Here is a 71434-nt window from a genome sequence, read left to right as displayed (position 1 = left end):
GTTTGACAGATCAATGTACACCGCCCCAGATGAATGCGCTAAAAAGAGAGAGACAGAGACCGAGACAGAGAGAGTTATTACTATATGATATTTACCTGCAAATGGCTCTTCACATGCGCTAATGTGAGATCCTTGACATCCATGAGCTCAAGAACTGACTTTGGTGTAGCTCCTGAAACTCATCACCAATAAGATTAGACGAAAAGAAAACACATGCAAAAACCTAGAACTCAATACAAATCATACAAACAGATCAAACGGAAAGGAAAATCAAGAAAAGGCAAGAGCTAGCTTGGCCAGCAAAAGAAATATTTACTTTCATGACCACCAAGAAGCTCAACAGCGTGGACGAAACGAGCATGGAGTGTGCTGGTCCAGCGCATCCTTGGAGCTCTCATGCTTCGCTTTGTTGGGAGCTTAGGTAAAAATCTTGACCTTATCATCCCATGATGTGAAGCCTCTGAAGCTCCTACGCCATACTGATTCTGCTGCTGATGATGGTGCAATTGGAGCGCTTTCAAAGAATCCGTTGAGAGCCCATTAAACGATGTTGTAGCCCCTAATCTATATGCCGCTGAAGACGCATTAGAGCCGGAGTGGAAGATCGACATGGGATCCAAGCCCCCTCTATAGTAAGGCGAAGGTGAGTGAGACACAGATGGAGTGCACAAAGCGGAGCAAGAAGACAGAGAGGGATAAGACGGAATTGGGTAGAAAGACATCTTGGGATCCTTGTCTCTTGCAGGGTCCATGGGCAAGAACGGAAATGAACGGCTGTGATAGACCGGTATCCCTTTGATCGGCCTTAAACTGTCTGATGATACATCTAGTAGTGAGACACCACGATTTTTGTGATTCAAGTGATTCTTAGAGAGCTGCAGAAGATGATTTTGCTGTTGATAAGGATCATGAGGCCGCGAGTCTTCAGCTCCACATCTGGAATTCCTCCCGAGGGAGAGCTCAGTTTGAGCTTGGGATTCAGTCCTGGTAGAGCTATTGCTTTTGGAATTGTGGGCTTCTCGATGGCTCAAAAGATCGAAACTGATGTCTGGTTCATCGGTAGAAGTTAAAGAAGATGAAGTGTTGGGAGGACTAATGTGCAGGGAAAGATCTGGAAGAGGGGTTGAAGATGGTTCAATGAAAATCCCTTCCAAGGGCATTTTCATTAACCTTCTTTCCCAAATAGAAGCTTTTCTTTGCTCAATTCGACTTTATACTAAAGTAAGTTCAGATATTGACAACTGGGTCTTTACTTCTTTCTGCTCTTCCTGCCTTTCTTGATGACTGATGAATGATATATATTTATTTTCTTCGAAAAACGTATGGAAAAGCTATCAAAGAACAGGGGTTTGTATGCTTTTAAGATTGAAGAGCTGGGAGAGAACTCGTAGGGACTCGAAGCAAAGTAAAAAAAAAACCTTGCTATCTTCTAAAACAAACAGACATGCTCCAGAGAGGGAGAGATAAAGGGATATGGAAGAGAGAGAGATGTGTTGTTAAGCAAAAGGAGGAAGATATTAAAACAAAAACAAATCCAGAAAGGCAGGGAATAGAAAAGGAGGGGATTAAGTCCGGAGTTCCTCGAGAGTATATTTAGGAAAATGACACTTGAAGGAGAAGAAGGGCACAAGGTCCCCCCTTCTCCCTCCTTTTCTCTGTCTCTCCGTGGTCAAAACCCACAAAATGCCCCCAAAAAAATATGATCACCTTGGATTTCCCTTCCCCGGAGACGACGGGATAAAAAATGCTAGAGAGAGAAAGAAACCCTCATGTTTGATTCCTTTTCCCCCACCCTCCTCGCTCTCTCTCTCTCTCTCTCTCATGACAACGTTAGTTTTTCTGTAAATATATATATATATTAATTAATGGTGTCTCGTTTCCTGCATACATAAATGGGCAGGCAAGCCAAGCCAAGCCAAGCCAAGCCAAGACAGTAAAAGTTGCATAGTACAATAAATTTCTTTCGTTTAATTACAATATCTGGTACAAGAAATAGTGAATAAACTTCTATATAAAGAATGTATGATGATTTTACTCGCACGTATGAAAGATTTAAGACTTACCTCGATTGACCTTTTGTGAAGACAGAGTACCGATCGCATGAAAGACAAAGCGGTTTTTGTTTGCTTTCATGCGTAAGCCTGCTCCTGATGATCATGAACCCTAATCCAACATTATTTTGCCAGCTTCTAAATTCTACTAATTCCCCTTAATTAATTTCATTCTCCCAAATATTCCCTCAACAATCTTTCAACATTCAATATTAATGTCATGTTTGGCATCCTGGATTTTGATTTTATTTTATCTTCTTACACTAGTACATCATGACCGTCCAAATTAATCTTGATCTTAATGTTGACTTCACCATCTGATCTGTGTCAGGGTTTTCAAAACCCTAGGCTAAATCGAAGTTTATAATCTTCTAATTTATATATATATATATATGGGATACTTTGCTCTTCTATTGGGACTCACCCCTTCTTTAAAGGCAGTAGATCATTAAAAAAACCTAAAACTTATATTTAGAAATTTAAACTTTTTTTTTTAAATGGAACGGAAATTTTTTATTAAAAAAATAAATGAAAATAGAGATCACAGGGCACCATGTTTCCATTGTTTTTAATCTTACAGTTTTTAAGCTTTTCAGTTTTTTATTTAAATTGTTAAAATGTTTTTTTTGTCAGGTTTTATGCGGTTTTTCTAATTTTAGAAATTTTTATTTTCCATACACGTCATATTTATTAATTTAAGTTTAATTATTCATATATTAATAATTTATAAAGTTTATATAGTGAAAAATGTAGCACATCTTAACGGAGTAATTATATATTATATATATAGGGTTTATATTTATTTAGTCCGAGCGGAAGGGTAAAGCAAAGTTGGACTTGGGCTACCGGGCCGAAGGTGGATGACTAACGTTTGACTACCGCTTATGAATTTCTCATTCATCATATGATTATCATTACCTGTGCAGAAGATATGCCATCTGTGTCTCATTTATTGGCCTACAGTTTCACAAGAATGTATGCATGGCGGACAGGAAAGTTTTATTTATTATTCTTAAATACTACATATCATATTTATTTATTTATTTATTTTATATTAAATATATAATATATTATATATAGATGATGAATAAAATAATTTAATAAATTTTAAAAAATAAATAAAAAATAAAATATGATGTACCGTATGTAAAGATAATAGATCGATACTCATTTCTATGATTACAACTATTAAACTCGTATATACTTATTTTTTAAAAGAAAAATATTAATTTTAAAACTATAAATATTAATTTTATTTAAAAAATGTGTGGAAAAGAAGATGGACTGACTCAATTATATTTAATTTACCTTGCGACAATTAAAAGAATAGCAGCAGCATTATACCAAAAAAGTAAAGCTACTAAATGAATTATCTCATTGAGCTGGACTTTCCTTGTCTATTTAATTTAGTTGGGGTCCACTGATTTGACGCAGCTCGGAGAGACAAATACGCAAACCATTTTTCAAATATATTTGCAAAATTGGAACAATCTTTACCTTCGGCCTTCCGGTTTATGCCTACCCAGACTGCAGACATGCAATAAATCTGGCCATCAATGGAGGGACTACTTATGTCGACTTGATGAAAGCGCAGCATTATTCATTCGATAACTGCTACTGACATAAAATAAATATATATATATAATAAATATGATTATTTCATAAAATCATTTAATTTATGATAAAAATAATTTTATAATGTGATTTATCACATTAAATCACATCAATTTGTGAGTTTATTTTTATATATTCACTTTATAATTAAAGTATTTTTCTATTCAAAATAAAATTGTTCCGTAAATTTATTAGAAATTACACTTGAAATTCATATATACACATATATATTGAATAATTTATAAAAAATTTTTCTAAGCAAGCAGTTTCATGGATAAACTAAGAGTTATATGATACAAGATTCAATAGGATGAGAGTCCATAACAATCATCTCAAAATAAACAAACGCAATACCTGTGAAAATAAAAATAGAAAAGATGGATCTGGAGCTAAAATTTGGCTCCCATGCACCCATTCCCAATTAGAGCATTCTCATTAGATTGGTCAAATTCATCTTTAAAATTTAGCCAATATCACACTTTTTTACATTTGCCTATTCAATTTAAATTCAATCTCCACATTGGATTAGTCATCCACTCTCTATATAATAATAAAATATTATTAAATTAATAATTTTTTTATTTAATTTATTTGTATCACATTTTATAATTCTATCAATTTAATATTAATAATAATTATATTCTAATTAAATTAATATTAAAAAAAATCATATTTTCAAATGTCATTTAATGCTAATAAAAAAAATTGAGATTAAACTTAATTAGAGTGATAAATTATTATTTTAATGTTTGGTGAACCAATTGTGGTTCTCTATATTTGGCTAATTACTGTAGTAAAAATTCAAATTATTTTAGAGATGGGCAATCCAATATAGAGTCTTTTGGGTTCAACTTATCTAAATTTTAACTAATCTTCTTATTTGGCGAAGCCAATGAGGATGCTTGATAAGCCGTTTGAAATAATTTTTGAATAGTATGATAAACAGACTATTAAACTGCAACTAAAATTCACAGCGAGACGACGTGTGCTGCAGCTTGTTTATTTGGACTGGTTGTAGGAGTCTTCCACGACCATTTTATCTTGATCATTGGTTAGGAAAAGTGAGAACATAGGGATATAGCAACCAGAGGACGCATCGATACATCGGCATAAAACCAACACTAACTGTGGTGGCATGTGTGGATCACGCGCCACTCTAGGAAAAAACGCGATGGTCGGATTTGAGAGATCCAAAGCCACTGATCTCAATGGTGCCGCGCGTGTCGCTGACATACGCTTATTGATGTGGCGGCGCATGAGGCACATGCGCGTGAGGATCACGCACCTCTCTGTTGAGTAGTTTTCTTCAATAGTCCAATAGATCAGCAACTGGGGAGTCTGCTAGCATGGCGCGTGATGGTTGTAGAAGGCTGGTAGACAGAAGATCAGCGCTTCTTATTGCTATGGATGGAAAATACTAAAATAAACAAAAAAAATCTATATATATTATAGATAACTCTAACATTGGTCGGACAAGAGCAGGGAGGGAGGAGCCAAAACTTCAACCCACTCTAAGCGGAATTGGGTAGAGAAGGATGCAGACGATAATGGGTAAAGAGAAAAAGGCTCTGTAGAGAAAGGCACAATATCTCGTGCTTGATTAATTTATAGTCTTGCATGCGTATATGATCTTCTGCTTTGTGCAGGTTAAGGGTGTGCATCCGGACCGGATTTTTTTTCGGTCCAGTTAAAAATCTGGAAATCCAGATGATCCGGGCGGATAAACCGCCCGGATTGGATCCAGGCGGATAGAAAATTATCATATCCGCCCGGATCGGTTACGGATCCGGTATTTAACCGGTATTATCCGTAACCGGCCTTAACTATTAAATGATGAAATAATCTACACCCGTAGGTTCCCTTCCCCAAAACAAAAGTAAAGTAAAATAGGGATTAATTTTTCATTTCCTCGGCTCTCTCTCTCGATTCTTCTAGTCTTCTTCTTCTTCTTCTTCTTCTCTCTCTCTCTCCCCCCGACGAAACCCAAGCATCCTTCATCAAATCCATCGCCGCCGGTGACTAGCAGTGGCCGTTGTCCGTTAACTTTCTTCTCTCTACTCGGTAGCTTCCTCTCTCTCTATCTAAATTTGTAGATCTAAGTTTGTGTTTGTAGATCTACTTTTTGGGTTTCATTATTTTTAAAATCTTCCAGCAAAAGCATGTTTGTAGATCTACATGCTCTCAACACAATAAATTTTGTAAAACTCTGTAATTGTTTACTTATCATTTTTTTTTTTTTTGTAAAACTCTGTACTTTTTTGCTTTTGAAAAATAATGTTCAGATGCTTTATCGGTTTGTATATCACTTTCCTCTCTCGCTGGTTGTTTACCACTTTGGCTAGATCTATTTCTGTGTTTTTATGGTACCCGTATTTGTTCAATCTCAAATCTGCCAGCTTATCTTTGTATTTTTTTTTTCCTATAATCTTTTTGAGTTCTAAATGTGAATATGGGTTTTTGTGTTTGTGTTTAAATCTAGATGCAATTTGCCCAGATCAGATTTTTTTTTGTTTAAATCCAGATGCAGTTTGCCCATATCTAGATTTTTGTGTTTGTGTGTGAATAAACTATATATATGCTTTTGATCGAAAGAGGGCATAAACTTTTTATCCTAGCAGCTTAATGTCAGAAAATGGTCATGAACCGATTTTGTGGTAGGGATGTTGTGTCCATGAGCTTATATTTGAATAATGTTTTGTTTGAAGTAGAAGACGTATTACTAAATATTTTGCTATGTTTAAAGACTAAATTACAAGATGTTATCTATGTTATCTTGCTTTTTAACATGCAATTTGTAACTATTTAAAATTCTATGTTCTTTATGTTTCTTGTTGTATTTTTGTTTAATGAGCAGTATATATATCTAGCTTTTTGCTTAGAGTTTTAGTAGTTTTGTCAAGCTACTAAAACATATGTTCTATTAATATATCTGTATGCTGGTAATTATTTGTCAAGCTGCTGATCATAAATTGAGCATCAATATTCTTTTCTCATCAACTAATATGTTTGAATATGTAGTGAAGTGCTTTATCTTTGGTAGATTAAAAAGGATAGAATGACCAAGCTTATTGTGCTGTTATTGTTTTCCCAATTCTCCATCTCAACACAATTGGGTCAAGCATTTGTTTTTAAATATGTTTTAATACTTTTATCTTTATCTTTCTTAGTACTTTATCATTTACTAAATCTACTTTTAGAATAGTTTTGGTGCCATTGACCAATTTGGATGGAGACAATGAAGAAGAAGAGCAGCAGCAGCAGTAGATGACTCTTTGGAAATATTAAGAGACAAATATTTCTATCTTTGTTTATATTGGAGGCAAATAGTCGTAGAATTGAGTGTATTATGATGTATTATTATTATTTTGTTTGTAAATTGATGTTTTGCATTATGATGTAAACAACAATGTAATATGCAGTGAATTGTGTGTGTTGATGTTTATTATTAATAGTTTGTTTTATAAAAATTCAAATGGTCAATAAAAAGTTTAAAATGCCTATTAAAAATAATAAACATAATGGCCTATTTAAAAAAGCCCTTTAAGAAGTGTTAAAATATATATATTTTTAAAAAAAAGGCTTTTAAACTGTTTAAAATATGTTTTTTAAGGGGAAAAAAGCCTTTAAGAAAGTGCTAAAAGAAATTGTTTTTTAGAAACCGTTTACGAAGTGTTAAAAAAATAAATTAGAAAAAAAAAGCAAAAGAAAAAAAAAAAGTTTTAAACCGAATATCCGGTTACAGGCCAAAATCCGGTATCTGCCCGGGCTTCGTCCGGATAAATCCGGGCGGATATCCGCCCGGTTTTTAAAAGCCGGATCTGGATCCGGATGTTTCCAAATATCCGGATCCGGATCCAGATGCACAGCCCTAATGCAGGTGAAGGGGTAATTAATGCTTTTGAGTGAAAAACGCGAGCATATAAAAAAGTACTACAAACATATATATTCTTTAGATTTAATTTAATATATAATACTAAATAATATCAATTTATAAATTTAATTTTATATATATAGTTGTTTTATATCTAAAATATTTCAGCGGGATTGATAGCGTCAATTTGACATAATATTTTTTTATTTGATTTGAATTGTATATTGCAGTACGTACTCGTGTATCATGGGTGACAACTCAAACTGAAAAGAAATAGGTAAGGCTCGTTTTCCAAGCAAAGGCTTAAAATATATGAAAGTGTACAAAAGATTTGAGGCACAGTATGGTCACCTGACCCTTATGCTCTTACATTAATGCGATGTGCAAAGTCTACCCAACTTACGGATTCAAAAGCATGTGAAAAAGATCGCTAAATGCATGCGACCAACCAAACCACATGAAACCAAAGTCCTTCATTTTTCCTTTTTCTTTTTTGGTTCAGAATTAATTAATCCACCACGCACGAAACGTCGTCACCTTGGGACCTCGATTATTTAACATTCTTTATAATGCTTTTGCATGGTACCCTCTTTATCTGCCTCTGCGTTCTGGATGAGGGTGTTATATATATATATATAGGTCGACACTACTTCTTGGGAAGCTGATGACAGTTTATATAATAAATTACCTTGTTTGTTTAAAAAAAATTGATGAGATCATAAAAATAAAAAGTTGAATAAAATATTATTAGAATATTAATTTTTAATATTAATTTTATTTTGAAATTTAAAAAAATTAAATTATTTATTATATTTTAGTAAAAAAATTATAATAATGAGATGAAATGATATGAGATGAATTGTGAGAACAAACGAGACAGTATGTGTACCTGATCTCTCAGTATTTTTGGCGATAAATATCCTCTTAATTTAAAAAACTTAAAAAACAAAGAATTCAAATAATTTCAAGCTAGTGATCAAAGGGAACAAAAAAAGATGATTAATTTAGCGTCAATCAAGACTTGCTATAAATCAGGATGTTTACGTACACTCTTTATATATACAAAAATATGGAAAAATATATATTGGTTGCCCACCTTAGATCTGGGGTGCAATCGGCCACCCACCGGCCTAGGGGTAGTACTGGAACTGGCCACCTAGCATGGATGGTTGGTAACCTTGGTTGTGAGGGTGAGCTGTGAATATCTTTATCAGACTAATTAAGATATATACATCGATCAAGCACACTTGGCAACAAATACTATATTCCCCATTAAGTGCCAATACTATTTCCTACTGTTGGGTTTGTGGAGCTTAATTTTGTTAGTGTGTTGGTCTGATTTGATGACTTAATTAGACAAGACACGACACGACACGACACAACACGACAAGACAACGATGCATTATGGTTTTTTTTTTGTAGATTTTCAATGAGGCTATTTTTGACATTTTTTTAAGTAAAAAGTTCACTCGACGTTCGTGAAAAAGGTAGCTTGAGCAAAATTTAGGTAGAGAGTTTGATTGAGTCTCGCTTGACAAGTAGCTCAAGCGAAAATCAGAGAGAGATATTGCTCGAGACACGCTAGACACTCCACTCAATCGAATAATGCAGAAAAGTGAACATTAGGGTTTATATCGTGTGACACTATAAATATATATTTAATGAACAATATAAAGTCCTCAGTATTCTAAACAGTGAGATTTCATCCCAAAGTGTATTTTGTAATTTTTTAGTATAATAAAATTCTCTGTAGTTTTATGAATATTGATACATTACCAAACCACATTAATTTTGTGCCGGGTAATTAATTGCTTATTTATTAGCTAGTATATGCTTTCACTTGTTTGCTATTGTGTTATTTTAACAACACCTACTGCCAAAACCTTAAACGTACAGTGTCAACTCTTTAATGGATCACATTTTGTATATCAAACTGTATAACCCACTTCAATAATAATAATAATCTACGTAAACATGCTTTTCCATTAACTCACTACTGTCAAATGAAATTTGTTCTTCTACCGGACAAAAGACTTTAGATGGAAAAATCCCCAAATATATAGCAAGACTTCTACGGACTAATGGAAAGGCAATTGTTGATATATTGGATTAACCAATAAATCGTACGTGTTTCAAAAAATATATTTTGATAAGCAAAACCTCTCTCTCTCTCTCTCTCTCTCTCTCTCTCTCACACACACACTACAAGAAAAATGGCATTTTTCAGCGACAATTTTCGCCGCAAATAGTAAATACTGCGGCGATTTTCTTTAATCGACGGAAAATTAATGCCGCTACAGTTAATAATTTTATTGCGGTGATAAAAATCGCCGCAAAAAGTATAAATGTCGCCGCAAAAGTAAATTATACATTTTTCCTCAGTGATTTCCCAACTTCGCAACGAAAATTAAGCGGCGACTTGAAAATCGCCGGAAATAACCTCTATTTGCAGCGAATTCTTTTGTGACGATTTTAAAATCGCTGAAAAATGCCTGATTTCTTGTAGTGACACACACACACACACATGATACACACACACACACACACACACACACACAAAATGATAATAACACCAGCAATAATAACAATGAATGAATCAATGATAATTAAAACATGATTTACTTTTCTATATTATATATATATGAGTAATGCTATATGTATGATGAAGTATGCAAGCGCTGTGCAGTCACTTTAAAAAAGAGTGTGATCTATTGTTAAAAAAATAATTTTTTTTATCATGTGGATCCCATATTTATTCACATTTTTCAAAATAATTGTATGACGCTTGCGCACTCACGATTGCAACTATCATTTCTCTCTCTATATATATATCATGTGAAGACGTTCTCAATAATAAAATGATTAGCAAGGGATTTAATGTAGGAAGAAAGAAAAATTATATTCTCAAGTCAGTCATCTAGAGTATACAATGCATATTGCTTATGTAGTATAATTCAATCTGAAAGAAAAAATTTTATATTTTGAATCTTGTCACATTGATGTTGTGAATTGTATGTTCTACACACCGACTTGTGAATAAAATGACTCGAGAAGATAATACAAAAACGTTATGAGAGAAAAAGATGCCTTCCATTAATAATTATGCCACGAAGTTTTAACAAATACGATGCTAAAAATTGTGACAAATATAATACATATTTGATGGAAGGCATGTTATGCATGCGGGATCGGATAAAAGCAAACAAGATGATTTTCTTTTAACTATTATTATCAAAATTGCATAAAAATAAATCAATGGTACAAGGGAGCGATTGCCGTAAATGAAAGTCTCGGTTAAAAGAAAAGCGTGCAATTGGATGCAGAGTGATCCGGTGAGTTTGTAAGAGAGTCCATGAGCTCACTGTGCAGCTGTGCGGGGTCCCCCGTTGAGGCCAGGTTTTTGAATATCGAAACAATTATTGAAACGATGATCGATGGCCGTGAGAGTCAAAGGAAAGATGAGAAGTCTGCTAGATTAATATCATTTATTTTTAGAGAGAGAGAGAGAGAGAGTGAGGGGACTTGGAAGAAAGGAACGTGAGAGAAAGATAGAGTGGAATATCTTCAGGAAGGAAAAAAGAATATATTTTTCTTCTATTTTTACTTTATTTTTGTAATTTAAGGAAGATTTTGGTAGCAAGATTGAGAGGCTAGATTCCCGGAGGTCACGTGATCAAAGAGATGTTATCACATGACAGATTATTCTGTTATGCTTAGAAATCCACCCCCAATAAAGATCAACATGCAACATATATAATAGTATACATATAAGCTGCATGCATCAGAAAATTCGAAACGGGTATAATATATTAATCATTCTCGAGTGTATTGTTCTCAAAGAATATTTAGGAGAATGAAAGTCTCCGACGATTCTGGATGCCTCAGCCTTTTGACTCTCTCGACCTTGTTTCAACATTCTCGTGGGTCCAAACCAACAATTACGCTCTCCAACAGCTGTTGATCAGATCAACTTTACGTGCATATCTATATATATATATTAGCTTTCGGCTTTGGCCCCACTTGTTTCCTGCCTAAGAATACAACCATGGAAAGTGTAATGCACAGAGCCAATTTCTTATCTCTTTCTCTTTCTTAGAGGGAGATCAGAGAGGAACCGAGAAAATCAGCTTTCCTGATTCCCAAGACCAAAGAGCTGCATTCTGGGAAGGTCCTTCTCCTCCTCCTCCTCCTTCTGCTCAAGTTAATTTGCTGACATGTAAAATGCTTTCATTTTCATCAAAGGTCACCAGTGACCAGAGTGCATGAAAAAAGCAAAGCTAACCCAGCCCTTTCCGTAAAGCGATTCACATCTCTCTCTCTCTCTCTCTCTCTCTCTCCCCCTTCTTTTTCTCTCTTGCATGGAGGGATATTATTATTTTCAATCTGTCTTTTCTCGTGTCACAAATTATAGAGTATGCCCATATGTGATGTTCAAAACTCAACCTATTATTTATATTTTGGGTACCTCTGCCCCACCTCATTTTAATGTAACGCAACAAAATCCGCTAAACTATTACAGGCGTAAGTTATATATAATGTGTCACAGCTCGGGAGGATATTTTCTTAGAATTGTGGTTGTTTCTCGCATGGTATATAAATATATATATACATACATATATATATATATATATACACACATATAGTTGTTACAAGTCCACATCCACGTCAAAGCTATTGCAACTTTATACGTTAGTTTTTTTTTTTTTTTTTTTTTTTAAGTTTGCACATTATTACCTCGGAATAAAAATTCACCAAAATTTAGCTAGATGTGACAATCGGAGGTGGACATGGCGATACTTATGATGATTTGATCAAATTAGTCTTTCTTTAATTCCCAACATCCCATGCATGTTGATAACAAATTACTTTTTTAAAAAAAATAATTATGTTTATATTGTTTCTAAATTAATTTTTACATTTAATATTAATTTTTTAAGGATATGTTACTTGATTGCTCATGACTTCTTGAAAAGATATTGCTCATGGCCCTTTTTATAATACTAGCGGTTGGGCAATGTGCGAAGCACATTTGCCCGGTTGAAAAATAACTTATTTTGTAAAATATAAATATGTTTTAAATTAAAAAAAAACATAATCATAAGTAAAATAAGTAGTATATAGAGAATTTTTTATGAACTCAATTTCTGCACCTAACAAGTGAAAAGAGATGTGGAGAATTTTTGTGATAGTAATAGTACTTCACTGCATAAATCGAAGCAATCCAACTGAAGAAAAAAAAATGAGAAGTGGTAAAATGAAGGGTTGGATTTAAATCTTAAAAATTTTAATGTACCAGCAGCAGTCTCATCCTTCAAAAAACAACATACGTAGACATCATATCCTTAGATATGATTTTGATCGATGTATTAATAGTAGTGACATGGTTTGTGAATAGTAATATATAAAATTATTTGGATTAAGATGTTTTATTTGATTTTAGAAAATGAGAGAAAAAAAGTTAAAATAAAAATATTATAAAAGTTAAAATATTATTGGAATATAATTTTTTAATGTAGTTTTTGTTTTAAAATTTAAAAAATTTATATTTAAGAAAATTGTAATGATTAGATTAACAAATTAAATAATATTTTATATTTAAATAATATTTTAAAAAATATATAAAAGTTTCTGAAAACCTAAGAATCTATTAATCTCTTCCTCGAACTCAATAATTTTGTTTGGGAAGAGATAGATTGTCAATTCCCTCCTGACCCAATGATGTTGTAAATTTTTTATTTTTTTAAAAATGTTTATGATGATTAAAAAAATACATGAAAAAAAGAAAAGAAAAAAAAAAAATGAAATACACATTCATGACATATTTTCAGGTTACTTTTTTATTAGTTGTAGCAGTTCTCTTTAGTTAATTAAGAATATTATCATATTTAAATTATGTTAAAACTCTAATTATTTATATAGTTATACTTTTTTAAAAATATTTAACAAAATTTTATTATTTATTTAATGATGAAATATTAGTATTTTATAAATGGCTTGGTTATTTTGAAAAATTAGTGGTACTTGTGTAAAATCCATGGCGTAAGATTTTCTAATTGATAAAAAAAAGCACGTTTGCCACATCTGTCAAATTGAAGAAAAAAATAAAGTGTAATTTCAAATATTAAAATAGTATAATGTATAAGAATAAAATTATTATTTATTTATGTTCATCATTTATTATGAAATTTAAATTATATTAAAAATTCAAATTAAATAGATAGTTTTTTTCTCTTACAAATGTACAGTAAAATTTCATCATTTATTTAATGATAAAAAATTAGTATTTTATAAATTAAAGTTGATTTTTAGTGTATGATATAATAAATAATAATAGGATATGCGAAAAAAACATACGAAGAAAAAAAAACAGCTTCTTTATTGATTATTTAAAACTCAAAAATCAATATTTTTTTCACTTTTTCTTTCTTCCTCTCTCTCATTCCCTACGCACGATTGTAGTATTACGTCGCACATTGACATTCACACGGACAAAAAAAAAAAAAAAAAACCCCGCTAATTTAGAGTTACTGTTCATGATGAACAGTAAAGAACAGTAACGTTATAGGTACTTTTAAGTAATAGGCAGATATTTTAAAAACGAATGGTCCTGATTTATAAATCTTAACACTGTGAGATATCCTTTTCCTAGTAATCATATCCAATTATATTTATATTATATATATATATATATTTATTGTAATATATTCCGCAGAGATGGCAAGGAATAACTCTTTTGCTCAAATATGTATTCTTTTGTCGGGGCTGTCATTCGTTGGCTTTTTGTTGATTGTCATGCAAGCATTTTCCATTGGCCAATGGAGTATGGAGTACAACGCTCACTCATTTTAGACAAATGGAAGTTGGATGCATCAGAAAACCGGACGTAAGACCGTAAGAGAGACTGGCATGTCTGTAAATAGCTCTTCTATAAATAGGTACACGGGACGGGTACACCTGGGGAATCGACTGACATCAACCGATTTATTATTTAAAAAAAAAAAGAATCGAAAAAAACAAAATGCTGGAATCCTTTCAGAAATCAAATCTCAAATAAAAATCGTACTCAAAATCCAGAACGGAACGAAATCCCTTGACAACCGAAAGCCACCAAATCCCGTCAGTCTTTGGCATCATTGTCGAATCCTGTGTAGGCGTCGTTGTGGGTAGCCACTGAGTCTTGGGAAGGGGGAAGACAATGGTAGGGTTTCGTGGTCAAGTATCCCTTCACATTGCAATGGAAATGAACTCTTCATCGGTTAGGGTTTCGGGCTCCTAACCCATGAAGAAGATGAAAGACGATATTTTAGAAAATATGAAGAAGATGAAGTTGACGAAATGCAAACTTGTTTTCGAGGTGAAGAAGATTGAAACCCAGAAAGGTATTCAAATTGCAGTGGAAATGAAGCTCTTCGTGGGTTAGGGTTTCAGGCTTCAAAATACGAAAAAGATGAAATACGAAGTGGAAATACTAACCTGTTTTCATGGATGGGAAGCAGAGAGGTCGTCGTGGTGAAGCTCTTAGCCAATGGGAAGCAGAGAGGTCGCCCGGGTTTCGTGGATGGGAATGGGGGAATCGCACGACGAAGGAAAAATTGAGGATGGGAGAAACGAAAGTGATTGCAAATTAGAATTATCCAAGTTGAAATGCACCGTTTCTATAGACTGACGTAGAGGGCCCGGGTACGCGGTGTGTACCCCTCCCAAGTGCAAACAGTTTTTTTGGTTTATAAAACCCGTGACATAAGCGATGTTTTCACGTGGAGTTTTTCGTACAATAATACTCGAGCAATTTCCAATATTCTCTCTTTCTTTTTTTTTTTCTTTCTTGCATCCTTATTCGACGGGAGCACGAATACCGACGGCCGATTAATGTATAATCAGTACTATATAATTAAACTTTACTGTGTGGTTTGGAACGTATCAACCTTGTTATTTTATTAAAAACTTGTCTCAGATCAGAGTTATAAATGCGATCACCTTGGTTCAGATCTATAATCATAGATCCAACTTTTAGCTAGGTCATGTAGTTATGAATGGCATGAGAATTAATCCATTTGCACATGCAGCCTTCGGATAAAATTTCACAGCAGACAATTCTAAGTTGAATTTTTTAAGAAGTTTGAGTTTGAGAAAGGATGAGTAAACTTTGGATCCACATTCAAAAAAATTAATTTTTTAATAATAAATTTTATTTTTTTAAATAATTACGTAGCGTTTACACGTTTTATGATAATATATATATATATGTACATGATAGTATTATTCTTTTTTGTTTTCCAATTTTTGTATTAATCAACCAAAGGGATATATATGTATTTTTTTTATATTTTTAAGGAAGAACAGTGGCTCCGCCAATTCTGAGATTCATATTAATTAACAATACCATAAATGTAAGTTAAACTTGAGTTGTTAGTAATGAGCAAAATACAATGTACGTAGTTCTAGCCAGTGTTTGAACGATGTACATGTTCACTGTCAGATCATTGATTTTGTAACTTGTTCTTTTTATGCCAGTGAATGCATCTTTGATGCCCTAATGCGTTGCAGTAATTAGGACCCCATGCAGCACAATATATATGGCTAGCTCCCAATATGACCTCGTCATTCAGATTTAATTTCATTTGGTTTTTTCTCAACAACATTAATGGAGGTCATGATGTTTAAAATGATCTAAACTAAGGCTTCAAATCATTTTAAAAATTCAGCCTAGCTCCTTTCAAAGTTAGTACGTACGTTTAGATTTTTCAATACAGAGAACTTATATACCACTGAAATAAATGGAAACTATATATTGCTAGTCAAAGTACTATGGCTTAATTTGTAGCCGCTGAAATTATAACAAATTCGAACTCGAAGCCAAGACATGAATCACTCTCTAAAAATTAAATCAGACCGTCTCTCCCTGAAGAAGCACCTGAGTGGGGGGTGGGGGGTGGTTTATAAATTCTTTTTTTATCTTTTTCAAAAGTCTCCTATGCGGAGCCCCTCCTTCCCCATCTCCCTGATTCTTCTCTTTTTCTTCTCCTTCTATCGTGTTCTTCCACAGTATTGTTTTATAGGAAATTGAAAACTAGATTATCGCCTCCTTTCACCAACCATGCAATATTGCTTTTATTCCCACGTCCCATCACCAGACTTCCCACTCATGACTCGCCCATCTTAATTCCAAACTCCACCGACGTGCTCTGGTTTCACTGGCACATAATCAAGCCCACATCCCGCAACAAGCATGCATAAATATTCTTGCGAGATGCCAATCATGCATGCATGGTGGCAATCCGGCTCCTCCTCCCCTTTATCTAAAGATCAGAAGAAGTGGGACTACTTTTGCTGGGACCGAGCTTTTGCTTAGTCTCGACTCTCTCTTATCTGTCTTCTATGTGGATCTAAATGATGACAGAATGGGGAGTGTTACCCGATGAGCAGAAACTATATATTAAGGCACCTTTTATATATATATATATATATATATATATATATTGTGCTTGTCAACCACAGCAATATTGCAGTTTTGTTCTGAACTGCATGCATGAAAAATCGCCTCTTTTGGTGGCATTTCCCTTGACTTTGTCAAATAACGCGAGCCCTTGCTGCAAGCACTCCAACTTATTAGTAACATTGTTATTTTATTTTTCTTTAATCAGAGAGAGGGGTCTCGATCAATCTGTTGTTGTGATGTGAGGAATGGAAGAGATTCAAATAAATATGTGGGGTCCAGTATGTAATCCTTTCCGATGATCGAATCATTTGAGGGAGAAAGAGCAACACCCGACTGAACATTATATCGTACAACACCCACAAACCAACGCTATAAACCCAACCTGCCAGCAACCACCTTTCAATAAAACATCTGTACACTTTCACTCAATCTTAAGCGCGTCCATGTAATTAATTATTACCACAAGTCCTAGCAGCTTGTTCATATATACCTACATAACTTTGGGAGAAAATTTTTAGCCATGCACGATGGAATATCGTTGGTTTATGGCAATATGATAAACCTATATTAATTTCTTCAGCCCATATAAAAAATATATATTTTTTTGATAATTTTAGGTCTAATTTCAAAAGTGCACCTGGACCAGTATTAATAATTAGAAGTGTACAATCGTCCCCCCTCTCAACACGCATAGTACCGGCCTATTAGTCCCAACATATATAGTCTACTACATTCAGCACTCCTTCTAGTCAGATCCAATACATGCATGCCATCATTAATGTCTTTGTAGCCTTGGTGTTGATGTTATGTTTCGTAGCTCGAGCAGTATCGCGATGCCCAAGTTCCATGTCGCCTGTAACAAAGAGGAAGAAGAGGCTCCAGCGATACCTGGGGTCACTTCGATTCCTAAGTCAGTGAATAGTTCTATGAAGAAAAATTAGGAATACAGAAGGACAGTATGGTTATTAGACAGAGAGTGAGAGAGAGACTCTCGTGGAAGGGATCTCCTTTATTTATACCTGATCCAGTTTCTGCTGTTGAGGGAGATCATGGTGTGTCAGGTGTCAAACCTGCCACCACTCATTTTCCTAGTGTCCCAGTGTGTGAGTTAGTGGCCTAGCGGGAGATAGTGTCGTGTCAGTCGTGCTAGGTTTGTCTTGAAGCCCCCTCCCTGCCATGACAGTGTGTCAGATCGTGGGCGAGCCGTCTTTCCTACGTGGAGTGTGCTGGATCTCCTGACGTAGGTATTGATTGCGGCGTGCCTTGGGTCGTTAGAATCTGTGACCGGGCATGTGCCGCCGTTCGCGTGCAATTGGGTGTCCTATCCGGTGCTTTGTGATAGGGCTCGGAAAGTTGCCGAGCCCCGAGACGTTCTCCTTGGCACCTCTGAGCTTGGTGTCGATAGGCCATCCTGGGTTGGTTTGCACTCGTTACCTGATCCTCCGGCCCGGGGTCTCCATCTTCCTCCCTTGGGCTTGGGGTTCCATAGCTCGGCCTTCTTGGGGCCCTTCTAGGATGGGCCACCCACTAGGTGCCCGATCCTCTGGCCTGGGGTCTCTAGCTTCTTCCCTTCAGCTTGGGGTTCTATAGCTCAGCCTTTTTGGGCTCCGGCCCTTCCGGGATGGACCCTCGCTCACACTTGGGATGTTATGTTTGATTTTTAAAGTAGAAGTGGTGTCTTTTTGGGATATAATAATGTGTTTTAGTTGTAGTTTGATCTTAATTAAATGATTATACTCTTGAATCGGATAGTAATTATATATGTGAGGCCATGATTAATATATAATATATTTGAGTCATACGTTTAATAAGTAAATAATTATGTTAATCTAGTTAATGAATAGTTTTCCTGGTTACTATTTACTACATGCAAGATGTAACCACGTTACTCATTTAGGCGTTGCTTGGATATCAAAATTATCTCAATTCATATCATCTAATTATTACAACTTTTCTAAATTCTCAAATAATATATAATAAAAAATTCAAGTTTTTCAAATCTCAAAATAAAAATAATATTTTAACAATATTTTATTCAATTTTCAACTTTCAGCTTTCATATCAATTCATCTCATCTCGACTCAATATCTAAACATCCCCTTGGATGTATAATATTGCATGATCAAGAACATATTATCTTTCAAACTTTACAATTAATATGGGTATATTATATTTTCTATTTCAATTATTGCAATTAAATTAGCTTATAAATATTTCAACTCATTTCTACGTCTATGATTAATTAAAGAGAAAATATATTTATAATCGTGAATTGTGCAATTGTCGCATAATTATTTTTAAAAAAATGAATAAAATATTAAATACACCTAAAAAAATTTAATTTTTTAATAATAAATTTAATTTTTTTATAAAATAATTATACTATATTTACACGTTTAATTAAAATCTCCAGTTCCTTTGAGTAGTTGGACTCGTGAACCCATAAGTACAGGAGCATAATTTAACCCTTAACCGTAGAAACTAGAAAACCGGGAAATGACTACGGTAAACAATGCCGAGATAATACAGCAGTGTTTCACGCGCGCATGTATGGGAAGCAAGAGCTTTAAAGTTTGAAGAAAATGCTTTTAATGGAAGCTTAGAAAAAAGCAAAAAAGAAAAAAAGTTTGAAAAAAGAGTGCTGTCCATGCAAATGAGAGTGATTTGTTTCTACCAATGACAACGAAAGTCATCTTTCAACTAATGAAAAAGAAAGTCATCCACTCACATTATCGTTCATTTGACACATGGAACAAACTTGTACGCTTCGAACTTGACGTAAGGAAATCATGTGAGAGAGAGAGCAAGGAGAGAAGGTACGTAGGAAGAGATGTACTGGGTCGTTGTTGGGTGGCAACCCTAGAATTAGATGGCCCATTCCTCGAAAATAGAGTAGTAAATGCGAAAGCAGCAGAACCCACAGGACCCTTTTGGCCAAAAAAAAAAAAAAGTTATGATGTTAGAGATGATGAGTAAATGATTTTGTAATTGATTGCTCTATGATTGATGAGGTTAAAAACAAGAAAGTGGATAGAGATTGTGTGTGCATGAGTGGGCGAAAGGGAAAAGCTAGTCCCAAAGCTTCTTGCTTTTGTTTTTCTTTTCTTTCCTTTTTTTTTTAATTTTTTCTTCACACCAAAAGTACTGAGACGAGAAGGTTATGACATGCATGTGATAAGAATTTTATATATTCGATCTAAATTTTATCTATAAATATAAAAATAAATAAAGCGGAAAAGATCTGATCCGACAATAAATGCATGCAGGATGATGACTCGGAGAGGGAGGTGGTTTCTTTAGAATTTTTGTCGTGAAAAATGATAAAAATACAAAATAACAATTTCTTATTTTGTAAAATATTTTATAAAATTAAAATTATTTTATAAAAATATTTTTTTTTATAGTATGTAATGTGAAATTTATTATAAAATGTATTGTGTACGTATATTACTTTTTACTGTTCTCTTGACCTAGGGGTCAGTACCCAGATATATAGGTTGTGACAGCTAAAGAGGGGGAGTGGAGGAGAATGGGTGAGTTTGTGTGGGGGTTTGTGCGGATGTGTGACTGAGCCTTCACATCTTGGCTTGTTAAGTTGCCTGACGAGTGAGGCTGACATTGTCCTTCACGAAAGTCGCTGACCATCTTGTCCGCCCCACATTTAATGCGAGCTCTGTAATTATAAACTAAAATATGCAATACAATTGTATTGAACTATGGGCCAAATCAAAATTTAATTCATTTGGGACTTTGCTATGATAATGTTTTCTAGTCTTAAAAGATTTCTGTCATCACCGCAGCTGAGATTTTGGCAAGGCAATGTCTTAAGATCTGAAGTTGAACTTATTTTATAAACCATGCTAGAAACGAGGGTTTTAACAAATTATTTAAGCTTGAGTTGGCTCTAACTATCGTAGCTCGCGCGATGGGTTAATTTGTTTGGAACTCGGGTTTAGCATTTCCAAGCACTTCTCTTTGAATCAATGAAGATTTCGTACGTTTTAATTAAGATATATGTCGAGACTGGGGCCAACAAACTTTTGTTATACTTCTAGCTAGGGTTTGGATGTAATAAACTGTAGCCAGAGTAGGGGATCAGCGATCGTATATTCTATAATGGAAAAAACGGTGCCAAGTAAGGGTATCAATCCCCATATATACCTCTTGACGAGTTGGCCGGAAGAGAGAGAGAGACATAGAGAGATCAATATCTGGGATGAGGAGGAAAAAATATGCAAGTGCGAAGGCGCCGGTGGGATCGATGACTTTGCGTTCAAACTAAATCAAATTGTTCATGATCGGGATATTTGTAGTCGGAACAGATTATCCTGTTTGTTTAGCCCGAAAAGAAGTAATTGATGTACGGTGTACAGCCTTTTTCTTGTCAAATTGATCTGTCAGTTTCAATAATGTTTTAGATTATTCATCGGAATGGGAGAAAAAGTAACCGATGGAGGAATTAAGCAGATCATTAGTCAAGCAAATTACAAATATATGGTTGAATGGACATCAAGACTTGTAGATTATAACATCATTCGTATTCATGATAGATTAATCATACATATAATAATGATCACGTTAATAATGTATTTTGGGTGTTTGATATTGAAAAACACTTTGGTTCTCGCTTTTCTTTGTAGTGTATATTTGAGATTGTAGTGAAAAATATAACTTTTTACTTTAAAACTTTTAATTTATAACTTAAGTAATAAGTTTTACTATTAAAAAGTTATTTACTGTTTGATAATTACATGTTTAAAAGTAAGTGCTTTAAACATGTTACGTTTGTTTGGAAACTAATTAAAAAAATATTTTCTAATGTAAAAATTAGGATTATTTAAATTTTTAAATATTATGACTATATAATAAAAAATTTGAAAATTGTATGGGTATTTTTGTCTATTAACAGTCTTTTTAAAATTTGAATTACATTCTGCTTTATCCGAAAAATCACATTTAAGGAAAATCATCATAATGATGATTTTTCTCAAATGTACTTTTTAACTTATTTGAGATTAAAAATGCTATAATACGTAACACTCAAACAACATAGTTCTTTTATTAAATAAATTTTAAGACTGTTTAAATACTTTTTAAAACTCATACTGCAACCCCAAACTGGTGCGTAGTGCCCACTCTCTTCCTCCAAATTAAGTTCTAATTAATAACATCAAGGAGATGCGATACATTAAATTTATAATTTTATAATAAAAATAATTTTACAATCTAATAATACATCACTACAACCCATATTAGTTTTTGAGTCATATTTTATGATATCTCTTTTCAACCATACATATCTAAAAATAAGCAACTACCTTTAGGAGATGTTTGGATTCGAAGATGACTTGAGATGAGTTGAGATGACTTGAAATGAGTTGAGATGGATTGTGAATAGTAATGAGATGAGTTGTGAATAGTAGTGAGATTTATGAGTTAAAGTTGCTGAATAGTAATGAATAGTAGTGAGATGAGTTGACTTGAGTTGAGATGAGCTGAGATGACTTGCGAATCCAAACAAGCCCGATACTTTGTCCACGGCTCTACAATAAAATTATCTCCTTTCAAGGCATAAAAAAAATTAATTTGAACGGTCTGATCTCATTTTGTTTGTTTTCAATGGCCAGATGCTCGTAGTACTGTTTTTTGCAACTCAATTAAAGTACGTACTTACCCTAGCTAGTTAGTTTAGCTGATTGGAAATTTTAAGGAAAGAAAAAGATACAGCGAATCATGAATTTTCTTATCCTTGGTGGTCCTATATATATATATATATATATATATAGGTCTAATAATTGAAAAGGAAACCAAAGATAAAAAAAGAAAAAGAAAAAAAGGATAAAGGAAGTCATGCTACTTGTCAAGTAGGTTTTGTGCATGAATCTTAAGATAAAAGGGGACCAATACACAGAGAGATAGGGTTGGTCCATTAATAATATTATAACATGATCAGACCCAGACCAGACCCCAAAATAAGTGGACCAAAGCACAGAAGAGGTTCTAAATGAGGACTAGATCGAAGGCAGATCATCAGCTACCTAAAAATCAAAATCCAACCCCTTAATTAATTACGTACTACTTACTCTTTGCGCGCGACAGATACCTTGTATTAGAATTTTCTCTTCTGCAATGCATGCATCCATGCCATACATATATATATATATATATGTATGTATAGCTATATTCGTAGGGTTGATCTTCTGCCTGCGTGTATGCGCCGATATTGGTACCTGAATTCGTTGAAATGCCGGCACCATTATTGGCGGTCTTCATCATGGAGCTAGATAGCTAGCTAGGTCGAGGACGACATTAAAGAGAAATAACATGGCTCCTTAATTTTGACTTGGCCCAAATATCAGTCTGATGTTTTAAAAATGGAAAATGCTAGAGCTTCTGGTGTTTACAGTTTATCTAGGCTCTCTCTCTATCCTACGGTACTTCTGCCCTTGTCGTAGATGTTGGCGGCATTTATATGTATGTATGTTGTTCCAACTTCCAAGCCCCACCCCTGGTTGATGGAAAATGTTTAGGGTGTCTTTGGATAGTATTAGATTATTTTATTATTATTTATAGACTATTTATTATTTTTTTATTAATATTTATTATTTTTTCACTATTATTTACAGATTATTTGAAATCATCCCCTTTTTTTATTACTATTCACATAGTTTTATTTAAATTTAGAGATGAGTTAAATAAAATATTATTTTTTAATATTATTATTCTTTTGAGATTTGAAAAAATTAAATTATTTATTATATTTTATATAAAAATTTTAAAAAATTATAACAACGATATGAGATGAGATGAGTTTTCAATCTAAACCCGATTTAACCTTTTTCAAATTACACTCCATTCTTTTTCTACCACGCTTTGGTGTAGAAGGTTTGATGTCCGATATCTGACTTCTAGCTGTTTGGGCTTTGAGCCCATTCTAATTTGTTAGTCGTTGCATTTGCTAATGGACTACCCGTGGATGTCATATTGTTATTTGGACTTCCACAAATAGCCCATCCAGAAATGTTATTTCTTATGAGTTAAAATGGGCTCAAAGCCCCAAAGAATCTCCTAATTTTAGGTTGCGAGTCACTCTCATATTGGCAAACGGTCGCAATAAAATATGTTTCAACTCTAACAGTCGTTCTTAAAAAATAGTCTAAGATCTTAGAAAAGAATTGAAAAGTCTTTTTATTTGTAAATTTTTGTCGAGAATATATTTTTATTAAAATAAAATTAATTAATTTTTTTACAAATTAAGTTTTATTGGGTAGTTTGTTTGGCAACACAATTATTTTTAAGTATAATCACATATTCTCAGATATTTCCTTCCCATATATCACTCAAACACAACAGTTTTAAATTTCAAGTCTTAAACTTTTTTTCATCTAATCATAATTTAATCATTACAATTTTTTTAATTTTTTAAATAAAACATAAAAAATAATACTACTTTTTTAAATTTTTAAATAAAAATTATATTAAAAAATTATATTCCATTTATATTTTATTTTATTATATTTTTATTCAATACTTTACTTCTCATTTACCAAAACTTAATAAAACATTCTCACTCAAATTATTTTATTATTATTTATAAATATATAGATATTCTAAATATATAAACGTGCCCGTAACAATTTAGAAATGCAATTTATTATTATTATTATTTTTTTTAAGAGATCCGATGATGCGGAAGGGTCGCCGCCGCTCCTTTTCACTGCTATAGGGACAAGCAAATGGCGTGTCCCACGCCAACACGCATTCACTCATTTAACCACACAAGCCACAAGCCACAAGCCACAAGGCTTTGCTTTTGCTATCTAGACACTACATCATCCATAATCGAGCGAAATTGCGCCACTCCTCTCAGTCTTGCCCGACAAAACTATAATGCCCGAAAATAATCCGGTACGTTTCGGTATCATCGGATGTGCCGATATAGCTAAGAAAGTGGCTAGAGCTATAGATTTAGCACCCAACGCTGTCCTCCACGCCATCTCTAGCCGTTCGATCGAAAAGGCAAGGAATTTCGCTGCTACAAATGGGTTACCTGAGGCCGTGAATATCTATGACAGCTACGATCAGGTTCTCGACGACCCGTGCGTAGACGCCGTCTACATTCCTCTGCCCACTAGCCTTCACGTACACTGGGCCGTCCTGGCTGCACGTAAGAAGAAGCATTTGCTTTTGGAAAAACCGACGGCTCTTGACGTGGCAGAGCTTGATCGGATATTGGAAGCATGCGAATCTAACGGTGTACAGTTCATGGATGGGAGCATGTGGCTGCATCACCCTAGGACTGCCAAGATGAAGGAGTTGCTCTGTAACTTCGGACCGCTTGACTTTGTAAGTTTTTCAACTTTTATTTCTTCCCCCTGTTTTCGGCTGCTATAGCACTCTATGGTATTTAATATTTATTTATAAAATGGCGGCACTCTGATAGCTTAGAAAGTCTAAAGCTTCGTTTGGTTGATGAACTTCTCTCAACTCATCTCAACTCATCATTACAACTTTTTCAAATTCCAACACAAAATATAATAAATAATTTAACTTTTTCAAATCCCAAAATAATAATAATATTAAAAAATAATATTCTAACAATATTTTATCATCTCAACTCAACTCAACTCAACTCACTTTAACATCCAAACACAACCTAAATTTTGAGCTTCCGGCTAAAATCAAAATCTTTTAACAGGTTAATTTATATTATATTAGTCATTTTAAAATTAAAATAATAATATAATATAATATTTTTTTATATTTTATAAATTTATTTCATATTTTAATTAATAATTTAATTTTTATTATCTAAACAAATTATTTAACATGAAGAAAAAAGGAAGAGGGAGAGAGAGCGGACGCGGGAGTAAGTGAGAAAAGTATAAATATTTTTTAATAAAATATTCTTTTGGTTGGTTAACAATAACTCACCGAATATGATTTTAATTTTTTATTTACTGTAACTCATAATTTAATTTAAAGTGATTTGATTAGTCTAATATAACTGATTTTGAGAGAATTTAATCAAAATTTAGACTTAGACTGATATTTAACTAGTACAATGCCAGTGCTATTAGATTTGGCCATTTTCTTTGGGTAAAATTTTAATTTTAACTAATTATTCTGCCTATATTTGAGCTTTTCGGACGTTATTAACTTATTATGGTTTATGAATGTCTTTAATTTCTTGGGATGAGTTCCGGTTTCATTTGTATTTTGCATTCCGTATATAAAAAAGATAAACGCATTTGAATTTCATGGCACAACCATATATATACCCCCAAATAGTTTTCATGAATGTGCTGTGCTCGCATCCCCCTTCTATCTTGCGTCTTGTGCTCTACATATGCAAGTCAAGCCTTTCATTAATACACATGAAAGACCAAATACAAGGATCGCTATAGAGAAAGAGAAATAATTTTAGGAGAGAAAATATTATTTTAGGAGGGATAATTTTGTAATTTTAACAAATTTTAAAGTTAAAATAGCCTAGACTTGTACATGCAGTCCCCAAATGAAGACTGTACTTAGCATTGCTCATCTAAAAATAAGCAACTACTTTACTCTTTCCATACTTTGTCCACGGCTCACAGTTATCTACTGGTTATGTTCCTCTGATTTTAAGATCCACAGCCAATCAACAACCTCAGCAACCTCAGAGTTTTTAGAGAGCAACATACGAGTACAGCCAGACCTAGACAGCCTCGGTGCACTTGGGGACTTGGCCTGGTACTGCATTGAAGCCATCTTGTGGGCTAAGGACTACCAACTGCCTAGTACGGTAACTGCTCTTCCTGTTGTCATTCGGAACTCTGCCGGAGTCATCTTGTCATGCACTGCCTCCCTTCACTGGGATCAACCAGACAGGACAGTTGCAACGATTCACTGCTCGTTCCTGTCCCACTCGTCCATGGATTTGGCCATATCTGCTTCCAAGGGATCTTTGCACGTCAAGGACTTCATAATCCCATTTCAGGAGCATTCCGCTTCTTTTGATTTCACGCTGGGTGCTAAGTTTGCCGATCTCCACATTGGGTGGAATGTTAAACCTAAGGAACTTCACGCGGCTTCTCAGCTTCCTCAAGAGGCTTTGATGGTTCAAGAGCTAGCAAGGCTTGTCGAGGGCATTAGGGAATCCGATGCGCACCCGGAAAGCAAATGGCCTGTCATTAGTAGAAAGACACAGTTAGTTGTGGATGCAGTCAAGAAATCCATAGATCTTGGCTACATACCTGTTAATTTGTAATAATCTTGTAATTTGAAATCGCATACCATGTAAATGTGAAGCTCTCTCTGCTATCATCTTTGTAATTTCTTTTTGCTCTCAATGATGTGTGTACTTTAAAAGTTTTGAGGTTAGATGTGCTCTATTTGCAAAATCCACCAGCGGGTAATACTCCATTTTGCATTATGGGCCAAGTTCTGCATTGAGTAGTCAGTTTGCAGTGAAAAAAAAAAATGGACAAGGGGAAGAGAGACAATAAAAGAAGTTTTTGTTCTCAGATTTCTGCATTGTAGTGTCAATGAGACTTGTTACTTACCCGAATTAAGTCAAAGTCCACTCCTGCAGAAGGATCTTCTTCTTCTCAGCGTAGCTACCATGTGACTTACTCTAGAAAGTAAAGGATGTACAGCTAGTGACCAGATTGTGCGACTCGGGGGGCACATAGCATCATGCAATCGCCCGGGTCCCAGCTAATCCAATTCTGCAAATAATAGCAAGGGAATGATGCTACACTAAAAATAAACAAAATCAATACATAATTCTGCAAAAATGTTCGCGATTAAATGTATAAAGAAACAACTGTACTGTTTATTGATTTGCCCTCAGCTTCTGTCATCGGAGTAGTGAAAGGAGTATCATGCTAAGTGCTCAGCTAGGGAAGGAAGTGGGCATTGAGGTACCGATGCTGACTCTACTCCCCTGCAAGGTGTCTCCATAGGATCAGGAAGAACACTACCAGAAAAGATTTTCTCCAATATGCTTGCTGGGCAGGAGATACAGAATTAGTCGCCGGAGTTTTGGAGATGAATGCACAGACCCTTTTAAGATACGAATTTAATGGGTGCTCCAAGGCTTTGGTTTTCAGGTGGGGATCAAAGATCAAGATCAACTACTCCATCATCACCGCGCCCCAAGATTCTATAGTTCTCTATCGGCCACGTCGTCTCAAGGCTGCCACTTTATTTGCCTGCACGTATTCCTCCCTACATAAAAATTTACCCCCCAAGTTCCAAGAATGAAGAGGGAATAGGAGGTACCCGAACAGGCTTGGATAATGATTTCCGTCGTTTCTCTACCAACTAACTTAACTGTCAGTACTAACATAACAGCCACTTCAGTTCCCAAAACGCGCAAACAAAGCAGACCTCTAAATTCAGACCTCAGAGCTCTTACTAAATCAGGAAAACTAGATGAGGCCCTTCGCCTTATAGAGTCTTCACGGTCCGAATCCGCGGCCGCTGAGCCAGATCTTGAGTCCTACTCTCTTCTACTTCATGCCTGTATCTCTAGGAAATCCTTAGAACATGGCCGAAGGCTATACATGCACCTTCTCCTCTCTAAAGAGAGAGGCAACCATGACCTTCTAAAAAACCCCATCTTAACGAGCAAGTTCATCACGCTTTATTCCGTTTGTGGCCTAATTGACGAGGCCCGCCGGGTTTTCCAGGATGGTCTTAAAGATGAACACGTACCCGAATCGGTCTGGGTGGCAATGGCTATTGGGTTTTCGAGAAATGGGTACTCAAGAGAAGCTTTATTTGTCTATCGTGGCATGTTGTCCCGGTTAGTCCAACCGGGTAATTTTGCATTTTCGATGGCATTGAAGGCATGCACCGATCTATTGGAGTTGTTGACTGGTAGAGCGGTCCATGCCCAGATCATAAAGTGTAACGAAGAAGCAGATCAGGTGGTGAATAATGCTCTTTTGAGGTTATATGCAGAGTGTGGGTGTTTGGACGAGGTATTGAGGGTATTCGAAGAAATGCCTAACCGGAATCTTGTTTCTTGGAACTCTTTGATTGCTGGTTATATTCGCCATGAACAAGTGTCTGAGTCTCTGGGCGCTTTTAGAAGGATGCAAGGAGAGGGGATTGGCTTCAGTTGGGTTACTCTTACAACAGTTTTACCAGTTTGTTCTCAAGTGACTGCACTCAATAGTGGTAGAGAAATACACGCCCAGATCGTGAAGTCCACTAGAAAGCCCGATGTGCCGATAATAAACTCACTTATGGACATGTATGCAAAATGTGGCGCAATAGATTATTGTAGGAGAGTGTTTGAAGGAATGTGGAGTAAAGATTTGACATCATGGAATACCATGCTGATGGGGTATGCAATTAATGGGTGTATACAAGATGCGGTGGGGATTTTTAATAAGATGGTTGAGTCTGGCATTAGACCTGACCCAGTAACCTTTATTGCCTTACTGTCGGGTTGTAGCCATGGAGGGCTTACCGAAGAGGGACAAAGATTGTTCAACAAAATGAGAAAGCATTATGGGGTGTCACCAACTGTAGAGCACTATGCTTGTTTGGTGGATATGTTGGGTAGAGCTGGAAGCATTAAGGAGGCACTAGAGGTAGTGAAACTAATGCCTATGAGGCCTAGTGGCAGCATCTGGGGATCATTACTAAATTCATGCCGGCTGCATGGTAAAGTTTCTCTTGGACAGGTTATTGCGGAACGATTGTTTGAGATTGAACCTAGCAATCAAGGGAATTATGTGATGCTGTCAAACATTTATGCAAACGCAGGGATGTGGGACAATGTCAAGGCGGTTAGAGAGATGATGGAAAGAAGGGGAATGAAGAAAGAGGTCGGTTGTAGTTGGATACAAATAAAGAATAGAATACACACTTTTGTTGCAGGTGGAGGTTATGAATTTCGCAACTCTGCTGAGTATAAAAAGGTTTGGAATGAACTGAAGAATGCTATGGAAGTATTTGGATATGTCCCTAGAACAGATGTGGTACTTCATGATGTAAATGAAGAAATAAAAGCAATGTGGGTTTGTGCGCATAGTGAGCGACTAGCAACAGTATTTGCACTAATTCACACTTCCACTGGAATGCCGATTAGAATTACAAAGAACCTTCGTGTTTGTGTAGATTGTCACACCTGGATGAAGATTGTTTCAAGAGTAACTGAGAGGATGATTATTTTAAGAGATACAAATCGCTTCCACCATTTCAGAGAAGGAGCCTGCTCTTGTAAGGATTACTGGTGATCACATCATGGTAAGAAAGCACAATTGTTTTTTTTTTTTTTTTGTTTTCATTTGAAACTTAATGCTTCCTGTTCTTACTGCCAACCAAAACAAATACATCTTCTTTGAGTTAGTTAGCTAAAGAGAATACTGCATGAATAGAAATGAGGTTTGCATTATTATGATCCTATTGTTTACAGGGACAGAGCTTAGATTGCTCCAGATAGAGTAGTTTTCCCATAAATGCAGCATATCACGGGAACTTTAGGTTAGTTAAATGAAGCTAGCTATTAATTTTGTTGATGACTAGTTTAACTATCCTCACAAACAAAAGATATTTCTCCATGTGGCTTGCAATTGTATGAAACTCATAAACAAACAGATAAAGTGTTTAAGCTAACATCATACTTTGTCGAAAACTGATACTAAAACTAACAAAATTCTCAATGATGGCAACGACGGCGGAGATCATATTTTCTTGTAATTGAACTAGTTACGATTGAATTTTCTGCAACTTCTTCTGGAACTATATAATCTGGGTCTCCCAAGTTGTCTGGATCTTCTGGTATGTCAGTATCAATCCATGTAGACCAGTTTATCTCACTATCCAAGTCCCAAGGCAACTCCTTGTGTCTTTCCATCCCATTAATCTTCTCAATTAACGTTAGTAGGATCTGATGGTTCAGTACTTCATAGTCTCTGCATGATTTACAGAACATTCAGTTAGATGCTGAATCTAAAAGTTAATCTTGTTGCCTGGATATCACATTGGATTTCATTTTGACTGACCTGTATGTGCAAATTGCATGGAGAATCTGAATTGAAGCGGCAAGTGCAAAAAATGACCTGACCAAATTTATTATCCATGATTTTTCTTCAATATTATCATTTGTTGCAACCCGCAGTATTGCAACTTCTATCAAGAATGTGACACAGAGTCCTGTATACAAGAATTAGTTTTATGCCAATGTAAGTGTCCATAAAAAAAATAATATAGAGAAAATAAAAAAGAGAAGAAAAAGTAGTGGACATACCGATATATAGCCAGGGTCTGACTTTGTGTGTTTGCTTCGTGCTAGTGAACATGTAGATGATAAAGATTGATATACAGTAAACAAAGAAAGATTTAATTAATCTCGATTCAAGCAGCATGGCATTGTGCAAAGCAAACAGCTTATCTAAAGCAATAAACATGCTTGCTTGCTTTGATTCAAAAGATTCCTGCAAACAGAGATAGAGATTCCATAGGTAAAACTGATAATGAATACCAATCCAAGCAACGGATTTATTCCAACATTGTAAGGTTGGAAGAAAGTGCTAACCTGAGCTGCCAAAATTGACTTCGAATTTTCCATCAAGTGGTCATGAACACTTTGAAGCTGCTCTTTCTGCCGTAGAAGCTCTTCTTGTTGTCTATGGCCATATTCAGAAAATTCTTGCAGAGTACTCCTGCAATCCAATCATAAATTTAGAAAATATTATTGCTATTATTGGTTCGAATTTGATTTATCGTTTAGTTTCTTATTTACCTGCTTTCTTCTAGGGCATCGGACTGAAATTTGGTTAAACTTTTAAGACCCTCAAGTGCCGTGGATTGGCCATCAAGAAGTTGTTGTTGCTTTTCTAATGAAACCCCTGCCATATTCCCAATATCATCGGCTTTGATTTGCAGATTTGTCATCTTCAGTGACATTGCATCACCAACTTTAAGTATCTCCTTCTCTATTTGAATGGCCTCATTTCTTAGATTATCTATTTCATGGCCTAAAACGTCATAAGAATCTTTAAGCATCTCCATCCCATCCTCCAAACTTCTCCTCATTTCCACTTGTCTTTCTTGCAGCTCCGATTGAGAAGCTGCAATTCCCTTGGATTGCTCATATACAGCTTCCGAATGCTTCAATACCGCACTTATATGATCTTCTACATTCTTTGATGTTAGTGCTACTTGTTGAACTCGAATATCAATATTATTCAAAGAATCATAAATCTCATTCGAATTCTTCAACAGGTATTCTGTTTTGAGTTCCATGATTCCTAATTTTTCTTCGGCCAAGTGAGCTGAATTTTTTAGCTCATTCACCAGTCTCTCTATTTGTTGCTTGAATGCATGAGCCCTGTAAAATAGCACAAGAAACAAAATACTCTGTTTGGTATTTTATGCAGTGAAAATAAATGAATTCAAATTATATATGTGAAAGAAACGATACTAAACTGTAACTGATGGCAGATGGAGTTGGTTTCAAGGTAGAATTCGAGATAAACCCTATGCTCATGTTCATTTAAGCCCTTTAGGCATTTAGCCATGGCAGATTTCGGGTCACAAGAAGGAAAGGGCGGCCTGCCGGAGTCCTTCTGAAAGCAATCACTCAGATGCCAAGCAAATCTAGACCGTTTCTCATCCACTGCAAAAATCTCCGAGCACCCAGCAAAGAGATGCCGGTAAGCGTTTTGCCAACAAGAGTTTGTACCAACCAGTTTCCTTTTAGCAGTTTCTATCTGCCTGACTCCTTTCTGATCGTTAAAACCATCTATGGTGAACTCAGCAACACCGGAAACATCATTTGGACCTGAATCTTTCTCTTCAAAGTGAGTCTCTTTTTTAGAAGAAGTCGACCAACCCCATGACTGGCACTCTCGTAAAAAAGAGATTAGAATTAACAGAAGAAGAAGACGACCCATCTGATCCTTATATGTGAATGTAAGAAAACTGTATGAATCTTTCACCGAGATTACAAAACCTGCGTTGCACCAGTTCAAATTATACAAATATAGGCTTCCACTACATGAAACATGAAGTTCATCCACAAAAACAAACATGAAAACCGATATGTGCTCGATATAAATACAGCTTGAGACAGAAACGGAGACTTGGGGAGCAAGAAAAGGAAGCAGAATAAAATTGGATCCGAAAACGACAGGTTGAACCACAAAGTATATATTAAGAAAGATTATTAAAATAGTGATCTTTTTTAAAATTAACATGTCTGCATCAGTAAATCATAGGCCCCACTTTAAAAACCTTCCATCATAAAACTTGAGAGAGAAATATATCTCTGCTTAGACTTAAGAGCCACACCTGGCTAATGAAAACGAGTTGTGGGACTTCTAATTGGAGCAAAAGCCAAATCAAGAAACCCACATCTTCGGCTATTATTAACTTTTATCACGTCAACCAACTGAAAGAAAGAACCGAAGAAGTCGCCAAAGTAAACCAACAGCGTTCTTCTATCCTTTTGTCTGAATTTATGCGTTGCATGTTAGCATTCAAAGAAGATAATAAAAAAAATCTGGGGACTGACATGCATATTAGATTTTATGATATTGGTGGATTCTGATGATGAATTGTATGATACCAAAAACAAAAAAAAAAACAAAAACAGAACGAGAGAGAGAGAGAGAGAGACCTTGTTCGGTATTGCTGCTTCGAGGAGAGGAGGAAACTGACCTGTGGATTGGGGTTTCAATGGGTTTCAAGTCCTCATGTTGGTGGGGAGACAATGAGACAGGAACAGACATTGTTATGTTATATAGAAAGCCGACGTAACGCTTCGGAACGACCATCATCATAACGGTATGTTTAGCGGGAAGTGACGCGTAACGGTTAGTCCTCATACAGATCACTCAACCGATTCGTTTTCCATTTTTATTTCCGCTTATACCTTTTCTGTCTAACAAAATTGCATTCCTTTTTTTGTAGCCAAATACTTCCATCAGTTATCTAATCATGAGTAATTCTTATTTCTGTTCGGCTTGCTGTGATTTAGTTATCAAGTCTTTAGATTCTTCATCCATCTAATATGTAAATGCTGTGTCCAAAACCTTTTCATATGTAGTTGACGCAAAATATGATCTAAGTTGACGCAAAATTTGAAGAACTAGCTATAAACTCAAGGCTCGGGGTTTGTCAGGCCGAATGATTCATTCAATTTTTCACATGGTCTTAGCAACCGCACAGTTGACGGTAAGAAGCATTCCCTCACAAGCACATAGATTTCTATGCACTCGGCACGTAGATAAACCAGGGGATGTCAATCATAACCTGAACACTGGAATAACGTTATTTAAATCAAAAGCATGATATGTGTCATAACAAGCATAGGAGCAACAAATTATCCTTGGGGAAGCTCTTATACAACGACAAACAGAGTAGAACACAAAAGGGAAGATGGGATAACCAACAGAGAAAGAAAAGATCTATAAGAACAAAAGCTTGCAGTCATTGGCCAGGCACATCTCACTGTACAGAGATATAACAGAAGTGGAGATACTGAAGCCCGATTTGAAAGCAACAATCCTCTCAAAGTTTCAACGTGAGGTCGGGTGTAGAGTTGTCTATGTCCACAGGTGGACTCACCTCCACAAACTTTATATTTCGACTTTCAGTCAGTACAAAACTTGGATGAGGATTACCTGCCTCAGCAGCCTGACGAAAACTACCAGGCCACAACAACTCTGCCTCATCATCCTCCAAGAAAATGGGCATACCCAAGTACCCATGTTGAAACTTGGGGGTGTTTCTGATTTCGGGGGGCCTGGTTGGTGGCACAAAGCCATGATGTGCAGAAGCGTGTGCCTTGATTCCTAGTGACCTGAATGGAGATCCATGTAGAGGCAGAGATGCTAGGCTGGCGTACCTCTCTGAGAAAATGCCCATTCTCATGGCCCGCTTTGCCAATGTTCTTTCTCTCTTGTGTGCATTTTGGTGGCCACCAAGAGCCTGCGAGCTGAAGAACTTGCGTTGACAGTAATTGCAAGAAAAGACCCGTGGGATGGCTGCTGTTGTAGCATGGGATGCAGGCTCGTTGCTGCTCTCACTCGTGCTTGACAATGAGAGTCCTATTGAATCCCTTCCCCCTAAATCATCAGCGACGAAGTTGAGAGTTAAGTCGAGGGTGACTGGGTCTGACTTGGGTCGAGTAACAAAGAGATCTGTGAGTTGGGAAGAGTCATCAAGGCTGTCTTTGGAGAGACCTGCAGAGGTGATGGATTTGTTGGAAGCTACTTGACTGCTAACTTCAGAATCATTTTCAGAAGAGGCCTTTACTTCGAGGTCAAAGCCAGGTTTCATTGTTGGGCTGCGTGGTTTGCTCTAGAAGTCACTTTACATCCTAGATTTGCAACAACCAGGTTAAGCCACTCTGGTTTTTGAGATATCTAGAGGACCTGAGATAAAAAGAGAGAACAAAATCCCTTATTTCAAAAGACAGAATCAAAGTCTTAAGAAAATTACACTCCATTATTTTTGTACTGGGAATCTTCAAAACCATATATATACATCAGAGGCAATATGGTTTAGAATTGAACTAGTCTTCACTGCACACTGTCTCCAATTTTCTATATTATGTTTTGAATGAAAGTTTCAAATGTCAGACGATTTGATCACACAAATTCTCAGAATTCCCCAAGGCACATCAATTTATGTTCCATCAACCATTCAATAGCAAGTGGATTCAAAAATCATTTACAGAAGTATTAGACATGCAATTATAATATTCACCAAAAAGGATAGGAAAAGGGATAACATTAATGCTAATGGATCTTTCTCTTTTCCGATGCCAATGAGGACAGCCTGTGCGAATGAAAACCAGATAGTTCTTTTTGTCATAAACATGAGAAGAGCCTCAAGGCATGTAAAAAATGAAAGCATGATGTGGTTCATATGAAAAAAAAAAAAAAAAAGCTCTGTTGCGAGACAACACCGCCATGTGAGAAAACAAAATTAAGAAAACTTTGCACACAAATTAGTTTATCAACATTATTTCATGGTTTCTTCAATTAAAGTCAGATATTGAATTTGGGTCAAAGGTATTTCTTTTATATTTTTCAATGAAACAAAAAGTTTAAATCTTGATTTGGGAGAACTATGCATGAAGTTTTATGAAAAGAACAGAAAACTATATAAACAAAGGAAATTATGGCTCACCAGCATAAGTCTTCATTGATAAGAATGACTATTCTGTAATAGGCTCTACAGAGTGCAGCCAAAACACCCAAAACTTCAATTCAAAACTTGACTAACCAGACCCTGTGTTCCAACCCAAGGAGAAAAAAATAATGTAGGTAGCTAGGTGAAGCTTGGCTAATATGACATATAAGATCTTGCAGCAAAAGCTGAAGTCAGAAAATTAAGCCTTCTGCAAATCTTCAGTGTTAAGCCAGAGTTTGTGCTAGTAATCATCGAATCTTTATTGCTTTCCCTTCTTTGCAAGCTTCATTGGGAATTGTGTAAACCCTTTAAACGAGTTTCATTGACTGCTCCGGATGCTTGCCATCATTGCAGATGACTAAACGTTCAATTAATTTTTTCATTCCATGTCAAACATGATTGCTGACATCAGTAACACTCAATTCATCAATTTATTAGTCTTGCAAACCTTTCATTTCAACATCTTTATCTCTACCAACTTTACCCATATCCTTCCTGAATATATGCCACTGTTTGAAATTTCCATCTAGTTTGATTTCTATATGAAATCACACAACTTGGGAGCAAACCAAGAGAACATAATGGTCATTTGGGTAGTCTTTCCCATTGCCGTAACATTCCCTCATCAATTTTGTTATTTAACTAGAAATTATAACTAATGTTGACTCACATGCTCATTCAAATAGCCAAAGCCAGTGCAGAAGAACACTGGTTCAGTACCACCTCAATGTAAGCAAATTTCTGTTCGAGATTTCTCTCTCTAGTGATTTTCTTGTCAGTACTAGTTATAGTTAAACTGTATCCTTCTCAATCTTGGCAACATATCTACTTGTTTCTATGTCTTTCCTAAACATTCAATACTGAAAATGCTTATACCCTTTTTTATTTTTTAGTTGTTCCTTTAAAAATATTCTTTTAGGTATGCAGAGAAATACCATCTGACAATTGTGTCAGCAGTGGACAGCTTGAGTCAACACCCCTCAGAATATGCATGTGTCTGTCTGTATGTGTGTGTAACAGATAGAGGGAACATTGTTGTTTCACAACAAAAAACTTTCTAAGAGGAATATGGTATGACAACCAAGAGATTAACCTCTCCGACTAGGATAGTGATTCTTGTCACATAACAACCAGCACTTACAAAAACACAAAGGCATCATGATTCATGAACTAGGATTTTTGATACAATCAAGGCATACAGCCTTGGGGGATTTTTGAACTATGGAAGATGCCTCAAAAAAAGCTTCGGAGAACAAAAATAACTGAAAGAGAAATATAAGTAAAACACGTAATTATATACAATTTGGGGCAGAAATGAAATGCAGCCCTATAATAAGAGAAGGGATAGGAGTAGTTTTAGTTCAAAGTTGATGCCATAGAGATAAGTGGAGAATATATACTCAGCATATACCGTTATAATCTAATCCAAGTTGAAGGAGAAAATTAGCATAAAGTAGATCTCTTAGATCAATCGTGTAAAATTATGATTCCCATAGATATATCAATAATTTAGGTAGCTTCTAAGTTTAGAGAATTACGAATACTGCTCCAAAAGCAACAGGTTTGTTCTCTTTTTTAATTTATCCCAATAAAAATAAATATACATAAGAAAAAAAATAATTGGGGAAGACACAATACCACCCAAGAGTTGCTACATGGTGTTGGCAGGAAAACAAAAAAAAAAAAAACACATAAAATCACACGAACCGAACCATGTGAAATTCAATTTTCTGCCTTACCAATCTCAAATGAACCTTAAGTTTACATATTTATTGCCTTTTCTTTTGGTTAAAAATCAACAGGTATGAGAAATGAAAAGGGAAACGGAGACTCAGTGTCCAATTCATGGCAGTAACAATATTTTACATGCCACCCTGAAGTTAGACGGTAAGTTTTTTTATCTAAGACTAAGACAAGAATCAGAGGGCTAAAGGTATAGAGGCCAGGCATGAGAGACAGAAAACACTCACTGAAAAGACAAAACACCAAGAACAGAATTTAGCGAACTGCATGCAATAACGTCTTATTTCATCTTTCATTCTGCAAATTTTGGAGAAATTGATCTCCTGCACTCCCTCCTCCATAATACATGAACAAATTCAACCCTATGAATACTTAACTTTTAAGCTAATTAGACCATATTGCAAAGTTATGTACACTTCTCCAAAACCCAGAAATATATATATATATATAGAGAGAGAGAGAGAGAGAGAGAGAGAGATTACAGGCTTACCCATAGGCACGGATTACGGGCTTAGACAGAAAAAGAAAGACATGAGCACAGATTACAGGTGTCCTTCATAGGTAAAAGCCACAACCATTTTGCAGCAGTACATGTTTTCACTACCATACCACAGCCACAGAAAACCAGGAGGCAGAGAAAACAGTAGCAAGAACATAGTCAAAACAGAGATACAATACTTCAATCACGATTTCTCACAATAAGGTAAACAAAAGGGAACTTGTAAAAGGACATAGCGCACCGTACCACAAAGATCAAGCAGAATTGCAAAGCTTATGGATTTATATTGGTTCGAATTTGCAGACAACTGCTTCAGTTGTGCTTTCTATATGGCTGATCATCCCATGAACATATACAATTAGTGGAGACTAGATGAGAGGACACAACTAAAGAAGCAAAAAAAAAAAAACAAGAAGGAAATGGACAGACAGAGAAAGAGACAGAGAGTGTGTGTATGAGAGAGAGAGAGAGAGAGAGAGAGAGAGAGAGATGGTGGGTACTGATGTTTAATTATGGAAAAGCAAAGGTATGAGGAGAGTGGTGGGGGTGGGGGGACAGTGGTGGGACGTCAGAGAAGTCAGAGAGAGAGGTGGTGTTGGGATAAATTTAACTAAGGGAAAAAAAAAGCAGAACTTGACACAGAACATGACATAATACTTCTCTCAGGTCTCTGTGTGTACTAGTACTACGCACACTGCATTCATTTGTTGATTGTTGGGCACTTCCCAAAACACAAAACAATAGCCAACTCAAACACAACCACAATTGGAATTGTACATTGAAAGAGATAGATAGAAACAGAAGCAGCAGCAACAACAACAATCGAACAGTATTTAAGTTAGTAGTCCCACCAAAGATTCTCCATCTCTCTCCACTTTTAAAGTGCTTTTAGATAACTCCACGCATCACACAGCATATATAGCTTCGGCCTCAGATTCACCATCACCTTTCCTGTGCACGTCCAACATAATAACTACTACTAGTTTCAGTTTCATCCCTTCATCCATGGAGTACAAAGGCTGTCAAGGCATGCATATAATTCCATGGCACATTTTCATTTATTTATTTATTTTTCTCAATCCTTATATTTTGAGCTACCCCAACCACCAAAACCAAAAGGCACATTTCCCTTACAGGTGCTTATTCATCATTATTGCATAAAAAATTTATATCCCCAACTATCATTTCAATGGACTTTGTCATTTTTTCAAACCTCAATAAAAAATATCTAAAAAATACTTCACTCCAATATATTGTAAAGAGTCCATCATTCGAACCCAAATAAACATCTATCTCTAGAAATCATATAAATTTCAATAAAATCTTAACCCTATTACGTACGAAAATGTCATCAAATGATTCAGACACCATAAGCATGGGAAATTGAAATTCATGCGAGTTCTAATTCAAATTGAAAGAACTATCTGCCAATGACACTAGTGCCTAGGCCAGTTGGTTCCATCCCTGCATTTCTCTTTCTCCAATCCCCAAGAGAGAGGGAGGAAAAAAAAGAAAAGAAAAGAAAAAGAATTATCTAACCGATAAATGGAAGTTATTCCTCGCCACTCGGCTGTGTGGGAATTCGAAATGGACATTTTGTAGCCATTCTTGAACCCGAATACAACATGTCTGGACCCACCAAACAAGAACCCGGCTAAACCATGTTGGGACCCACCTATCTGGTGTGATCCATTCGGTCTATGTAGCAAAATTCGTTGTGTAAGGGAAAATATACGATTCAACCACGTCAAAAAAAGGGAAGAAATATATGATTCTACAGACATGCATCCGGCATCTTATGTATCTGCTACAATTTTATTGTTTTGTCCACTGAAGACAGTACTACAACTTCCCGATAACGTTTTCTCTACAAACAAATTAAATCAGCATATCTCGTACTTAATTTTCTTCCAAATCCACCTAACAATGTGTTGAGATCATATTTCACTATCTGGGCAACTCCGTGCTGCTAAGTTCAATTTGGATCCTGTTGAGATAGAGAATGGGGGGCTCGGGGCGCTATGGTACCCCCAATGCAAAGTTAATCATTGGAAAAGGGTGACAAAGTGAATGCAAGAGAAAAACGTTTAATTAGAGAGAGAGAGAGAGTCCCCCAGAAGATTTGTGGGGGTATTTATATACATGGCTAGTGTGATCTTCTGACGAAGAGATTCGAGAACGTGTCGTATGTACTTGTCAACCGAATCATGGGGGTGTTGCCCGCATCCCCTCCTACCGCGTTCCATGTCAGCATTTTGTTTGTTAGGGGCAGGGCCCCATGTCTGATTGTGGCGACCACTAATACCTCAGTCCGTGTCGTGTCGTGCTTGGCGTTGTCTTCCATTTAATGTGGCGTGGCCATGGTTAGGCGAGCCCGCCTTTGTTGTCCTTGGCACCCTGCTCCTGAGTTGTCGACGCCTTTGTCTGCACTGCTTTCAGTGCTTGGGTGTCAAGGTCATTCTTGACACCTTGATTTGATCTTAACACCTTGATCGTGGATGGTCAGGAGCAATCCGCACTTCTGACCGAGCCCCACGCAAGACGTGTATACTATATTTTCCCACTATGGGCCTTTTGGGCCAGCCTAGCCCTCTTCAGCCTAAACTTGGCCCATATTACCCGAGCTGCTTGGGCAGACCCGTTCGGTCCAGCCCTGGTCTAGGGGATCATTACTTCCCTCACAAAATGAATTCAAGGGATCTCGATTGAGCCTCAATTGAGTTTTAATAAACACCTGTTCCAAGATTAGGAGTTCTAAATTAAACCTTAATTACTTGCATAATCAAATTCCAATGTCTACGATTGATCACTAATATTTCTTCGTCCAAATAATATTAATTACTATACTGGGTGTTTATCTTTTTTTAATATATAGAATATAATGAACAATGGTTAATGATCCTCCTTAATTTACTGTCATGGGTGCAATTTTTGTTCGCTTATTTTGACAATAATGATAATATGACAAATAGCTTAATTAATTGCATGCCTTATTTGGGGTTCTTGCAAAACTCAAAACAGCACCTACGGTTCTTACTTTACGCGAGATGATATATATACTATATATATAATATTTGTCAAAGGCCAACACATTTCGTTCATAATAACAATATCAAACGTAGCTGCATGCATGCGAAATATTTCTGGACGAATACATACACTGCATATAGCTAGCTAGGGTACCTCTATATATAAGATCAAACAAATGGAGAACATCCATATTAGTTTTAAGAGAGAGTACTGAGCAAATTAACATGACAGTATGCAGTATTATTCAAATAAGTAATATTATCTTGTTCAAATGAACTTCACAAAATAAGTATTAATTATATTCTGGTCGTGTCCTCGCATGAAAAAGTATTCAAAGCTTGATGGCGATGGCTATTTTGTTCTATATGTGGTCTCCATCTGGCCGTGGTAAATGGGATCGATATATGAACACCAATGGCACCTTGAGATCTAGAAACCCCATTTGATTCTCTTCTTCCTTTTCTTCCCTCTAAAAAATGAGTATTATAGCTTAAAGTTGGAACTTTAGTTCAAGTCAAAGATGGTGTTTCACAAGGGAATCCCTCTTTCTCTGTCTACCACTTCTTTCTGGACAGAGAGAAGGAGAGACAAGATCCATGAGGGGTGAGTTGCGGAATTGTCACCATCTTCATTAAAAGTTTTTCAAACTGGTCATCAACATGCCGTTGCACCCAATTATCAGCCATTGCATTACATATGTACATACATATACATGTTTATATATATATACATATATAGCGCCTAGCTATTTGCTCGAATGTGAAGTAAAATAAGTGATAGAGGTCTCTATCATTATAAAGTTCCAAGAGTTCTTCTCATGTGCGGTGTGGATGTGTAGGCATTTTAAATGTCCATATTTTAATGTGTGGATATGTGCTCTTCAAGGCACTAACTAGCCAACAGTGGCCCTCCAAACACCTACAATATATATGATGACAGACAATAAAATAAGAATAATGCTCTATGCCCTTCATTTTGCCTCTTCATTTTGAATACTCATGCACTTAATTTAATTTCATTTTTAACTTGATGATTAAGGAAGTGACTATTAGTGTATTATTATTATTTTTTAAAAATTTTTAAAAATATTAAAAATATATAAATTAAATAATTAAAAAAAATAAATTTTGGCTGTGGACAGCACCTTAGCAGCACTCATAAAATAAAAAGGCTCTCCTTGTCTCCATGACTCCCTATAGCTATATGCATTATTAGTTTGTCATTTCGGTAATTTATCTCGAGTTTTATTAATTATAAATTAGTATAAACACATAATTAGCACAAAAGAAACTCAAAATATCAACTGTTTTCATATCAATGCAGCAATTAATAAACAGATATATAAATATACAGATTTTTTTTCTCCCATTTTCAAGAGCTAGAATGTCAACTTGTACGTGGTAGTTCGTCGATGCCATATTCTTTCCACAATCTGATAAATCATAATCATAAATGAAGATGAAAAAAAAAAAAGTAATCTGAAAGACACAGTAATACAGAAACGAAATCTATTAAATGCCCTAGTTTGTTTTTATACATAAGATAAGATATATTGAAATTAAAATTAAAAATTAAATAAAATATTATAAAAATATATTTTTTAATAGTATTTTTATTTTAAAATTTTAAAAAATTGATTTATTTATTTTATTTTATATAAAAAAAAAAAAAATACAACTCCCAAGTCAGACGTACCTAGTCCCTACTGAGTAGGGCATTAGAAGCCTAGCTATATGCACATGCACAAAAAGTAAATAGTTTTTTGCATTCAAGCCCTAGAATAAAGAAAAAGTAGAGACTAGGAAAAATTAAAAAGCAAAGCGTATCAAACGATGTAATCACAATTAAAATCTGCGCATAAAAGAACAAAGCCTAGTAATAGTCATGTCAGAAGTAGCTAGCTAGCTAGCTAGCTAGGTTAGGCTTATATTTTTCCCTGATTAAAAAACAAAAAAGGGTTAATTATATGGATATCCAACCAAACAAAAGCGAAATCGAGGTATCATAAAACTCATTGGTGCTTGGGCTTCGGCTTGTCGGATAGACTCTTTTTTTTTTTTTTTATTCAAATCTCTGGGAAAAGAACAAGAAGGATGGGCCAATTCTCCGGCTCTGATCACACGTCTATTCCCTCCATCATCTTTTAGTTTCAACACGAAAATGACTGACCCAATTCCTATGTTCTTTCCGGTAGTACTGATCTCCAGCGCTGAATCTGATCTATCTTCTCCTACAGAGGACATACATGCACGTGAGCCATTTAGGCATTTTGTTCTCGTCTGCGCAGTGACCGACAGCGCCACGTTCGCGCCGCTAGCTGGGTGGTGTGCTTTTCCCCAGGCGGCGGTGGGCCTTACTCCCAACTGGCTGGCCTCCTCCGTGACCCGACTTTAATTGGTCCCCCACCACACGCTTGGCCTCTTCGATAATTGACATTAAACCTTTTTTTGGAGATCATCATGTCTTTCTTTCTTTCTTATAGTTTTTTTCTTTTTTCTTTTAAAGAGAAAAAAGTCACATATTTACGAGTGATTCTCTCACAATTTTATTAAAAAATCCTCATTTATAATGGAGGAAAACCGTAATAATAATCCAATACTTAAGGCAAAAATCCAAGTATATAAAATACACTAACAATAAGTCAAAGACTAACATTAAATTATACTGACAAGAAGATAAAAGGACCCAACAGTTATTTCCTTCTCAAATATGGCATACTTCTCTTATCAAGTTTTAAGAAACATCTTGCCATCCATGGAAGCTCCAAAGCAGAAGAATAAGTAAGATTACTCCCCTTAGCTCTAGTTTTAGCCAGAATATCAACAATCGCATTGCACGCCCGATAAATATGTCTTAAAGTGAAACGAATCTGATCAAGAAAGCTCATGATTTCTTCTCAAAAGTCTTCTAGATACCACAAACCACACCTTCCATTTCCAATCCAATCAATAATCAATTTTGAATCCATCTCAATCTCAATAGCTTCACAACCCAAATGCCTAGCATTCCGCAAACCATAAAGTAAACTCATAATCTCAGCATGATTATTAGAGCAACAACCAATAGAAGGAGAAAAACCCAACCACAACTCACCACCATGATCACGAATTACCCCTCCTACTCCTTAAGCACCTGGATTGCCCCAAAAGCAGCCATCAATATTAAGTTTATACCAACCAAACTTTGGTTCCTCCCATTTAACAATCTTGTCACCCCTCATACGAACACTCGAAATAGGAAGATTTAATGAATGAAGCAACTCCTCGTCCATTGTACTAATATTGTTTTGATCTTTGAACTTTAAAACAACACAGGACAACCAATATTTAATAGACATCTAAACCGTGTCAAAAGATTCTAGAGTGCCCTCCATCCGAGCTTTGCATCTCCTCCACCACAAGCATCATGTGATAATAATAGGAAGGAGACCAAGGATTTGTCCACTACAAGAAGAGCGTTTGGCCCAACGAAACCATGCCATTTGCTCTTTCCAATTCATTCCAATCAAATTTGGCATGCCTAAAAGCAAACAAGCCCGACACCAAATCTATGATGCAAATTCACCCAATGCAAGAACATAATCCTGATCTTCATAGGCGCCCAAAGCACAACAATCACACTTTGAAACCAGAATAATACACACTCTTCTCATACAATCATCCACAAGAAGACAACCATGCAAAGCTTCCCACATCCAAATCGACATTTTTTTAGGAATAAAAAGATGACACACCCAATTCATCCACGGAATCATAGGTGATGGAGTACGAAGGCACTCCCATGCACTTTTTGTGAAAAACCTTCCATCCGCCTGAGGAACCCAAATAAGAACACCCTCACCATTTTTAAAATTTTTCAATTTTTCAATCAACATATCTACTTTTTCCAAGCCAACCAATCTTTGAAAAAAGTCAATATTCCATTCGTCTCCAAATTTACACTATGCCAACGTTAGCAAAAGTATATCCATAATCAGTTGTTCTTTCTTATAGCTTAATTTAAATGCATATGACTCCTATAGAAATTTCTTATGTCTAACATTATATTAATATTATAGGTTCAAAATACTTATCATATATATATATATATATAGTATTTAACTAGATTTAGCATCTTTGTTTTTAATTTAGAATTGTTAAAATCATGACATGACAAGATTTCTATGTACCTATAAATTTGAAAAATAATCATAGGTCATGTTCAACAAAATTCGCTCGAGCTTCTATTTGGTACATGATTTTTCTTAGTTACATGGTTCATCCATAATTCAAAAAATAGTGCATGTCATTATCAATACAACTTCACCAAGTGCCTTAGTAAACAACTCTACATCAAAGTGTCGATTTGTGAACATCATCCAAGAAGTAGAACAAGAAGATAGGGTTTCCTAGCCTATATATCATGCTGTTCTAATCGTGGTCGTTGCCTCTACGCCTGAACCTCCTAATTGATAACTAAGGAGATTGGGTCATATACACCATGCTCGTGTAGATCTCGAGTAAGTGTCTAAAGTACCTCTCTTATTGTAATAACTCCAAAAAGATGACTATGTTCTCCATTTTTATGTATACATTATATATATATTATATATATATATATATCATTTTGTAGTCATTTTGAAGAATAGGCTATGTGATTTGAGTCTTCCATTAGAACGTTACTATTTATTTGAATCATGATGTTGTAAATCTAGTTTATGTTCTAGATAGTATCAAGCACATTGTAATGTCCTTTGCTCAGTTATAAAAGTCTACTATGTTTTAAAAAAAATATATACATACGTACGTACATACATATATATACATACACACACAGCACTATGGTGGTGGTGGCTCTTTATATATTCTCAGGCTTAATCACTTTATCATTGTTAACCATAAGCATTCGGCATAAGTGCGGATTAGTTAGGCCCACTTAGAGGAGTGGTATATGCCCGACTTTATTGCCATTTCCATGCCTTTAGCTTCTCAGAAACATCCTCGCAAGACAAAATTAATTACGTACTTAATTTATCTGTATAATTACGCTTCTTATACTATACTATTACTAAACCCTTTCCAGATTGATTCACCTTTTCTTTCGGCAATCCTATGGTGCTTTGTAATAGAACTATTAAGAAAAGGGTGTAATTCTAGGCCCAACTTAAAGGCAAAGGCCCAACCATTTTTGCCTGCTGGCTTATAGCATACACAAGCCTTCTTAATGCAGGGCCCTCCTCCTTCTCACTCATTCAGAGCACGACTCCAGTTTTGTTCACCATATGGGCCCACCGGAAAAGAGCCTCGGCCCAAGTAATGGTCATCAAGCCCAAAAAATAAAGAAATGCCAATATAAAAACCACTTTCTTTGTGGAGTTTGAATTTGCCAGACAATTTCATTTTTTAAGGTTCTTTTGGGTAAAGTAAACAATCAATCGTGAAAGAGTAATATGGCGTATTTATTATCATTGGATAATAAATAATTATCTAATAAATAATTATTTAATAGTAATAAATATGTCGCATCTTACATAGTAAGATGATAATGTAATGTATAGAATTTTCCTTATGATCTACATAGTAATTAACACTGATGTAGTGAATAATACTCTGCATTTGTCTCTGTCCAAGTATTTGTGATAAAGAAATTTATTATTCTCGCTAATTAAAATAATCAAATTTTTATTCGAATTTAAATAACAGAGAAAGACATAGGAATACGACATTTTTATTATTCATATAAATATTTTGATTATCATTAAATAATAAATGTGGTAAAATATGTTTTTCTTTACTGAATTCCCTTTTATAAAAGTATTCCTTATAAAAACAAAACTCTCAACTTCTTCCATTATTTTTGTCCCAACTACCCTTTCGGTTCAACGTGCATCATGCTGCAACATTGAAATAATAGTTCAAAAGCTAGAGCCAAGCCCCAAGGGCCAGAGCAAACCACTTCTCCACTGAAAAAGCAGAGGACAAAACATGGGAAGCGAAGGCGAGAAATGGGGTTTCCAGGGAAATGAGGAGGTGAACGCAGCATCGGGGATGACAATCCAAGGTGTTCTCGTCAAGTTGATGGAGAACCTAAAAGCTGTAAACGAAGGGAAGCCCACCATTCATCTTGGCCACGGCGATCCCTCTGCATTTCCATGCTTTCGGAGTGATACTTCATCCGAAAACGCCATCGTTGATGCCCTGCGATCCTCTGAATTCAACTGCTATCCTCCCGCCGGTGGCATACTGTCCGCAAGAAGGTAGGCTTGCTGTACCTACGCTTGCTCTGCTATAATTCATTTCCATGTCTAGACGTGGACAAACATCAAGACCGTCAGATACGGATATGGAGTGACCACGTTCGGTGGTTCAGTACTATTATTGATATGCAGGCATGGACGGCCAATATTTAAGTGGAATATTCCCAGTAATCGGGGAGAGTATTATAATTTGCTTTTGATTGCTTTTGATCTTATGATTTAAGTATTATTGTGTCTAAAGAATCCATTGGGAGTCTTAATATACTTCAAGCACCATAGATGCAAAATGAATAAAACAGAGGAATTAGTCCCTTCTTCTTTCTTTCTTATTTTTTTTTTCAGAGAAGAGCCGGTAGCTACCGACGTAGCAGTCCTATCCCAATTTTATTAATAAGATCTCACTTGTGACGAAAGAATACTGTAGTAACTAAATGACACTTGGGATTTTCAGAATATCAAATAAAAACCCCATGCATCAAAACAAACAATAAAAACATATGAATTAGTCTTGTACATATATAATTTGATTCAAATTGATGCTTACCATGATACATCCATTCCTTTTGAAGTACAGAGCTATTGCTGAATATATGTCCCGGGATCTTACGTGCCAACTATCACCAGATGATGTTTTCGTAACTGCTGGTTGCACACATGCCATAGAAATTGTAATATCCGTCATTGCTCGCCCTGGTGCAAACATCTTGCTACCTAGACCAGGCTACCCCTTCTATAATGCTCGTGCTTCTCTAAGCCATCTCCAAGTCCGCCATTATGACCTTCGATCTGAACAGGATTGGGAGATCGATCTTGAAGCTGTTCAAGCTCTTGCAGACGACAACACTGTTGCTATTGTTGTCATTAGTCCCGGTAATCCCTGTGGAAACGTCTTCACGTACCAACATTTGAAGCAGGTACAGCATAGTGCATGCATTTATATATGCATGGAAATTCCCTTTTTCTTTTTTTTTCTTTTTTAATTATCATGTAGTATTTGATATCAAAGCGGTTTTAATTTTGTTTTTTTTTCATGCTAATTTATTATATAGGTTGCTGAGACTGCAAAAAAGCTTGGGATTCTCGTGATTGCTGATGAGGTCTATCACCATCTAAATTTTGGGAGTAAGCCATTTGTGCCAATGGGAGAGTTTGGATCAATTGTGCCAGTTATTACAGTTGGTTCGATATCAAAGAGATGGATTGTTCCTGGTTGGAGGCTTGGTTGGATTGTTACAAATGACCCCCACGGCATCCTTAAAAAATGTGGGGTAAGGATCATGTTTTATCTTATAAATTTATATCTTCCTGGCTAATTAGTACCCTAACAACATGATCTTGTCACTGATCATACGGTCTTTCAGTGATAATTGATTTTGATCGTAGTTTGCTTCCTTTCTAATTTGTGGGAAAAATTAATTCTATATTTTTTAAAAGGAATAATTTCTTCATGTGATTCTTAATGATTTTAAAGGGTTGTAATTATTTATAAAATTAACCAATTAGTTTAGAGCTGTATAAATTACTAGAATAATGTTACTCATCGTCTTCTCATCCTATGAAGTAGCAATAGATGATTGGAGATTATTTATTATATTTTACTTATGAACTTATCATTTAATGACACATCATGAGAAACTGATGAGAAAAATGATGATAAATAGAATTTTTCAAATTAATAGGTGTAACTTAACTTTAAAGGGTCGTACGTAATTCGAATATCATTTTTACGACTAGTGCTATATAACATTTATTGTAGTAGTGCACACAATGCACACACTATAATCTATTAATTTCTTCTCTCCATATAGATGGTTAGGATGATGCCACATAGAATATGTAAAGTGGCTGCTCCCAAACAGTGACTTCTCCCAATATTATTCTATGTTTAATTGTTCATGTGCTAGCTTATTATATTGCGAGCGGAAGTGTATAACACAAATCATCTTTACTTTCTTTGCTGGCAAGTTCGAATATTCAGACATATTACTTCGGTTGTGCCAATTCCTTAATTTTCAAGTCGTCTAACATATCGATCGATTGCTTTACATTATGTCAAACCATAAATAATATTGCAAAAAATTAAATGGTTGTGTATTTTCTTATAATTCCCAGGTTGTGGACAGCCTTAAAAACTATATAATCGTTTCCCAGTTTCCCGCCACGTTCATCCAGGTGCATGCATATCTCAAGATATATTTTTTCATTTTTATATTTTTTTAGCAATTTACTTCTTGGAAGTCACTTTTGTCAATTTAATGTTAAATAAAGTCTAATGGTACTATGCAAGCTCGTCTGCTTGTTTTGAAAAAAATAGTCTAATATTAAAAAAATAATTTTAATTTCATGTAAATTTTACTTATTTTTTTAAAAAATAATACACAAATTTACACGTTTTAAAACTACAAATAATATATCATTTCTCCAATAATATATCTGTCAAAAACTCATATTAAAACGACGCATGCAGGCTTATGCATGGTTCTACATGTATATGATAAATTATATATAATGTCAATCCTCTGGCCTGTTTAATTCATAGCCTTTTCCAACCATCCTCATATATTTTGACGTTTCAGGGAGCAGTCCCTCAGATCCTTGAGAATACTAAAAATGATTACTTCTCAAAAATAATCAACATAATAAGAGAAGATGCAGATATTTGTTATGATCGAGTTAAAGAGATTCCTTGCCTTACATGTCCACAGAAACCCGAAGGATCTATGTCTGTGATGGTAAGGACATTAAATAATAATAATAACAAGAGGTACTTCATTTGTGTAGTTCTTCACCTAAAACTTCTGATTAACTGAATGAATAATTTCTATTTTTTTTTTTTTTTAAAAAACACACACTCACACGCACAGGTGGAATTAAACCTGTCACTACTTGAAGATATCAGTGACGATATGGATTTCTGCCTCAAGCTGGCGAAAGAGGAATCTGTAGTTGTTCTACCAGGTAAGAACAGAGTATATATCCAGCATGCATGCATGCATGCATTTGAAGTTTCTAATTCTAATGGTACTTTTGAAGTCATGAGACTCAGATCTGATATTGTCTCTTAAAGGGGGAAAAAAAGGGTTTGCCTGATCATTACTGATAGATGAAATTGCATATTAATTCCAGGGTCTTCTGTTGGCCTGAAAAATTGGATACGCATAACTTTTGCTGTTGAGCCTGCTTACCTTGAAGATGGCCTTCAGAGGATCAAAGCATTCTACCACAGGCATGCATGCATGCATGCCACGACGCAATAAGTAAAAAACTTAATTTGAGAGATGATGATGATTGATAATATTTGGCGTTTTGGGTATCATGTTCGTATGAAATTTACGCAAAATACTGATCATGAGCTAGGTATCCTAAAAAACCCCTCCTTAAATGCTACGAAATTTCTTAGCTACTTCTAGTCGAGTCCATGAGGTCGGTCGTCTCGACCAATTCAAAATATTTTCTTTTAAATAAAGACTGATGATGGCTGGTTATGAAGACGATTAACAACTCTGCCATTGATGTTACTCTTTTCATTATTGCCTAAATGAAACTATAATGTTCTTTGTAGCCTTCTTAAAAAAAAAAAGGACTGCTACATCCATAAAGAAATTATATAAAAATAATTTCACAAACTGACGTGACTTTATCTGATCTGTTAGATCTACTTTTCAATAAAAGTAATTTTATAATCTGACGAACCACATCAAGTCACGTCAGTTTATGAGATTACTTTTGTGTAATCTTTTTGTGACTAGAGTATTTTTCTAAAAATAATCCATTCTTTATCCACAAACTCATGAATACAATTGACACAGCATATATATATATATATATATATATAGAACTAATATAAGATTTATAGAGTCTATCATTTTTTGAATTGTTAGAAAATCATACCGACGAATGATTATAAATATTTTTTTATTAATATAATGTCACTTTTCGGCTACAAAGTTTTACTCATTCCATCTTTTTGTATTTAGTTTTTCAGAGTTCGAAAAAACATGCAGATATTAACTTAAGAATTGGAAATATATCTTTCGGTAATTTCGGGACTGATCTAAAGAGATCATATTCTCGCAATTGATATCAATATGAATGCATATAAAATAAATTTGAAACCTTTAGAAGAACACGAATATTCATACCTACCTTCTTCGTAATTTAAATATGTTGGTACGTGCCTACTACCATAATCCTAAAAATAACATGTAATTTCATCAATGACAGCCATTTGAATAACTTTGTCAAATAGGGTCATGTGCATGTCCCCTCTCTAAAGTATAAACTGCCATTTCGATTCCAGCTAGTTTACCTAACTTTATAGACAATTAGTCGGGTTGGATTGAAAGATAAGTTGAGATCACAACTATTCACAAATTTCAACTCATAAATGTCACTATTATTCTTAACTCATCTCATCTTATATAATATAGTTTCATATAATATGATATATCTACTTTATAATAAAAATAACTTTTTAATCTAACGTATCATATCAAATCACATCAATTTATTAATTTATTTTTAAAAAATATTTGGAGATCAATTTTTAAATTGAAAGCCCTTTTTAAGTATTCCATCGAATTGAATAGTTTAATCATTAATGTAAAGAAATAGACATAACTCTGACGGTTCGTGTTCATGCTCTAAAAAAATCATGCATGAATAATATTAAATAGTGTAAAATTCACATGATTTGTCTATTTTTTTTTATAATAATTAAATCATTTAATTTAGTTAAACAATTGAAGAGTTTTATTATTTTCTGTACATCAAATGACTCTGATGATACAAGAGTTAAAGCTATCAAATTAATAAAAAAAAAAATTTATCTCAAGTAAGTGTTTTAAACACACGATAAAGTGCTTATATAGCATAATTTAATTTAAAAAATAAAATTTTAAAATTTAAATCTTACAAATTAAATTTTATTATTTAAGCAAGTTAAATGATTTGTAGAGTACTCAATAAGCCACTTTGAAAATACAAAATTATTAAAAAATATTTGATTTTTTGTAGTGTCAACTAATAATATTTAAAATTAAGGTTTCGTTTGATTTTTTAGGTGATCTCAACTCATCTCATATCAATATTTAAAGATCATTTAAACACAAACACTTCTCAATTTCATATTTTTAATTTTTTCACAAATCATTAAATAATTATTATAATTTTCTCACACTTTCAAACAAAACACAAAAATTAATTTAACTTTTTTAAATTTTAAAATAGAAGTTATATTAAAAAATTAATTTCTAACAATATTTTAATTTTATAATATTTTTATTTAATATTTTCTTTCTTATTTCTTAATTTTTAACATTTTAAATATTTTTTTAAAAAATAAAAATTTATAATATTATTAAACAATACTTTCTTTAAAAAAAACCAAATTAGAGCGGGAGCTCAAGCAGATCCCTCCATACGCACGAAAGTAGTAAGGACAGCTCCAAAAACGTAACAAGAAAGGACTCAATGCCAAATTACCAAAGCGCCCCAATGCCCAAGAATCAGAACCCCCACTCACGCATCATGATCCAGCCTTTCACCACTGTAGTGACAGCCATAGCTTTCATACCCAGTGGCCCCCACATCCATGTGCATGCTCCCTATCTCACTCTGCTCAATACCACCACCCTCTTCTCTCTCTCTCTCTGGCTTCTGCTTCCAACCTTCTGAATCAATCAGCCTCGCTGTTTTCGGACAGTCCAGTTCATGCGGTATTTTCCAATGCATCTAACACCTTGAAATCCCTCTGCAACGACTTCTAAAGAACCCGTCTTTCTCCCCCTCTCTCTGTCCTTCTGAACATAAAACATTAAGATGAAGAAAACCTATCTTGGATACGAGCTCTTGGCCTTTTTTCTTGCTGGGTTCTCTTCCATCTTCCTCTGTGCAAACTCTCAATCAAGCCCAACTGATGACGCTTCCGTGATGTTGGCTCTCAGGAAGAGCCTCAACTCTCCTGAATCTCTCGGATGGTCCGACGGCAAGGACCCCTGCCAGTGGAACCACGTGGTCTGCTCGGAGGATAAACGGGTCACCCGGATCCAAATCGGCCATCAAGACCTCCAAGGTACACTCCCTTCAACCCTCCAAAACCTAGCCCAACTTGAGCGCTTAGAGCTTCAATACAACAACATCTCTGGCCCTCTTCCTAGCTTAAGCGGGCTGAGCTCATTGAAAGTTCTCATGCTTAGTTACAACCGGTTTAGTTCCATTCCTAGCGATTTCTTCGTTGGCATGTCTTCTCTCGTATCTCTTGAGATAGATAATAACCCATTTTCGGGTTGGGAAATCCCGGAAAGTCTCCGAAACGCTTCGACGCTTCAGAACTTCTCGGCTAATTCGGCCAACATTACCGGCACAATACCGGAATTTCTAGGCGCTGATGTGTTCCCGGGCCTGACTAATTTGCACTTGTCTTTCAATAACCTTGAAGGCGGCTTGCCTTGGAGCTTTGCTCACTCGCAAATTGAGTCCTTGTGGCTTAATGGGCAGGTAAGTGAGGCTAAGCTAAACGGCAACATTGATGTTATGCAGAATATGACTTCCTTGAAAGACGTTTGGTTGCATTCGAATTCTTTTTCCGGTTCGCTACCAGATCTTTCAGGCTTGACAGAGTTGCAGAGCTTGAGTTTGAGGGATAACATGTTTACAGGCCCTGTGCCGATATCATTAGTGAATCTTAAATCGTTAAAGGTTGTTAATTTGACTAACAATTTTCTTCAAGGACCAATGCCAAAGTTCTCCAGTGAGGTGGCAGTTGACATGGCTAAGGACTCTAATAGGTTTTGTTTGCCCAGTCCCGGTGAGTGTGATTCTAGAGTGAATACATTACTTGCAATTGTGAAATTAATGGGTTACCCGCAAAGGTTTGCAGATAATTGGGTGGGGAACGATCCGTGCGCGGATTGGATTGGGATCACCTGTAGCAATGGGAATATAACTGTTGTAAATTTTCAGAAGATGGGTCTTACGGGTTTGATATCTCCGGAGTTTTCTTCACTTAAATCATTACGAAGATTAGTTCTTGCCGATAACAATCTCACTGGTTCAATTCCAGATGAGCTCACTACACTCCCTGCACTTGTAGAGCTAGATGTTTCAAACAATCAACTTCATGGGAAAATCCCTGCTTTTAAGAGCAATGTAATGGTGAATACTAATGGCAACCTGGATATAGGAAAGGATAATGGTAGTTCTCCATCTCAAGGTCCACCTTCACAGAATCCCACAATTCCATCTACAAGTGCTGGTTCTGAACATAGTGGCAAGAAATCATCAACTTTAATCGGGGTAATTGTAGTTGGAGGTGTCTTTATGATTTTCTTGATTGGTTTATTGCTTTTTTGCCTATATAAGAGGAAGCAAAAGAATTTTAGCAGAGTACAGAGCCCAAATGCGATGGTGATTCATCCTCGCCATTCTGGATCTGATAATGAGAGTGTGAAGATCACCGTTGCTGGCTCAAGTGTTAGTGTTGGTGCAATCAGTGAGACCCAAGCTCTTCCTAGTAGTGAGCCTGGTGACATACAAATGGTTGAAGCAGGAAATATGGTGATATCTATACAAGTCCTCAGGAATGTGACTAACAACTTCAGTGAAGAGAACATATTGGGACGAGGAGGTTTTGGGACAGTATACAAAGGTGAATTGCATGATGGTACAAAAATTGCCGTAAAGAGAATGGAGTCCGGAATAATAGCTGGGAAGGGATTGGCAGAATTTAAGTCTGAAATTGCTGTTTTGACTAAGGTCAGGCACCGGCATCTTGTTGCCCTTCTTGGGTACTGTTTGGATGGGAATGAGAGGCTTCTTGTGTATGAATACATGCCTCAAGGGACACTCAGTAGGCATCTCTTCAACTGGGCAGAAGAAGGATTAAAACCACTGGGATGGACCAAAAGGTTGACCATCGCCTTAGATGTGGCTAGGGGTGTTGAGTATCTCCATGGTTTGGCCCATCAAAGCTTTATACATAGGGACTTAAAGCCTTCCAACATTCTTCTTGGAGATGATATGAGGGCTAAGGTGGCAGATTTTGGCCTTGTTCGTCTTGCTCCAGAGGGGAAAGGTTCGATCGAAACAAGAGTTGCTGGAACTTTTGGATATTTGGCGCCAGAATATGCAGGTACCTTTTAATCTAGTGCCATGCCAATTTATGAATTGTCAGCATTGTCTTTGGTCCACGTTGATATGATGTCATGCTTGGGATAACAATACGTGAAGCTTGACATGAAGTTTTCTCTAGCATGAATTTCATCCCCTTAGAAGTTTCTTGGTTTACACAATTATCTACCTCTAACATAAAATTCTGTTTTTGCATGTGATTACAGTTACCGGACGAGTGACAACCAAAGTGGATGTTTTTAGCTTTGGAGTGATTTTGATGGAGCTAATCACGGGGAGGAAAGCACTTGATGAGACCCAGCCTGAGGAGAGCATGCACCTTGTAACATGGTTCAAAAGAATGCGCATCAACAAGGACTTGTTCCGCAAGGCAATTGACCCTACAATCGACCTCAATGAGGAAACGTTAGCCAGTATCAGTACTGTTGCTGAGTTGGCCGGGCATTGTTGTACTAGGGAACCTTATCAAAGACCCGACATGGGTCATGCTGTCAATGTGCTTTCTTCTCTGGTGGAGCTTTGGAAACCAAGTGAGCAAAATTCAGAAGACATATATGGAATTGACCTTGAAATGTCGTTGCCTCAAGCACTTGAGAAATGGCAGGCTTATGAAGGTAGAAGCAACATGGAGTCTTCTTCATCTTCGCTCCTTCCAAGCCTAGACAACACTCAGACCAGCATACCAACACGCCCCTATGGATTTGCTGAGTCTTTCACATCTGCAGATGGGAGATGAGAAGTGGTTGTAAATGATGTTGATGGTGGTTTTTGTATGTTCATTCTATCAGCTAGCTTCTTCCTGGCCGTTTTATGTGTAAACTTCTGTTGACCCATTTGATGTTTTGTCTCATCTCACTGTGTGATAATTTTCTTTGGAAATCTAGTTTGGGTGTTCACCACTTGTTTAGAATTTTTGGAAATGAATGAAGTGACTCTCGAAAGCAAGTTGCAATTTCATCATTCAAATACTTTCTCGTCTTATTGCTGCTTATGGTCATCACTTACCATACCAACCTTGTCGTTTGGGATACTTTAGTGGTTGGACTCCAAACGATAAGAAAACCATGCTGTTGTTTGTTATATATAGTTATAGTATTATAGTAGCTGGTCTCCTACTTCGTGGATCAGTCAGTGTATTATTATATATTGAGAGCAGATAAAGACGAGGCAGTTGAATGTGCAAACCTACCAACAATAATGGAGTCTTCAGCGAAAGTGGTGTCATCATCTGCGATTCTGCATGAAAGAACAAGATTGAAGTACTTGACGTCATATGGAACTTATCACACGCCATAATTTGCACTTCTTTCTTTGTTTCTTCAACCACGAATGAAAGAGATCGATACAGCTCTTGCTACAATTATTTTCACGACTATATTTTAAAACAACAGTATTTTAATAAATAATGATAATTTTATAAAAATATTTCATATTTAAAACATAATTGTAAAAAATATCGCTCAATGAGAGTTGTGTTTATCAATTGAAAAATACTAGTCTTCCCGCTGGGCTCCCGTTGGATTTTTTTTTTTTTTTTAATAATGTTATAATTTTTTTATTTTTTAAAAATATTTAAATATTTTAAAAAAAATATATATATATATATATATAAAATAAAAATAAAAACACATAAAATATACTAACTTATCAATTTTAAGAACAATTACCCTCGTTATAATTGACGGAAGCATGTGCCTCGACATTCCGAAGGCCTAAAATGGAATGTCTTTGATTGCCATTATAGTTTCTGCAGCTAACCTGCTCCAATAAAATCTTGAACATTATAATTGGTTTCCTTAAAGTCATCTATAAAATTTAGTTGAAAATACATATTTTTTATAAATTTAAAATCATTCAAGTCATAACTCTACATTAGACTAGTCAAAATAAAAATATAATTTTTTAATAATAATATTTTGTCCCTCCCCAGAGATATCAAAGAACAAACAAATAAATGTATTGGTAGTAATCTACTAGAACTTTGAAACAAGTTACATTGATTCAGTTCATCATTCCAGTTCGGATTATTTTTTAATCAATTCAAACTCAAATTACTCAATACTACTAACTCAACATAACTCAACATAACATGTTTATCTTAAGAATTACATCGATGCGACCCATTTGACCTACCGCCAACCAATTAAGTGGTATTCGCAATTCCATTAAATTATTTTGTTGAACCAAATCATTCAGAATTCAATATAATATTTGAGCTTAACTTATCGTATCAAATCTTAATCATTCACACTTAGCCCCATTTGAATACTGAATAGTGAGATGAGATGTGATGGATTTATATATAAATTAAAATATGAATAAAATATTATTTTTTAATATTATTATTATTTTAAAATTTATAAAAATTAAATTATTTATTATATTTTATGTATGAATTTAAAAAATATATAATAATAAAATAAGATGACATAAAATCATTTTGTATCCGAACTAGACCTTATTCTTCGTTCCATAAACTAATGACACTAACAAATTATGCAAAAATCTTGTACCCTTTTTACTCTCTCTTTCTCATGGAGTATTTTGCTTACACCCAACTGGAGAAAAGTTATGAACCCGTGACCCCTTTTTCATGTGATCATAGAATCTCCTTTTTTTCAAGGATGAGAGAATTGAATTTTACTTTAAAGTAATGTTATTTACAGTCTCTATTTAAAAGTTATATATTAAGTTTAATTAATTTTATTTTTAAAATTTTTTAAAATTATAATAATATCATTCTTAAAATATTTTTTTTATTTAATAAAAAATATGTATATATAATTCCTATTTGAAAATTGTAAATAAAATTTTTCTTTAATTATATATATGGCTTTGATTTTGGAGAAGATGTCATGGACAGGGATCGAGGACAAAGGAAAGCAGTAAATAGAAAGCTTATCAAACTCCCTGTCAAAAAAGTGCCCTCTAACTTTCCAGGAAATTATTTTGCCCTTGGAAAGTGTATTGTCCGTAACAAAGTTATCAACTTGCCAGCTCTCAAAGCTAAAAACATTTGGTATAGTGGGTCTAGTAATCAAGCACTACTCTTCCGTCTAATATATTTTATTTTCCTAAAAACCTTTTCATCTAAACTTTTAAATGAATAGCCTATTGATTTCAAAGCCACCCTGTCGATATAAACTAATTAAAAATAAATAAAAAGAAGTTAGGATGAAGATGAATAAGAAGAGTATTATGCTAAAGTATTGGCATTGGCTTTATTAAAAGTTAACATCTTTAAAATTTGAAAAAATATAGATAAAATCATCTACATTGACTTCATCAAAATGCAAAAATTTAAACTTTGAGCTAGAGTGATTTTAAGTACATCTGAAGATGTACTATTCATCATCAAAAGTAATATTTTATTATAAAAACTAAAACCAACTTTTTTCGTGTGTAAACGATGTATAGTAATATAATAATTTGTTCTTTAAATAATAACCCAATTAAATTCTTATAAGGTTAATACTATAGGGTTATAAATACATTAATTTTTATTTGTTATAATAATATAATATAATATTATTAACTAAAAAACCCGATACTCATCTAATTCTAATGTAACACCCTAGTCTCGCAGGGATCGAAGAGTTACTCCCTATAACTTAAAACTCACAATTCATCAATATATTTATAGACTCTAAAATATAAAGTCAACAAAATACTACAAAATCTCTTAATAAAATCTGTCACTTCTCAGAAATCTTCTATAAATAAACCACTATGCTTAAATAATCATCTCACCAATACTCCATAATTTTGATCCTTAGCTGGACTATTCAAAATCATCTAAAAAATATATAGAGATAAGGGGTGAGTTATCAACAACTCAGTAAGTAGAAGACATATACTAGTGTGTAAACATGAGCATTTTTACAGAGTTCAGAATGCAGAAACAAAACATTTCAGTATCAATATGCAAATCTCAAAAAATACATATTATCAGAAAATCAGAGCGACTTTTCAAACATTTCATATTCAGAAACCAACTTTTCATATTCAAAGACTCTTTTGGCACAACATGACTGAACATCTTCATCTTATCATAACGTATCAAAACATCATATCAGAACAGATACTATCTTTAACCCTTGTGGTAGGGTTGTGCATCCTGCGAAAAGCCAAGCAGAACATAAATCACCAAGAATATCAAAGCGATTGCAATCAGAACAAAAATACACTATTATATCTCGTGGTAGGGCCAGAGATCACTATTATCTCTCCTGACAGGGCCAGAGGTCACTATTATATCCCATGACAGGGCCAAATGTCACTATTATATCCCATGACAAGGCCAGAAGTCATTATTGTATTCCGTGACAGGGCCATATGTCACTATTATATCCCGTGACAGGGCCACATATCAGAACAAAATAGAATCATAATTACCATATCAAAACCAGAATCAGAGTCAGAACAGAATCAGAAAGTCATGCCAAATGTTTTTCAGGTGCCACATCATATCAAAGCAGAGTACTGAAATTAGGATCATTTCACATTTTCCAAAACAGATTCAGAATATCTTCACTTTACATGCAAAAATTATCAATTTTCATATTCGCTCATATTTTTCTGAGTTCAATAACAGAATATAAAAAATAAGCTCATGTCTACACCAGTCATGACAAAAAATACTTTCTTCTTAAACAATATCTCATGAATAATGCAGAACAAATAACTGAGGTAGTTCAAATTTCTTTTCATAACCAAATATGTATATTTTCCAAAAAAGCCAATCTCAGCTCATTTTATTTTAATGCAAAGTCTAGCATAGGAACTCCGCTCACTTAGACTTCTTAACTTTTTCGAAATTTTTCTCAAAATGTCGAACAATAATTGATCGTCACCTATAAAATAATCAAGTAATTCTCGTAAATTTTCAATTAATCACGTATTTCGATATCTAATCCTAAACTTCTAAAATAACCAATTTAATTCCTCAAAATCTAAATTCCATAACCTCAAATTATAAATTATCACTTTCTAAAATCATCAATATTGATTTAATAATTTTGACTAAAACATTTAAAAATCTGACCTATATATTAATGAAAACAAATTATAAAGTTTAATACTAGATAATATAATTATCTCAACATATTTTAAAATAAACCATAACTATTTTTAAATATACTAAATCATATCTAAAGTGTAAAATAACAACATTACACCAATATTGTTTACTCTTAAAATAAATCTTTACTTAATAACATGTTAAAATACTTAAGTGATTTTCTGTAATCATAATTAAAATGTTTAAAATAAAATTTCACACTTACTGTAAAAATAATATGCTATAATTAGTACAATTTAAAAATCCTTTGTATTCTCTGTACAACATCTTATACATCCCACAAAGACCACATAAAACAGATTTAATAGAAACAAAAATCCCAACTACAACCATCCAATAAAAGGGCAATATTATAATTTTATACTAAAATATTATGCAAAATTAAGTTTACGCGGACTTAAAACGTTTCATGTGATTCGGTGCAACAATCAGCGAGGCAGGAGCTTACCCAAGGGAAACCGAGGCACTCTTGGAGGGGTGAGCGCGACAGGGCTGGCTGGAGGGACCGAGGTGGCACGGCAGAAGAGCGGGAGTGTGATGGAGACTCCTTCGAGCTGGGCTGCGCACGAGCGAAAGAGAGGGAGTGAGGGCGAAAAAGAAGAAGAAGAGAGAACCCGAGAGATAGGGAGAGAAAGAGACAATGGCTTACGGTGAGCAATCGGGAAAAAGGATGGCAGCTTCTGTTGCTAGGGGTGTTGGGCTTTGTTTTGAGGAGCACGAACGGGGACCCAAGCGGTTGAGATGTGGAAGAAGTGGGATGAAGGCGTTGACTTGGGCTACTCTGTTTTTGGTATGGAAAACAAAGGATTTTAATTCGATAAAAGCCGTGGGTTGCTGTTTCCCATGACTGTCGAAAGTGTTTTCCGATGGTTGCTCTGGGCATCGGTTTTACATAGAGATGGAGGTGGAAGTGTGAAGGAGTTTGCTGCGAACGTACAAGAATGTAGGCTATGGTTGTTCTTGGTGCAGGGGTTTACATTCGCGTGGCCTGGGTAGCGGCGTTGCAAAAAATAAAACCGTGTTGCGTTACGGCTTGGCCAGCGGTTGGGGGTGCTGCACGACTTGGGGTGTGTTTACGTGACCAAGGCGGAGAAGTGTTCTGCAGTGGCTATCTTTCAGTGTTGGTGGTTTGCAGTGGAGGTTTATGGTGGCAAAGTTGACGAGCGTTAAGCCAAGAACGCGGAGAGGCAGTGAACGAGAGGGAGTTACGCTTGGGTTGCTATGGCTACTACTTTTCAAGAGAGGAGTACAAGTATATATATATAGGCAATGGAAAAACCCTAGAGAAATGAGGGAAACATGCGAGGTCATGCATGTCGTGGATATGAGGAAAACTCTAGGGGTGGAAATAAACAGAAAAAAAGATGTGGGAAAGTTAATGTGTAAAAAAAAAAGATAAAATAAATAAAATGAGCTTGATTGGGTTCGGGTGTTACATCTAGGGAAGCAAAAAAGTTGTCAATACTATTTGGGATGTCTTTCGTTTAATCTTTGATTATTAATCGTTAGTTTTTTTTAGATAATGTAATTGTAAAATATGGAAAAAAAATTTAATATTATATTATTATTTTAATGAATCTAATAACTAATTTAATATAAAATTATAGATAAGAAGATTTTAAAATTATGAAAAAATATGTATTTTTTATTAAATTTTAAAAATAAGTTTAATGAAACCAATGCTCTATAGCTGTTGGCAACTTTGGCTGTTGCTAAGAAATGAAGATGGAGGGCCCTTAAATGGGCCTTAGCTAGCTAGCTCGGTGCGCGTAAACCAAAGCCTTTGCCTCTTTCCTTTTGGTTATTTTCCGATTTTAAAAATTTCCGATAAATATTGGGCTTCTCAGTTCTCACTCACTCATTTTGCTTTTTTTTTTTTTTTTAAATGAATATTATAAGTGAGTGAGGTGAAGAGAAGGGCAGACTTGTTGGTTTTATCTATATTTGGACTCTTTTGGATTACACCTATTATAAGGTCACGTCTTTCTATCAGGCTTGGTATACTTTTGGACCGGTTGAATTTGAGACACGTATTCCACATAAGTATATATAAGATACGTGTCCTACATCTAATGGAATTAATTCCGAATATAATCAAAGAATTGTTACTCATCATCTTACATATCACATATTATTTTTATTTTTATTTTTTTATTAATTTTTTTGATTTTATTATTATTAAACTAATTAAGTTCTTCTGCTCATCATTCCTACACCACATATTTATTATGAAAAAAAAATAAAAAGATAAGAAATCATGTATAGTATATGGTATAGAGATGATGAGTAAAATTTTTCTTAATAAAATCCTCATCTTTTAAAAGCGAGGAAGGGAATGAAATCATGCCTTCTTTTTTTTTTTTTTTTTTTTTTTCTGGGCCATGTTTGTAAGGTTGTAAGATATGTTATAAAGCACGGAATACTAAGCCAACTTGATTCCACCAACCACTTGGGATAGTGTCAAAACTTTATGATGATTGATCAGAGACATTCCCTTTCACTGAATCGATCGACCAAAGTGTTTTTCTCCGTCTCAACAACATATTTTAATTATTTAGTAGTGTTATATGCTCGTAATTTTATGCATAATATTATAAATATTGAGTATCCATCTCATTTTATCAATTTTTTTTTTATAAATTAAATTTCAAAACCTTCAACATTTCGACCACGTCAACACGTATGATTATATATATAATATATATGAATAAAATTATAAGTATAAATTAGTGTTATCAAGTACTTTTGTTTAATAATATTGTCTTTTCTCTTTTATGTACCGAATTAAGAATAAAATTTTTGTTTTTATTGCTCGAAATCTCAAATGCATTTGTTCCAAGTGGTACTTTCAAATGATGCACCGTTTGAAATGGTCCTTTCATTCATTATCTTTTGTATATAAATTATACAACAGATGATGGACCATATATTATATATATATATATATATATGTCACTACTAATAGTCTAATATACATAACCGCCACATATTTCCTCAACCATGACAATTCAACTCTACATGACGACGTACGTACATTATAAAAAAAAAAAAAAAGACTAAAAACCAATTTCATAATTATAATGAACTTAAATATTAATAATAATGAAAATGAAAAATATGGGCAAATGCCCCTTCTACATGGAGTACTGTACTGATTGTCATGTGTTGACCATACTCCATAGGCTTTGCATGGAAATTAACCCCGAAAGGGCCAGATAATAGCAAGGCAAATGTGTGCGGCAACGAATCAAAGGCCCCCACTACCATAACTTGTGTTTTTAACATTTTATTTTGATTTTTATCTTTTTTTATTAATAATACACCTACAACTCTTTTATAACATCTCATTTTTAACTTATTTTTAAACAACAGATGAAATTACGCCACTCTATTAAAAATAAATTTTAATATTACAAAACTACCCTACATTTCATGTAAAGTTATAAAATAATTGTTAAATAGTTATAAGGTTGTCATTTTTTTTATTTACAAAAATTACAAAAATTATATACCAATTATGTATTTAACTCTAATTTAATGCAATTGTGTAGGAGACTCCATGCCATTAATTAGGGGTGTAAAAAAAAAATAAACTGATAAACCGGTTAACCAAACCGACCCTATCTAGTTCGATATTGAACCGGTTTCAATTTCGTAAAATTGGTTGAAAATTCGACCGGTTCCGATTTTGATTTTGAGAACACCAGTTCAAATCGAACCGAACCGGTACATAAATATATATATAATTTTTAATTTTTTATATTATATATAATTTTTTATATATATTTTTATATTATATTAGATATATTATATGCTAAATTGCTAATTAATTTAATATGAGATTTTAAAATTTTATTATTCATGTATAATAATCTAATAACATAAAATTAATATAACATTTGATAGAATGTATCAATTTTAATTTTATAACATAACATTTTAATCTTAAATATGAAAATTAATATTAAGTTATTAATAAAAACCTACTTTTGATATATATATTAATGATAAATACATTTTATGGCATAGTAAATTATAATATATATATATTTTTTATAAATGCATTTCTACACACAGCTAAATCACATATACTCATATAAAAAATATATAGTCTAACTTATATAAATTATAGTAATATAGTTAAATTTAATACCATAATAGTATGTGTTAATTATTATTTATTATAAAATAATGTACGTATACTATAATATAAATAAACTAATAGTTTTAGTACATGTAACCATCATATTATCACTAGTTAATGCATATAATCAAATATATAAATAAGTTAAACAATAGTATAATAACATGGAATTAGACATTATAATATAAAAATAAATTAAACACTATTACACTACTTACTAGTAGTCTAGTATAAAAATAAGTGTAGTATAATAAATTTATCTCACTAATTATACTATACTAAGTTAATCTCACTAATAACTAACAAGTAATTAGCTTGTCACAACTCTCCCGCTTCTCTCTCTAAACTCTCCCGCTTCTCTCTAAACTACCCGCAACCTTTAGACCGGCTCGAGGGGGTGGGAGCTTCGGCTCCTTCCCCCCTCACTCCTTCCCTCCCCCTCTCTATTTTCTGCTTGTGTAGTTTTAGTTTTAATTTTTTGTTTTTTCAAGTTAAATAAAGGGAGAATCGCCGTTCGTGACCTTTCGGTACACAATAGCCTACACGCGCCCCACCAGGAGGTTGCTCAGCTGCCGATCTACACGTCCACCAAACACGGCCCCAACCGGAGTGGAGCGTAGCCTGCACGCACGGGACGTAAATTCCGAAGCTCGTCGGCTCGTGTCCCTCACGAGCCACCAAGGAGCTCTTTGCCGTTACAACGCGCGGCTGCTCCTGAATCGGCGACTCTGGATCTTCCAAGATCAACCGTCGGTTCTCCCTTCTGAGGCTTTTTTGTGCACTTTTTTTTCCTTTTTACAGTGTTTTCTCAATGTAATTTATTTATGTCATGTCTTTATTTTCAAGAAAACAAAAAATCCAAAAATGTTTGTCCATTTGAACTTGGGTCCAAAGGGTGTTGTCCCCCCCTCCGCTTTGTCGGTGATGTTGGGGTTGGTTTCTCCATACTCCGTCTAGTTGAGTATGGAGTTTTGTGTTTGGTTACTCCAAACTCAGTCATGGACAGAGTTATGCTATCTCTTAGACTTCGGCCTTTAGAGATAAGCCGTCTGGACTAGACTATGTCAGTCACAATAGTGTACTGGAAAGTTACTAACGTTTGTAATTAACTTGTTATTTTAAGTCAACTTTATATGTCCATTTTCAATTAATGGAATGGGTTCCTTTGTTATAAAAAAAAAAGAAGAAGGTAATTAGACAATAATGAATTAGTAATTATTAATAATAAATACTGAATTCTAACAATTAAAATTAGTGTTGAAAAATTATAAAAACCACAAATGAAAAAAACTCATATGGATAAAAGCCTAAGTCAAAGATTGGAAAAAATGGATCCAACCGACCAGAAGTTCTATTTTTAGTGATGAATTGATCCGATATCAATTCATTAAGGGTGGCTCTATAGCCACCGCTCTCAATTCTGCTGGGAGCTATCGTTATGTGTAAAATGTTGTGTTTTTTTATTTTATATTTATATATATATTTTAACACTAGAAAATATTTTTAAAAAAAATAAAAAAATTATAATATTATTAAAAAGTATTTATTTAATCATTAAGTAAAAAAAAATATTAAAAAAATTTTAAAAAAATATAACAGGATCGGGAGCGGTGAAAATAGCTTTCCTCATTCGTTAATTATATGAATTCGATTCTAAAATATATCAAAATGAAACGAACCGAACCAGATATGTTATACACCTACTATTAACGATTAAACGGAGACCAAACACGCACGACTAGAGGTTTAAACGGGGCAGATCACCGACGTGTTGACCCAGTCCTACTCAGGCTGTAAGCTACCAGGTCAAACCCCAACCACGTGGTACCCATATTTCCAGTAAGCCTCGGCGTCCCCAAGGACCTCTTGAATATCCCATTCAACGGTCAACATTCATATACTACAACGGTCAAAGTCTCCCTTCTTTGATTTTGAACGTTGCTGTCTACTACTTGGCTGCTTGCTTTTCTCCTACCTTGCCTAGCAATGACCCGTGTGAGAATATATAAGGTTACGATGTAACACACAAATAGAAAGATCGATCTGGCCTTGAGATTCTTTGCATTCTAAGTAAGCGAAAGACGCATCCTTGTTGAAGATCAAGACCGATCATTTAGACTCTTTACAACAATGATTTTATCTTCGAGAAGGAGAGCCAGCCGTGGTGGCAACAACAAGAGCGAGCTTTTAGACGGCAATTTACATATGGAGATCACGATTCCAAGTCACTTTCAGTGCCCGATCTCTCTTGATTTGATGAAAGATCCGGTCACGTTGTCTACTGGGATCACGTATGATCGAGAAAGCATCGAGAAGTGGATCGAAGCGGGCAACCAAACTTGTCCCGCGAGTAACCAGGTGTTGATGAGTTTGGATCAAATCCCAAATCATGCAATACGCAGGATGATTCAAGCTTGGTGTGTTGAGAATCGTTCTTATGGGATTGAAAGGATACCGACGCCTCGAATTCCGGTGACTCAGTATGAGGTTTCAAAGATTTGTTCTAGAATTGCGGTCTCAACTCAACGTGGGGATCACAAGAGTTGCCGAGAATTGGTTGGGAGGATCAAGGCATGGGGAAAGGAGAGCGACCGTAACAGGCGGTGCGTTGTGAACAACGGAACTGGTTATCAGTTATCGGAAACTTTCCATTCTTTCGCAAGTACCGTTTCGTTTGAGAAACATGTCGACCTGTTGAAAGAGATCTTATCAGTCTTGGCATGGACGTTCCCACTTGGTGAAGAAGGCCAATCGAAGTTAGGATCGGCAACATCTTTAGGTGGCATGGTATGGCTTCTGAAGAGTGGAGATCTTTCTGCAAGGCAAAACGCAGTTTTAGTACTCAAAGAGCTTCTTTCTTTGAACCAACGATACGTTGATTCCTTGGCAAAGATTGAAGGAGTCGCTGAAGCTTTGGTTCAGATGATTAGGGAGCCTATTTGTCCTAAGGCTACCAAGGCTTCTTTAACAACCATTTACTACATGATTTCTCCATCTGCAACCGGTGTGAGATTTACGTCAAGATTTGTGGAACTGGGCTTGGTTCCGCTAATACTAGAAATCCTTGTTGACGCAGAAAAAGGAATATGTGAGAGGACTTTGGGTGTTTTGGCTGGTATTTGCGATTCTAAAGAAGGGAGAGAAGAGGCATATAAGAATGCTCTAACCATGCCTTTTTTGTCGAAGAAGATGTTAAGGATATCAGAGTTAGCGACGGAGTTTGCAGTCTGCATTCTTTGGAAGCTCTGCAGGAAAGACAAGAAGGACGAGGGTGGTGTTATAGTTGAGGCACTTCAAGCAGGTGCTTTTCAAAAGCTTTTGGTTCTCTTGCAGGTTGGCTGTGGTGAGAGCATAAAGGAAAAGGCCACCGAGTTGTTGAAATTGCTGAATGTTCACAGGATTAGGTTAGACTGTGTTGATCCATCGATGGATTTCAAGTACCTCAAGAGACCATTTTGAGTCATTAGAGTTTTTCTCTTTTACTTGCGCATCTCAGAGAAGAAAAGGCATACAAAGCCACACAGATATAGATCAATAGTATTCAGTTATAGGACCCCCAAAAAAAAAATGTACAAAGGAACAGGAATTTTTGTGTCGATACCACTCATTCTGATGAATCTATGTCCATTAGAACTGTTTTGACACTTCATTCGTAAGCTCAACTTTGCATACAAAACTGTTTCTATATATACTTTTGTGATACGTACTGCATGATGCTTCCATGGGAGTGACTCATGGAGCAGTGTACCTTCGATATATTAGAAGATGATCAATATAATTGGCCTATCAAAAAGTACTATGCTTGTTAATTAATCTGTTCAATATCTTAACATCGACCGCCCATCATAATGGCTCCGTTTAGATAGTGAAAATGTTTCATCTTATCTTATCTTATTTCATCTTATCATTACAACTAAGTAATGTTATGCACTATACTCTTATCATATTTTGATCATACTAAGTAGTATGTGACACATTCATCACTATTAGATAATAAAACAATAAGCAATAAATGATTATTTAATTGTGATAAATATACCACATCATACTTAGTGGGATGAAAGTGGGATAGTAATATAGTATATTGAAATTTTCTTTTAATAATATCTTATTCATGAAATTTAAACTTTTATCTAAAATCATCTGATTATCTCATCTCAGCATCAAAACCGCACCTTAATCGATCGAGGCAACCAGTACGGCGATCTGCACTGGCTCGCTAGTACGCGATCTGCACTGGCTCGCTAGTACCACCATGATCACAATAATACTAAAAGCTAAAGCACCGATCGATTAATGCGCACGCGGTCCAAGCTAAATGAAGGCACGGCAGATATGAAGGAAAAATCGGAATTAATTATATATGCAGGCAGCAACTATATAGCTATGATTATGAATTAGGAATATTCATGACTCCTTTTAATCCGAAATTGAAGATCTGAGATATATAGATATTTAGTTGCTTTGCAATAATATTTATTGACGGGATTCTCTCAAATTCCTATTTAAATTTGAGACTATTAAGTGAGATAAAATAAGATAAATATATAAAATTGATTTATAACTTTTAATATTTGCTAAAAAAATGCTACTTCATGTCACTATAAGGAATTTCCTCTTTTGCAGGGTGCGAGCTCACTCCAATTCCCCTACTTTCTCGCAACAAAATTTCATGAGCTGCGATTTCCACTCACCGCAAACCAGCCGAGAGTAATACGTCTGGTCAGAGCAATTTTGGTGAAAAGTGAAGTTGGCCGCTGTTCCTGCAGATTTTGCCGCCAATCTTTCCCGCAGCAAAAGTCGATGGACAAATAGGGTTTGTAGGGCAATTTCGGCTGGGACATCGTCGGAAATCGTGGTCATTTTTAGGCAATTTTTGGGGCACCACAATTGCATATTTCAACGAGTTTTGAGGCACCGAAATTACTAAAGATGTTGCCACCGACATCTCCCGCAGCAACCATGGTCGATCCCAATTTGGTTTGAAGAGCAATTACTGCCAAATATTGGGACGCCACCATTGTGGAGATACAGAGAGTTTGGGTCACCGCAAAGGGAACTTCAGATTTTGTCAATCAAAACCCAAATATCATATTTTCTAGTTGCGGTGAATTTGTTTACACCGGAATTCGTAGTAGTGCATGCAGGAAGGGGTGAATCCGCAGGAAATGCCATTTGTTCAGCCTTTCAAAATCAAAAGATTGTCGGTATTGGTGAGAAATTTCTCAGTAGCGGCTTGAAACCAACGCAAAAACTGGTTGGAGGATTTACCATATCGTAGAAATTACCCTGGTCATAATTTTTATGCTTTTTTTGAATTCATTGAAATGTATTTTATATCGCTGGAACTGAATCTCAGAAACCAACCCAGGTAATTGTTCCTCAATCTCAACTGTCACGCCCATTTGCATTTCATACAATAAATCTAGAGAATGCAGGCTAGATGATCTGTACAATTTGAGATCCTTTGCCAATCAACTCATTTTTACAATATGTATAAATTGAACAACCCTGTAAAAAAATGTGGCCTTATTTCTCAATAGCGAATTGAACAGCCTAGCTTGTATCAATTTCCTGTCATTTTTGTATTGAATTTTCCTGTGTTTTAGGACTTTTTGTTTTAGATTTAATGTAGAAAATTGACACGTTTGGCAAAATGAAACACCATATATTTTACTTGCATTTCCATGTACAATATTGCCATCTAGTTTTCATACAAGCTTGAATGAACATCTCATTTACAAGTTATATAATCATACGTTATAGCAGGTAGAAGGATTAAATGTCATGCAAAATAAAGTTTAAATTCCTAAATACATACTGCCACTAAACACATAAATATCATGTGCCGCTCATTGGAAATTGTATAAAACATGGCTATACATTTAAACCTGGGAGTGAAGTCTATATATAGCATTCTGCAGGCAGACGCATTGGTGTATCAAAAAATTACAACTGAGCTCATATCAACCTGTGAGAGCTACCTGCATGTTACAGAGATGAAAACTTTGAGTGTCAAAACAAGTGTAAAGCCTACATGACGTCATTCAACATTCATATTGAACATAAATAATATATCCACATATACTCCATTACAGAAATACTTAGAAAAAATTTGAATTTTACCTAGTAAGCTAGATTTTCTCAAGGTGCAGGTTTTAATATCACAAACATAATTAAAGTACCTTGTCTTACAACTTGTACTTGGCATCATAGTATCTTGGAAAAAGAGACTAATATACAAGCATGAAGAAACGTAAGATAATGTTTAACATGCAATATGAAAGTATAAAATTGCATCTAGTATTAACTTTTGATATAAGTGCCTTCTAGAGAAGATTGTTTTATTTTAACAAGTAAATTCATTGAGAGTAAGTGTACTAATTTGTACTGAACCAATAAAATCCTTTTTAAAAATCATAAAAAGTGGAAGAACTAGACTCCAATCAAAGCTA

The 71434-nt window shown here is 35.0% G+C and overlaps 8 protein-coding genes and 1 long non-coding RNA gene across 17 annotated transcripts in view; 5 read left to right on the top strand and 4 right to left on the bottom strand.

Annotated features, from left to right (window-relative positions):
* LOC108987921 (transcription repressor KAN1-like) overlaps window positions 1-1794 on the bottom strand; it is a 5427-nt gene extending 3633 nt beyond the window's left edge. For all 4 annotated transcript variants that reach the window (XR_001995601.2, XM_018960986.2, XM_018960988.2 and 1 more), the window contains exons 1-2: window positions 317-1794; window positions 96-172 (exon numbers count right to left, since the gene is read on the bottom strand). Coding sequence is in view for 3 of the 4 variants with exons in the window: in XM_018960986.2 (XP_018816531.1) it covers window positions 96-172; window positions 317-1166 (927 nt within the window). In the remaining variant the exon portion in view is untranslated. The remainder of the gene's footprint in view (window positions 1-95; window positions 173-316) is intronic.
* Window positions 1795-24766: 22972 nt separating this feature from the next.
* Window positions 24767-27361, top strand: LOC108988150 (uncharacterized oxidoreductase At4g09670-like). Its single transcript, XM_018961290.2, has 2 exons — window positions 24767-25321; window positions 26604-27361. The coding sequence occupies exons 1-2, from the start codon at window positions 24866-24868 to the stop codon at window positions 27222-27224; spliced, it is 1077 nt and encodes a 358-aa protein (XP_018816835.1). The 5' UTR covers window positions 24767-24865; the 3' UTR covers window positions 27225-27361.
* Window positions 27296-27875, bottom strand: LOC118348952. The gene is made up of 3 exons (XR_004801875.1): window positions 27789-27875; window positions 27520-27684; window positions 27296-27400 (listed from the first exon to the last, which is right to left on the bottom strand). It is a non-coding gene; the product is annotated as an uncharacterized LOC118348952 (long non-coding RNA).
* Window positions 27830-34137, top strand: LOC108988148 (pentatricopeptide repeat-containing protein At3g14330). Of its 2 annotated transcripts, none has more exons than XM_018961286.2 (2): window positions 27830-30220; window positions 34026-34137. In XM_018961286.2, exon 1 carries the CDS (start codon window positions 28258-28260, stop codon window positions 30208-30210), a length of 1953 nt encoding a protein of 650 aa, XP_018816831.1. In that variant the 5' UTR covers window positions 27830-28257; the 3' UTR covers window positions 30211-30220; window positions 34026-34137. The 2 variants fall into 2 exon arrangements, with proteins under 2 accessions (XP_018816831.1, XP_035547435.1); XM_035691542.1 differs by lacking the exon at window positions 34026-34137 and adding an exon at window positions 32033-32098.
* On the bottom strand, window positions 30236-33322 carry LOC108988149 (protein GAMETE EXPRESSED 1). Its single transcript, XM_018961288.2, has 6 exons — window positions 32405-33322; window positions 31719-32306; window positions 31512-31638; window positions 31224-31410; window positions 30979-31129; window positions 30236-30888 (listed from the first exon to the last, which is right to left on the bottom strand). The coding sequence occupies exons 1-6, from the start codon at window positions 33172-33174 to the stop codon at window positions 30633-30635; spliced, it is 2079 nt and encodes a 692-aa protein (XP_018816833.2). The 5' UTR covers window positions 33175-33322; the 3' UTR covers window positions 30236-30632.
* An 83-nt stretch (window positions 34138-34220) lies between the features above and the next one.
* On the bottom strand, window positions 34221-38964 carry LOC108988151 (zinc finger protein 4-like). Of its 4 annotated transcripts, XM_035691550.1 has the most exons (4): window positions 38607-38964; window positions 38352-38461; window positions 36116-36217; window positions 34221-35355 (listed from the first exon to the last, which is right to left on the bottom strand). In XM_035691550.1, exon 4 carries the CDS (start codon window positions 35258-35260, stop codon window positions 34490-34492), a length of 771 nt encoding a protein of 256 aa, XP_035547443.1. In that variant the 5' UTR covers window positions 35261-35355; window positions 36116-36217; window positions 38352-38461; window positions 38607-38964; the 3' UTR covers window positions 34221-34489. The 4 variants fall into 4 exon arrangements, with proteins under 4 accessions (XP_035547443.1, XP_018816836.1, XP_035547448.1 ...); XM_018961291.2 differs by lacking the exon at window positions 36116-36217; XM_035691555.1 differs by lacking the exon at window positions 38352-38461.
* An 8375-nt stretch (window positions 38965-47339) lies between these two features.
* LOC108988048 (probable aminotransferase TAT2) lies at window positions 47340-51092 on the top strand. Of its 2 annotated transcripts, XM_018961143.2 has the most exons (7): window positions 47340-47625; window positions 48200-48539; window positions 48675-48893; window positions 49738-49797; window positions 50202-50357; window positions 50490-50583; window positions 50752-51092. In XM_018961143.2, exons 1-7 carry the CDS (start codon window positions 47354-47356, stop codon window positions 50880-50882), a joined length of 1272 nt encoding a protein of 423 aa, XP_018816688.1. In that variant the 5' UTR covers window positions 47340-47353; the 3' UTR covers window positions 50883-51092. The 2 variants fall into 2 exon arrangements, with proteins under 2 accessions (XP_018816688.1, XP_018816689.1); XM_018961144.2 differs by lacking the exon at window positions 50202-50357.
* A 2136-nt stretch (window positions 51093-53228) lies between these two features.
* LOC108988162 (receptor protein kinase TMK1) lies at window positions 53229-56707 on the top strand. The gene is made up of 2 exons (XM_018961308.2): window positions 53229-55756; window positions 55962-56707. The coding sequence occupies exons 1-2, from the start codon at window positions 53446-53448 to the stop codon at window positions 56489-56491; spliced, it is 2841 nt and encodes a 946-aa protein (XP_018816853.1). The 5' UTR covers window positions 53229-53445; the 3' UTR covers window positions 56492-56707.
* A 10309-nt stretch (window positions 56708-67016) lies between these two features.
* On the top strand, window positions 67017-68782 carry LOC108987929 (U-box domain-containing protein 21-like). Its single transcript, XM_018961004.2, has one exon. It carries the CDS (start codon window positions 67110-67112, stop codon window positions 68436-68438), a length of 1329 nt encoding a protein of 442 aa, XP_018816549.2. The 5' UTR covers window positions 67017-67109; the 3' UTR covers window positions 68439-68782.
* The last annotated feature ends 2652 nt before the right edge of the window (window positions 68783-71434 follow it).

The sequence above is a fragment of the Juglans regia genome, chromosome 1 (assembly GCF_001411555.2).
Source record: "Juglans regia cultivar Chandler chromosome 1, Walnut 2.0, whole genome shotgun sequence".
Taxonomy (NCBI): Eukaryota; Viridiplantae; Streptophyta; class Magnoliopsida; order Fagales; family Juglandaceae; genus Juglans; species Juglans regia.
The sequence above is the reverse complement of the archived record's forward strand: the minus strand, read 5'-3'. Positions and strand labels throughout refer to the sequence as shown.

Coding starts and splice junctions, on each gene's coding strand:
- LOC108988150 (XM_018961290.2), top strand. CDS start 24,866: ATGCCCGAAAATAATCCGGTACGTTTCGGTATCATCGGATGTGCCGAT. Junction 25,322..26,603: donor ACTTCGGACCGCTTGACTTT/GTAAGTTTTTCA, acceptor TCTGATTTTAAG/ATCCACAGCCAATCAACAAC.
- LOC108988148 (XM_018961286.2), top strand. CDS start 28,258: ATGATTTCCGTCGTTTCTCTACCAACTAACTTAACTGTCAGTACTAAC.
- LOC108988149 (XM_018961288.2), bottom strand. CDS start 33,174: ATGTTAATTTTAAAAAAGATCACTATTTTAATAATCTTTCTTAATATA. Junction 32,307..32,404: donor TCCATCTGCCATCAGTTACA/GTTTAGTATCGT, acceptor GCTATTTTACAG/GGCTCATGCATTCAAGCAAC. Junction 30,889..30,978: donor CATGCAATTTGCACATACAG/GTCAGTCAAAAT, acceptor TAAATCATGCAG/AGACTATGAAGTACTGAACC.
- LOC108988151 (XM_035691550.1), bottom strand. CDS start 35,260: ATGAAACCTGGCTTTGACCTCGAAGTAAAGGCCTCTTCTGAAAATGAT.
- LOC108988048 (XM_018961143.2), top strand. CDS start 47,354: ATGGGAAGCGAAGGCGAGAAATGGGGTTTCCAGGGAAATGAGGAGGTG. Junction 48,540..48,674: donor CGTACCAACATTTGAAGCAG/GTACAGCATAGT, acceptor TTTATTATATAG/GTTGCTGAGACTGCAAAAAA. Junction 49,798..50,201: donor TTCCCGCCACGTTCATCCAG/GTGCATGCATAT, acceptor TTGACGTTTCAG/GGAGCAGTCCCTCAGATCCT.
- LOC108988162 (XM_018961308.2), top strand. CDS start 53,446: ATGAAGAAAACCTATCTTGGATACGAGCTCTTGGCCTTTTTTCTTGCT. Junction 55,757..55,961: donor TTTGGCGCCAGAATATGCAG/GTACCTTTTAAT, acceptor ATGTGATTACAG/TTACCGGACGAGTGACAACC.
- LOC108987929 (XM_018961004.2), top strand. CDS start 67,110: ATGATTTTATCTTCGAGAAGGAGAGCCAGCCGTGGTGGCAACAACAAG.